This window comes from Cryptomeria japonica, chromosome 8 (genome assembly GCF_030272615.1).
Source record: "Cryptomeria japonica chromosome 8, Sugi_1.0, whole genome shotgun sequence".
Taxonomy (NCBI): Eukaryota; Viridiplantae; Streptophyta; class Pinopsida; order Cupressales; family Cupressaceae; genus Cryptomeria; species Cryptomeria japonica.
In genome coordinates, this window is record NC_081412.1 from 169,618,252 (window position 1) to 169,690,340 (window position 72,089).

Consider the following 72,089-nt stretch of genomic DNA (forward strand, 5'->3'; position numbering starts at 1 on the left):
GAGCACGTACAAGGATCAGATTTCTTGGGAAACATCAAAGTGCTTAGTAGAATGTAACAAGGGTTTGCTTGCTTATCAAATCGATGTACGGTGATCATTCAATGACAGAAATCATCTAGAAAATTGTTGTAATGATCTGTAATGTATTTTGGCAGAGTGTTGTGTCACACAAAATATAAATTTATTGTATCTTGTTGATGTAATTAGGGTTTGTATCTGCCCTAACTGAAAAGTGTATTTAGGGCTAGTTGGAGAAGATATTTTATGTTGGTAGTTTGAAAAGAAGGTATTGTCGAACCAGTTTGAAGTGTCTGCATGTATGTAGCAGAGTTGTGCTAAAAAGGATATGTACTAGCAAGCAAGGAAGTGTTGTAATCAGATCATTTGACATGTTGTTCCCTAATAGTTACAACAGTTTGAAATCCCTTAACTGGGTAGATCCTAACTATAGTGTCATAAATTGTACACCCTTGCTAGGGTGGTACAATTCTACACTTAGTTTAGTACCCGCCTTAGTGTGTTTGCATCTAGCATTGTAATTTCCCTTTAAGCATTTAATTAATTAATTTAATTAAATCTAAAGTCATATTTCATCACTTCATACATCATAAAATTGGGCCCTTTACCCTAAGTGTGCCTCTTTTTATTTTATTCCTCCAATAAATCATTAAATCATAAACACTAATTATGTCTTATTTTGAACTTCAAGGCCCAATTTTGCATATCAAAACATATCTCAGTTGTAACTTTGGGATTCACTCTAATATCATCATATCTAACGGTCCCAAAATTTTGGTGAAAAGTTGGTCAGACCATGTGCAAGTGCAAAACGATCCCTGAAATTTTTCCTGAAATTTTGAGAACATAATCCTATGATATTATAATGCTTAACCCCAAGAAGTTGGCGGGAAATTCAAATCCTAGGTTGGTCTAAAGATGAAATTAAGATCTAGGGTTTCATACATAAGAGCTCTCTTTCTTCATTTGAAGGCATCTATCTATCTAAGAGAAAAAGAGATAGCGATCACAAGGAGCCTTCTATGTAGTGAAAGAGAAGCTTATGTGGAGTCTTCAACAACATTCATCAAGCATTCATCAAGTATTCATCAAACATTCATCATCAATTAGGAGCCTTGAAGACATTGAAGAATAATAGGAGATCAAGTGGCTTATATCTCTCCCTTGGGGATTGGTACGGTTTCATGTTGTTTTCATGTCTTTGTATGAGATTCTTTACAATCATTTTCACATTTACATTCATGCTTTAGATCATTCAACACATTTGATTTAGAGAATTCTCATTTACATTTACATATATTTCGGGTTTAATCTCCAAAGCATAGGGTAGCTCTAGTTTCTTATCTTTCTCATTTTAGGGTTTTGCACACACACACAATAGTCTTACAAACACTATTTTACTATACAAATTGGCTATTTGTTAAGGTAGAAATAACCAAAACAAGGGTTTGACTAAGGCAAAACCCTATATAGCCACCCCAAAACCCTATTTTTAGTTACAGGTGTAGGTACAGGATCCAATTGTTGCTCCAAATTTCAAGTCTGACAGAGCACACATACACAGTCTCGGAGATCAAATTTGAGCAAAAATCAGTGGGATAGGGGCATGGTGCCCTGGTCTCACACCTTGGTCCTCCTTGGGTGCCCTAGTCCTCCCTAAGCGCCCCAGTCCTCCTAGTTTCAGGTGAAATTTGATTTCCAAAGTTGAACCTAAAGATGTTGTTGAAGCTTGTAAAAATGAAAGTTGGATGAGAGCTATGGAAGAAGAACTAGATCAGATTAAAAATAATAACACTTGGGAACTTGTGCCTAGACCTAAGGATAAAAATGTTAATGGTACTAAATAGGTATTCAAAAATAAATTGAATGAAGCTGGTGAAGTTGTCAGAAATAAAGCTAGACTAGTTTGTAAAGGATATTCACAGCAAGAAGGGATTTGATTATGAGGAGACTTTTTCTTTGGTTTCCATACTTGAAGTTGTTAAGTTGTTGCTTGCTTATGTTGCTTATAAAGATTTCAAGGTATATCAGATGGATGTCAAATCTGCCCTTTTGAACGGTGATCTGAATGAAAAAGTTTACATTGAACAACCTGATGGATTTTCATTGTCAAATGATGGAGACATGGTATGTAAGTTGAAGAAATCTCTTTATGGACTAAAACAAGCTCCTAGAGCCCGGTATGCTAGACTAGATAAATACTTGTTGAAATTGGGATTTAGTTAAGGTGTTGTTGATAGCAATATGTACTTTAAGATAGAAAATGATAACATCTTGATTGATGAAGTCTTTGTTGATGATATAATCTTTGGTTGTGATGATAACTTGAGCATGAATTTTGCTGGTGATATGCAGAAAGAATTTGAGATGTCTATGATTGGTGAAATGAAATTTTTCTTAGGTTTGTAGATTGCACAAACTGGAAAAGGTATATTCATATCTCAAACTAAGTATGTGAAGGAATTGTTGAAGAAGTTTGGATTAGATGACTCCAAACTGGTTGGAAATCCTATGGTGTCTGGTTGCAAATTTTCCAAGAATGATGAATCTCCTAAAGCTAATCAGAGTTTGTATAGGTCTATAGTCAGTGGACTGTTGTGTCTTACTCAGACTAGGCCAAAAATTATGCATGTTGTGTGCATGGCTGCTAGATATCAAGTTGATCCAAAAGAGATTCATGTCACTGCTATGAAGAGGATATTTAGATACCTGAAGGGAAATGTGGACTATAGATTATGGTATCCTAGGAATGATGATTTCATGCTTTGTGCCTATACTAATGTTGATTGGGCTGGTGATGTTGATGACTAAAAGAGCACTACTGATGGAGCATTCCTTTTGGGTAAGAAGTTGGTTTCATGGGCTAGAAAGAAACAAGATTCAGTGTCCTTATCTACTGCTACTAGTAATTGCACTCAGGTAGTTTGGATGAAGCAAATGTTAAAGGATATCAGAGTCATTTATGATGAGCCTATTGTTATATACTGTGATAATTCCAATGCTATCAACATGTCAAATAATATGGTGCAACATTCAAAGACAAAACATGTGTCAATCAAATATCATTACTTAAGAGAGCAAGTTAGTGAAGAGAAGGTGAAGTTGGAGTATGTATCTACAAAGGAATAAATAGCTGATATTTTCACTAAATCTTTGTCTATAGATACATTTGACTACTTAAGAGACAAGTTAGGGGTATCCACCCCTCCTGATAAGAACTAGATGCATTAAGTTGCATCAATCTGGTGGATTTCAAAGTTTTATCTTTTTATCCGGATTGGTGAGTTGGTGTTGCTTCTCTGTTGGAGTAGTTTGTGTTTTGGGGAGGAAGATTCATGTTTCTATTTTGGAGAGTTTGTTTTTCTATTTTGTTAACTTTGGCATTGATCTTAAAGGGGGAGTGAGATCATGTGAAATTTTTTTTTCTAAGTCTTGATCTTAGGGGGAGTTTGCTAGAGGTATCTTCTTTTCTTTGCATTGATTGTTTTTCACATTCATATGTTGCCATCAATGCCAAAGGGGGAGATTGTTGGATATTGTTGGTCATTGCTACTTCTAGGATATTCTTTTGTCATTGATGTCAACATATTCCAGTGATTTTCTCAGGTGATTATAGATTGGGAAGATTTTCTAATCCGATTTGTAGTGGTTTGTTGATCACTATTTTGTTGAGTTCGGTATATCCTTTGGTATATTTCGGTGTGATCAAATCTGATGCTAAGATTTTGGGATATTGCTTTGGATGGTCTTGCATATCTTAATTTCATTTGAATTGTGATTTTGTGCTCTACAAGTTATCTTTCTTTGTGATAGTTGCTAATTGGTTGTGTTCTTGAGCTTTCAGACGCTGATCGATGAAGATTTGAAAAGTGGTGTTGGTGCAGTTGTTATGGATAATTCTAACATGCTTGCTGGTGTTTCTTAGTCATTTCCTATTTATCTTGGTGATCCATATTTATCATTGCACAATTTTTTGGTGGTTTCTATCAATCGGTGTTGATTTGTGTGTTATGCAATATTTTTAGTGGTGTAGCGTGTTGCAGTTGATCTTGGCATGATTTCTGGTGGAGTTGTACATTTGGGAATTTGATTTAGGACCATGTTATGTCATGTAAATAATTATATTGGTCTGGTGGTCGATCTTTGTATCATGTGATGTAATTTTGTAATTGAGGGTTGAGGGTTTAGCCGACCTTATTGTCAAGGTTGATGAATTGTATATATAGCTGATATAGTCATGTAGTTTGGGTGTCGATGTTGTGTCTACATTATCAGAGAGAGGTTTGTGTGTGAGAAGTTGATTTATCCTTTGGTGTTGAGTTTGTGGTGAGATTGGTGTTGCAGGGTAGACATTTGTGCTTAACCAAAACTGTAATCAGGCATTTGGAGATGATATTCTTTCAGTTCATTTCTTCTGGATTGTAGTCTAAATCTTATTGTAAGTCAATGAGACTTCCCTAAGGGTTGTAGCCTTCCAGACAAATATTATTTGAGTAGTGAGCTCTAGGAAGTGTTCTTGAATGCATGTGTATTCGCCATTGTAATATTTTCACATACTACTGCAGAGTATCATCTTACTGTGGGTAGGTTCCCACCATGGTTTTTCCCTTAACCGGGTTTTCCATGTCAAAATCTTGGTGTTGTGTGTTGTGTTGTTAAATTGCTTATCTATCTTATTGCTATAGTTTATTAGATCTTTGTTTTGTGGTTAAGTTTTTTATTCCAGTGAAGATTGATTCCCCCATCTCAGTCTTCCCTTATCTACTGCTAATAGGATGCTGATCATAACCTAGTTTGCACTCATTCTAAGGATGGTCATTACTCTATGAAAACTAGTCTCAAGATCATTTTTTCTTCTCTACAACCCTTTACAAATTGGTAGTTGGTTTAAAGTTCTAAAACTACCCCCAAGATCTATTTTTTCTATTGGATGGTCTATCATAGGAAGATTCTAACCATAGACAATCTTCAAAAGAGGGAATTCCATATGGTGAATAGATGTGTTCTTTTTGAAGAACCAAGGGAATCTTTGACCATCTTTTCTTCCATTGTATTTATTCTTACTAGGTTAGGTAGAAGATCACTAGAACCTTTTTGTCTCTCTGGATGTGGCACCAATGTCATAAGATGACCTCTATTGGTTGGAATCTGCATACTAAACATCCTCTCATCTGGGAGCTCTAGTTGCAAGCCTTTCTCCATATAGGATGACACTTATGAAAAGAACCAAATAATAGGATTTTCAAGGATCGCAAGTCTCATTGGATGGTCCTAACCAATGTGATCATTAATAAGGTTAAGGAGAACATGAAAGACCTTAGTCAGAATAGGCATTCAATGCCCCCCCCCCCCCCCCCCCCCCCCCGACATCTAGACTGGTGTTTGGCCAAAAACTAGGAGTTAGTGGTTGTCATGTCTAACTTTAATTACCCTACTATTGGGTTTAGAAATAGAATTAAATGTTTCCCCCCAATTCTAGTTGGTTGAAGTTAAATTTCGATGGGTCCTGTAAAGGGAACTTGGGTAAGGTGGGAGGGGGAGTCATTATCAGAAACTTGGAAGGCAAAGTGGTGGTGGCCTACTTGGCCAATCTAGGTATTCAAACCTTCAGCATGGCTAACATGATGGTGATATTTCATGGAATTTCTATTACAAAAAATAAAGCACAAAAATTAATCATCGAAGGTGATTCCAAGAATGTTATTATGATGTTATAAGGTACAATAAAACTAGGTTGGTAGGTGGCAGACATTGTTTCTAGGTGCCAAGGTGTCACTACTATATTAGACTATGTGATAGATCAACCTATCCTCAGAGAAGACATCAAGATTGCGAACATGTTAGCCAATCTAAGTCCTTTCTCCAAATGGATTAAAATTTGGATGGATCAACATGAATTGCTTGTAGACATGTGTGCATCATTAATGAGGATATTAAAATCGATGCATCCTAAAGATTTGAAAATTACCATTTTTATTTGTATCTTGTCCATGGTATAGATCAATTATTTCATAAAGTGGACTTGCCTTTTTAAAGAAAGAGAAAGTGACATTTTTAACAGTACCCTTAAATTATGTTTTTCCTAATCCTATTTTATTTAATTTAGGCTCTACCCTTGGCTTTGGTTTTGTTGTGGTTACTAATGGAGGTGATTTCATTCAAAGAGATCCTAGTAGTTGAGATAAGTTCAAAGAAAATGAGGCTCTTTGGGAGAAAGTGGTTGGGAAATGTAGCAAACTATGTGGAAGGCATGAAGGGCTTTGAACCCTCATTATCAAAACAATTTTCCTAGTCTTAGGAGGATGGAGAAATCCATGTGGGGAAGCTGAATTTCATAATTTCAATGGAGACTATTGTGGCCACCACTGGGTTGGTTGTGGAAGGCTTGTCCTTCCCAAAAAATCCCAAGGGTAACTATAATGAGGAATTAAAAATATTTCTATTAGAAACACTTTAAAAAATTAAAAGTACTTGTAATGGGGAAATAAAATCCCTATTACAATTTTAAAACACAAAGTAGGAACTTTTATGAGTAGTTACAAATTCTCATTAAACTTGTAATTTTAAATTGACTTGCAATTTGTCCAAAAAGTTCCTACAACTTAAAAGACATAAAAAGCAAGGGGGAAATAAAAAGTAAGCTACAAGTTACAAGTTTTAAATAAAGTGCACTTGTAATTGTTTTAAAATTTCTTTACAACACAAAACAAGAGAAAATTAAAACTTGCAATCAAATTAAGGAAAATTTCCCACCTACAATCAAGAAGAAAAAACCCAAAATTGAAGGAAAGACATACCAAACGAACTCAAAACATGATGAAATTTGAAACATGAATCGAGGATGGACCGAAGATCATTCTTGTTCATCAAAATGCAAAAAATTTGTGTTAGGAAGTGTTCCTTAAGAGTAAAACCTTCAACCTATAGTGACTACTTTGAAACCCGAATTTGCACAAAAATCTAGGAAAAAGAATTCCAAAACTCACCCAAATTTGGACAATGATGGAAAAGACACCTCCCAATGATTTTAAACTAACAAATGTGATTTTTGCACCTCGTAAAACATGCCTTAAGACAAAAATGACACCTTTAAACCAAAATTTTTAATGGTTGTCACATTTTTGAAAATTCAAAAATGAGGACAACAACTGGCTCTGACTGGGGAACTTCCTTTGATTGTTGGAACAATTGAAGGGAGTGTAATCCATAAGGATAAGTTCCTTAGTATCCATTGGGTTACATAGTTAATAAATAAAGACACAAATGACAAGAAGGATGATATGACTGACGCAAAGCAACTAACTAAAAACAAGACACAGACTTGTGCAACTACACTTATTGAAAATGAAAACCTACATATCCTAAACTAGCCACAATGAAAACCTTTCAAATGAAACCATTCACTAGATCAACAAAATAGTTGCCTTTCTTCAATGACTTATGGTGCCTTTCTTCAACGAATTATATGTTACCTTGCATGATCATTATTAGCCACAACCAATTGAAGTACAAACAATTGTACCATAGCTTGATGCAATGCTCCTTGAAAAAGATGAACAAATTTAGCTTCCTCTTGAAATGAATCATATGTGATACTACTCCAAAGTAGATTTTTGAAACCAGACTGCTCTTTCTTAGCTGAGAATGCACGTTTGGCCTCTTATTCAAGTGTATCTTCAAGCTCATGTATAGGAAACCTCTATCCTTCCATTGGCTTTCAACCAAGCTAGATGTCTTATAGGACATCCTATTGATGGTAAAAAGATTGAATCCTTCTTATTAGCTACAACTTGAACAACTAGATTTTCAACCATGACAATCTCATGTTGAATGGAAAGATCTTCATTTGATTCAAATGAAAAAATGACTGCATTGCATTCCTCAGTATGTTGTTCACAAAATTCTAATTGGAGAGAATTGTCAACAAGATTTGAATAAAACTCTTCTATAGTACTCATGAATGATCCTCATCAAGTTCTAGGGTAGTTCTCTTATGCATGATATGTCCAAGTTCATAACTTTGGAACATGAATGCATTCATTTCAACTTGATTGGGACCTTCATGTATGTCCATATTTTCACACCTCATGATGCGATGATTCTCCTCTACCAACACCTTAGCAAAGTGGCCTTCAACCTCTTGATCTGTATTCCTCATGGTATCTGGCATGGCATTTTCTTTTTGTTCTTCAGGTTTCTAGAACTACATAAACTAGATTTGAGAGTCACCAACTATGTTTGCTTTCTCCTCTTGGAAGAGACCAACAAGATCGCTTTATTAAAATTCATAATCCTCCACTGCTGCATTTGTTGGTGGTGCCTCAAGAGAAATCCCTTCTGGTATTGGAGGAAGCTTGTCTTGATTTTCAGCTACATAATAAGGAGCAACATTTGGAAATGGCCTCATTGGAATGTCTTCATCATAAGGGGAAGAGAATAGTACACCTTGAGCTATTTTCCTTTGTAGGACAACCAGCTCATGCCAACAATTGCACCATGGGATATGTTCTTTTGGTAGCCCATGATACCAATGAAGAGATTTCTTTGGATCCATTTGGCTCTATCTTTATCTTACGAGGAAGGATAAGATCATCTTCAATATCAATTTCTAAGGCTTGCGCTACTACAAGGTCTCTCAGGATAGCCCTTCTCAACAAGAAACTCACCTTGGGCACTTGAGAATTGATGAAGAAGCACTTCAAATTTGCATTAGTAGGCTAAGCTATAGTTGAAATTCTATTTGACAACTTATTGAATTTAGCCACAAACTCCTGCATGGGTTCATGTGTCTCCTTTTTCATTTGAATCAGCTGAGCTAACAATGCATGCATGTCCTCTACAAGCTTGAACCTCTCTTCAAACTTTTTTTTAACTGTATCCCAATTTGTGATGGTCCGTGGTGCGAGGTGGTAGAACCAATCTACGACAACACCTTGGAGTGTCTCAATGAAAAGTCACACTGAAACATCTTCATTTTCCACACCAAGCACACCACATGCAATATAGAAGGTAGCAATGTGCCCATCTAGATGTTGTCTTCCATCTCCAAATAACTTGGGCAAATTCTTCCTCAAACCATCAAGAAGAGCATGTAATGGCGGAGTCAGATTCAACGGACCAAAAGCATTCCCCCAAGGACCTTGAGCAGCCATCTTACATGTCCCTAGTGGAATCTTGAAAAGCTACAATTACAATGAATAGGATAACTATATACTTCGAACAAAAATGTGAGGATTTTATATGCGTATCGTATCTCAGCAGAGTCACTAATGGTGACTCAGATGGGTTAATCAACTATGTAATGATTCAACAAATTTCTAGTAGAGATTCTAAGATAAAATTAACAAAATATTTCAAATCTCTTGTTCAGCAGAAACCCAAGAGAAGTTATTTTGAAAAACACCAAGACACTAGACTTCAAAAGAAAGCCTAAGGCTTTTGAAGGCATTCGTATCCCCAACAAAGTTGCTAAAAAATGTTGGGTGGAAATTTTCTACACCTGGGGGATGCGAAAATTGTGGTTTCAGCCACAATGTGTGAGTATGATACTCTCCTAATTTAGGGAAGGCTCGCCCTATCTACAAACTAAACTAATCTAATATGGGTGGGACAATAGTCTTTCTTCTTCTTTCAAGAAAAACTATACTCTTTTCTCTTCACAAAAAAGTAATAGTGATTGGAAATAAATAACAACAGATATAGAAATGAGACTTTTTTGTAGGATTTTTGGAACATAAAGGGAAGCAAAGTTTCCATGAAAGCACAAAGACCTTCATCACTTCCCCAGGATGGGAAAGCAGAAATGAAAGCACAAAGTCTTCAGCACTTCTACTATCCTATCAACCTTCTTAGATGATTTTTTGGTAACCAAGCATAACATGTAGCAACTCAAAGTCTAACTACATGATGCACTTCACCTTATATGCACAAGTCTTAAAAATAGAAGCAACACAAATTCTAAAAGTTATTTTCCCACTTGAGATTTCCACACCAGCTTCAAATATGATAAGCAGCTCAAAGCTTGCAAAATTGAATTTAAATCCCTCTTGAACAATAGAACAAAAATCACAATCAACTCCATAAAATTTTATCACATAACTTTTATTAGCACAAAGTCTCAACACAACTTGTCTCTTTTATTGAAAGCAATCTAATTTACATCTAAGCTCAAAGTCTTAGAGTGCACATACAAACTGGCAAAAATTTGTTGCATTGCCAAAAGATAAAAATTATAATAGATCCCCTCAAGTATTAATAGGAGAGGATCCTTGAAAAAAATGTAGGAGGATCCTAACTAACTTGAAAAATTCTGTCAACCATAATGACTTATTCCAACTATAGTCCTAATCTAACTGAACTTGTAGTTGCCTTACATGTAATTACATTTTTACAAAAGTGCAAGTGAAAGTGACACTTGCAATTACAAAACTTGTTTTACATGTAACTTGTCAAAACAATATTACAAATACACAATTGAAAGTATCCTATGTGTCCTAAGACATGACTAGATAACTATATCATCTTTTGTCTGTGATGATCTTCATGTTGCTACAAGATGTTAGAACTTGAAGTATTATGGATTGGTGAAGACATCTTGAATAAGAAAAAGAAATTGCACCCTTGATAGTCTTTATGTCTTTCACCAACGAACTTCAATCTTGTCTTCTTGCTTGGGGTAATACTAGCTTTTCAGTAGGGAAGTTCTTTGCAAGGCTAAAGTAAGAAGCCTATCTCTATCTTGAAAGCATTCTATCCTCTCAACCATGAATTGTTGTTGTATCTCTTCTTTGTATCATCCTCCAATCTTGGAATCTACTTGCAAAATAAGGCCCATGCCTTAATTTATTGATTTGGTAGGTCGTGTGTGCAAACATGACTAACAAGGGAAGGGATAAATTGATGCAAAAATGGGCTCACAAGTGAATTTCGAGTTCTGGAAACTGCATTACATGTGTGGAAAAACAATACCATTAACTTGCAGTTGTTGAGAACAAACATGCAACTTCATGTGTAATGGGTAACTACAAGTTTGCGCTTGTATTTGGACCTTTAAAACTCATTTTCAAGTGTTTTTTTAGTGCATTTTGGACCAATTTCAGGTTCTGAAATGTTGACTGCAAGTGAAGACACTACTGCAATCGGGTTTTAAAATATCGACTGCAAGTAGACTTTAAATGGGAAAAATGAATGAAGGTTTGAAATGAATGGATGAAATGGGGAATTTGGATGACCATGTACATGTATGCGAAGGAATATTTTTAGCTTGACAACTTGGAAAAAGAGAAACACTTCAACATGTAATCAGATTTGTAAAACCCAAAATCAAATGAATAAGTCTCATGGCAATTCTTCAACATTTGTCAATTTTGTAAAAAGAATATTAACTCTTTTTACCAAAGGGGGAAGGTCAACATTACCACAGTTACTTATAATCAAGTTTTGAAAACTTGAATACAAGTAAAGTAATCAGGTTTTGAAAACTCGAATACAAGTAAATAGGAAAAATGAAAGGGGGGAAAATATTGCACATTTACAACTTGCATTCAATGAACCAATTAATTGGGAAGATCATTTTGAAAACCTTGGGAACAACCAAAATGCTTTATAAATAGGTAAAGAAGCCACCACATTGGGATTACAAACAACAAACAAATCAGTTTTACATTCAATCCTCTCCACAAAAAATAGCTTGGAAAGAGAGATATATTTGACGTCAAACCTTCACCAATGATTGAAGAATGCAAGACGTGTTTGAAATGTGGCAACAAGGGTGGACTTCATGCTCCAAAACATGGCAAGAACCAACAAAAACAGATTCAAAAATGTCTCCAATAAATGCAAGACACGTTTCTTAAAACCGTTCAATCTGAAAAACGTAGCAAGAACCAACAATTTTCAACACCATAGCAAAAATGTGGGACGGATTCAAAGGAGGAATGCCACAAAAATCAGTTTTGTGGGAGCAAGAGTACAGATCGAATTCTTCCTCTTCAACTTCAAACAAAACATGCCCTCCAAAGATGCAATCGGATTTTTAAAACCCCTTTACAAGTTTTAAATTGCATTGCTTTTCCTTCGCTTGAGCAATTTCGGGCTTGAAAGGAAGAGGAGCAAGAAGAAATAACCAAACAACTTGTAATAGGGAAATAAAATACCCATTACAAGTTTTAAAAACAAAAAAGGAACATAAAGACTTGTAATAGGGAAATAAAATCCCTATTACAACTAAAAGCAACACATAAAAACTTGTAATAGGGAAATAAAATCCCTATTACAAATAAAAAGAATAAAAACATAAAAACTTGTAATAGGGAAATAAAATTCCCATTACAAATAAACATAAGACATAAAAAAACACTTTAATAACTTAAAAAGACTTGTAATAGGGAAATACAATCTCTATTACAACTTAAAAGCACAAAGTAGGAAATTTTATGAGAAGTTACAAGTTCTTATTAAACTTGTAATTTTAAATTCACTTGCAATTTGTCCAAAAAGTTCCTACAACAACTTAAAAGACATATAAAGCAAGGGGGAAATAAAAAGTAAGTTACAAGTTACAAGTTTTAAATAAAGTGCACTTGTAATTGTTTTAATATTTCCCTACAACACAAAAACAAGAGAAAATTAAAACTTGCAATCAGACGAAAATTTTCCACCAAAGAAAAACCCCAAAATTGAAGGAAATACATAGCAAACAAACTTGAAATGCAATGAAATTTGAAATGTGAATCAAGGATGGACCGAAGATCAATCCAGTTCAACAAAAAACAAATATTTTGCCTTGAGAAGCATGCCTTAAAAGTAAAATCTTCAACCTGCAGCGATTGCTTTGAAACTCGAATTTGCTCAAAAAACTAAGAAAAAGAAGACCAAAACTCACCAAAATTTGGACAATGATGGCAAAGACACCTCCCAATGATTTGACACTAACAAATGTGAGTTCTGTACCTTGTAAAACGTGCCTTGGAGACAAAAATGACATTTACACCAAATTTTTTTAAAGGTTGTCACATTTTGAAAATTAAAAAATGAAGACAACACACCTATAGCATAATACCAACTTGTACAAACTTTTAAAATAATCAAAATCAAAATTAATATTTTAAAAAAATTATAATAAAAATGAACAATAAAATTAATGTTAAAATTTTACAATAAAAAATGGATTACTAAATTTATAATATAAAATTGGACCATAAAATTAATATTTAAAAATGTATAATATAAAATGAAATGTAAAATATGCAATAAATATTTACATATTAAAAAAATGAACTGTAAAATTTAACATGATAACAGTTTTTGTCCAAACTTTAATTATAATGAAAATTAAAGAATAATCCTATAAAATTAAATTAATTAAAAATGTAACATTTTTTTTTTTGATCGGTTAGATGCCGTAGCCAAGAAAAATTTATTAATCAAAATTAATTTTTTACATCACTCCACTCGTGCGGACGCCTGTAGGAAAGAGTGGAGGCGAGAAAACCTCCGGCCTTGCCCGGGACCGTAGTCTAGATAGTTTCTACATCTAATTACAATAAGCATAGATTCAGAATAATACAATAACAACCCGGGCTAGGGTGAGCAAGTGGGAAGATATTTTCTTTCCCTTACGGGCCCATATTACTATTTTTCAATTGTCATGAGTTTGAGCCTGATTGCATGTAGTCTTTTGTCATTTTAGCAGCTTTCATCTTGTCATTTGTTCAAGATGGCTCTGCACCTCCTACATGGTTAGTTTTCAAAACACTTGCCCAGATTGTTAGTCACATGTAGTATTCCAACATGATTTGACATCCTTCTTTGATGTTTCTAAATTCTTAACCTCATATATCTGAAATTATAAAGTCATCAATATGACATATTCATAAATAGAGTTTCTAGATGATTTCCATTTTGAGAAGTGATCATCCATAGTTATGAATCACCTGTTTACTACCTTTTACCTATATACCCGGATGCTATCCCTGAAAATGGATGATATCCAGGATACAATAAAAAAAGGGGGTAAATGGGACTTCTATCTTGCCTGAGTCCAACTGAGGGTAATAGAGGTAGATGAGTTTAATGACAGAATTTAACCTACATTCTTTACTCAAAATATTTTGCATGCAAGCCACATATTACCCACAGTCTGTGGAGTGTTAGATAACCTTTCATTTATAGAAAGCTCAGTAGCAAGTATCAAATGAGTATATGGAAGGGCACTTGGGGGTTACAAATGATTATCTCAGTTCCTATAGGCCAACACATGCAAAAAATGAGGGCTTTTATTTTACCGAAATGGTACACCTATTGAATCGAAGAAACCTATCGATGTTTCATCAATAAGATGCTTTATCGGATAGACTTGGGCGTCGATGAACTTCAAAAGGGACTTATCGCAAGCATTATTTTTCATTGATAGAAGGTATATCGAAGAAAGCAAAGGCAGTTCCATCAATGAAGCAAGGCTACCAAAGAAACTACAGTATCGGTAGGACATGTAATGAATTCACCGAAGAAGATAGATCTTCCGAAAAGATGAGGTCAAAGAAACTGGGGAAGGTTTCATCGATAGGACTATTCGAGAAAAGAAGGGTGTCGAAGAGATACTAAAGTCATTGGCCGATAGAGATAGTTTCATCGAAAGATAAAAGGTCGATAAAACATAAGAGAGTTTCATCGATATAAAAAGGGTATCAAAGGAAAGGGAACACCGATGAACCTAAGAGGGGCTCATCGAAAGCATTGATTCCACCGAAGAGGATATCGAAGAAAGAAGAGACGGTTTTCATTGATGGGATCAGGCTTCCGAGGAAATAATGCCATCGACACAACATAAAGGAAACTTACCAAAAGAAGCGTTCTTATCGAAAGAATGATCACGATCAAATAGAAGGAAGCTACATCGATAAAGATATCGATAAGAATATGAGTTTCGAGGAGGCTAAAAGGTACGTTACCGATGAGTGTGTTTTTACCGATGCAACTTTATTGAGGAAGATTACTAATGAGCTCATCGATGAAAGATGATAGTGGAAGCAAATCATCAAAAGACAGATGGTCTCGATGAAACAATAGACCCATTCATCGAAGGAGTGTAGTGATGTCGATAGAAAAAGTGTTTCGATGGAAGGATAAAGGAAGTTACCAAAGCCCAAGGTTTCTTCAACATGAGACCCAACGATGTCTCATCGATATAAAAAGGGTATCGAAGAAACCTATCAACGTTTCATCGATAAGATGATTTATCGAATAGACTTGGGCCTCGATGAACTTCAAAAGGGACTTATCGAAAGCATTATTTTCATCGATAGAAGGTATATTGATGAAGCAAGGCTACCGAAGAAACTATGGTATCGGTAGGACATGTAATAAATACAATGAAGAAGATAGTTATACCAAAATGATGAAATTGAAGAAATTGGGGATGGTTTCATCGATAGGACTGTTCAAGAAAAGAAGGGTGTCGAAGAGATACTAAAGTTATTGGCTGACATCGACAGTTTCATTGAAAGATAAAAGGTCGATGAAACATGAGAGAGTTTCATCGATATAAAGAGGGTAACGAAGGAAAGGGAACACCTGTGAACCTAAGAGGGACTCATCAAAAGTATTGATTCCACCGAAAGAGGCTATCGAAGAAAGCAAAGACAGTTTTCATTGATGGGAAAAGGCTTCCGAGGAAATAATACCATCGGCGCAACATGAAGGAAACTTACCGAAAGAAGCGTTCTTATCGAAAGAATGATCACGATCAAATAGAAGGAGGCTACATCGATAAAAGATATCGATAAGAATATGAGTTTCGAGGAAGCTAAAAAGGCATGTTACCGATGTGTGTGGTTTTACCGATGCAACTTTATCGAGGAAGATTACTAATGAGCTCATCGATGAAAGATGATAGTGAAGCAAATCATCAAAAGAAAGATGGCCTTGATGAAACAATAGACCCATTCATCGAAGGAGTGTAGTGATGTCGATAGAAAAAGTGTTTCGATGGAAGGATAAAGGAAATACCAAAGCCCAAGGTTTCTTCGACATGAGACCCAACGATGTCTCATCGATATAAAAAGGGTATCAAAAGAAAGGAAACACTGATGAACTTCAGAAAGGACTCATCGGAGAATTAATTCCATCGATAAAAGATATCAAGGAAAGTGGAGATGGTTTCATCGACGAGAAAAGGTATTCGAGGAGATAATACCGTCGGGGCAAAGGGACTCACTGAAAGAAACGTTCACATCAAAAGAATAAGGTCTATCAAACAAAAGGCAGTTTCATCGATAAAAGATATCGATGAGGAAATAGTTTCGAGGAGGCTAAAAGGCATGTCTCCGATATGCGTTGATACAAATTTATTGGTGGAAGACGACAAGAGAGGATAAAGAAAGGCTTCGGTGAGACCATAGATCCATTCATCGACTATGCATAGAGATATCGATGGAAGAAGTATTTCGGTGGAAAAATAAAGGAGGTCACCAATGCCTAAGGTTTCATCGACATAAAAACCCAATGGATATCAGATAGGAAGTGGTGAGGAGACAACCCTAGCGACCAAAAATAGTATATTGATGAATGAAGGAAAAACGTGATCGAAGCAAAATTCGAAACAAAAGTGTTAGTTAATGGTTATATGTTGAGAAGCCAATATTTAAACTGAATGTTTGTCTGAGTATCTATACGAAAATACAAGGGGCAGGATGAGGAATAAATAAGGGGGTTAAAACAGAGTCTGGGCAAGAGAAACATAAGGGGACGAAAGGTGGAACATGCTAACGACCACTTAGGACACGAAAACAAAAGAGGGGTTTGCCTTAAGGTGGCACAGACAGGAGATTGATGCCATCAGCTCCCAAGTTGGCCAACTCATCTGCTCTTTTATTGCCCTCCCTATAAATATGATTGACTGTCAACCTATCAAAAACTCTGCATAGGTCAAGAGCTTTTGACAACAAAGTATTTAGTCTCCAATTAGGCATACTACCTTTCCTCATAGCATTGACAATTTGTTTGTCCCATTTGTGAAATAGTGAAAGTTCAAACTTTGGGCAACAAAAATTAAAATATTGTTAACCATTGAAAATTTTCACAAGTTGATGGAAGATACTCGCATGCATTTTATGTGGTTTCATTGTCTTCATGCATCTTCAAATGGTCATGGTTGTTTCAATTTATTTTGGAGGGTACAATGGTTGAAAGAGGGATATCTTCCATTTTAGTCGAAGTCCTCAGAGTGATCCAAATTTAGGTTTGTAGAGGAAATGTTGGCGAACAAAAGTAATAAATGATATTCATTTTTCGTATAAGAGACGACTAATGTTTTGAAAGTATTGACAAAGAGGACTTATGGCATTCTCATGTTGTCACAAACATTGATATTCATTACTATCAATATCAAAACTTACTCTGATCACTCGTATTAAACAAACCCAAAGCCATATCATTCACATGAGAGTTCGGCCTATAGCAGCCAAGTGTACAAGTGTAATAGATAATTTGTAGATGTGTGTGCAGAATGGAATAAAATGATTGCAGGCTTCTCACAAAATGTATGGATTGAAATTTCAAATCTCTTAAACAATTCCAAATACAGATGTATTAGTCTCACATGAACTGTGTGACAGAAATGTTGGAGTTCAGAGACTTTCAAGCGAATACAATCTACAAGTATAAAGCCAAATCCACCTGCCTCTCTCATGACATGCAAACATCCATGAAGCAGGGATGAGTTGAGAGCTCAAGTCATTTAGTTGATGCAAATCGACGACCACGTGTATTGTACTAAAATGACAAAAGGGAAATCTTGTTAGATGTCATGTGCACAATAAGGAAGCGTAGACAAGGCATATGACTCGATGTTATTCGAAGCCTTGAAATAGAACATGCACTAAACAAACTTGGTGAAAAGACTTTGAAAACTTTGAATCAGATGCAAATACAAAGTCAAAGGCGTAAAACCATAATGCAGCAACCTTCGCCAACATTCTATCTGCCAGCTTTCTGCTATAGAACAAATATTTGTAAGGTCGGTAATGAAGTGTTAAGCACTCAAAATGGCATTATGATGTTAAAATCGGCAAGTTGGAACAAATTATTAAGTGGCCGATCACATACTCTCGCTCATCAAAGAGTTCATTATTTTAACTTATTTTTAGACATTTGGTAAAATTGCAAGTGAGCCGCGATACATTCTTTCATCGGTCATTTGGAAGAAAGACACAAGTTGCCGATAATGCCCAAGCATCCACAAATTGTTTAAGTTGAAGTAGCCGATAGCTCTTTTATCACTTTATGTCTTATCAAATTCACAAAGTGTTGAACATTGGCCGATACGTATGCTGAGTATTCAATTCGCATTCAAACTCGAAGTTCTCTCTCCACTCAAATCAGTAACTGCATCAAACTTACTAATGCATGAGATGATATTGGTAACTTGACCAAAAGGATAAATAAGCCGAATACAAATATCAGCAACCAACTTTCAGATTTAAGTCATGTTTAAAGCAAAGTATGAATTGGTTGTTATCGGTAACTTGGCAAAGATGATCAACATGTCAATACCTTTGAAAAGTGGCACCTCCATAAAGCTTGCCTGAAACCCCAGTTGGCGGAAGGAACTTACCACGTGGCCATGAAGGAAGGCGGAGTTCGGTTTGTAACTACCTTCACCATTTGCTTTGCATGCCGATAAAGATGCATATCGTGCTACCCAACTCCACTTGCAAATATCAAAGATGAAGTATTGTGTTTAGATGTGTATTCTGCAGATTATCGATAACAATAATAAAAAAATAGTCAGTGAATGATATGCAAGAAAGGAGAATATATGCTTTGCATGTCTATTTACATATTATTTGCAACTGAAATAACTTCGTGAGCATTACATGAATCCTCTGACTCGGTGGAAGACGTAAAATCTAGAGTTAAAGCCTGCTATTCCTCCTCGTGGATATGGAGAAATGAAAGTCTTGTAGAATGTATCGATGATGCACAAGAAGTACGCAACAATGTATGGAGTCATCAGATGTTCCAGAGTTTCTCAGAAAGGATACTATCTCATGGACAACTGTGAATAGCAATACGCCACCTTCCTTAGCGTCCTCACTCCTACATGTAGATATGAAGGCTTTATAATAGTGCATTGAGGGATTTGTTCAAATATTTCAAAGAAATACGACCATTATTGAGCTAGGTTCTGAGCATGAAAGGCCAATATTCTCTCCACCGGTGCAAAATTCAAGTCTTGGAAGTGGCTATAGACATTTATGAAAGCATAAAGATTAGAGTTTTGATTATAGTCTTGTCAGCCTGCCTGTATACAAACCAGACAATATATGGGGTTGGGATAATTTATTGAACACATCACCGAAGCCTTCAAGTTGCAATATGTGTAGCATATTTATTTAGTTGGTTTCAAAATCAAGGAAATACAAGTATGGCAGTATAGAGACAAGGTACAGACTGTGTATAGAATGCCATGATTGTGGAAAGTAGGCAAGCGGTTTAGTAGAAGTTTGCAATCAAAATGAAAATGATGTAGAATATTCTACATACATGAGATTTTCCTTTTGACAGAAAGACTCCAAGAAATGAACATATGAAGGCATAAAACCCTTTTGTACGAAGCATTGTAGTTTGAATTTTGTAGTGTTGTATGCCGAATATAGAAGCATAAAGGTATTCTGCCCTGAGAAACCAATTCTCACCTCAAATATTTTTATTTTCTCGTGAACATGCTGATACACTGAAGTATAAAAGCTAAAGGTTGTAAACTTCTTCATATGCACATTCTGCGGGCGTAAAGGAGGTCACTAAAGATGTTTTCTAAAGTTTTAAATCCCTGCAATAAGTTGATGTAAACACAGAATGCATAGCACCAATTTTTAAAAAAAACTTCTTTCAAAAGAAAACGTTCCAAAGACAAAGTTTCAGTAACATTGACATAGAGGAATTCAATATAAAGAATCTACAAAAATACCATCATGAAGTACAAGGCTCAGGAGTATGAGTATGCCCCGATGATCAACACCATGTTTCCGGAGGTTCATGATACCAAGATTGGGCATATTAATTTGCAGGAAATCAAAAAGTTCTTCATGGAAGGTGACAGATCAAAGTTGTCCTGTAGAGTGGCAGGAAGCGGCTTGATTGAAGCAGCATGTTTTCCCATAGCAGTTCAATGTACAGATTTCATGATAGAATGCTCAAAAAGATATAATCTAGATGCAAGAGAGATAAGAGCTGCAGATGGATCCTTAATGGCCAAACTTGATGGAATTTCAATAGCTATTATTCTTTGTTTGCCATATAAGGAAAAGTTCACTCACATCGATAAGCAAAAAGCTTACAAATACTTCAGCGATAATAGAAGCAAATGTCTCAACAATCTGGCTAAAGAATGGATGGTTGCACCACGAGGAGGACAGTCTCAACTTCCAAAAACACTCCATCATTCTCTTTTCATCAAAGAGATTTATTACTTGATTATCTTACTCCATAGAGTGACAGGAAGTCCTGATTCCACTGAGTTTGAAATGTGGATGTACCTCTTCATAACAGTCATCTCTGTCAGTAAGCAATTCATTGACTGGGGCCATCTCATCAGCAACTGCATACATGACCAGTTAGTGCACTTCAAAACAAGTCAACACTTCCATATGACCTCTTACTTGATATATGCTATTGCTAATTTGAGGTCATGGCTAGGGTTAAGTACTAATGGTGTCCTGAATCAAGAAACTCAAGTTTACCATTATTACAAGCAATTGCAACTTGAGGAAAGCTTTGTGTATTTCAGGTGGGTGAATGATGCTTTCACAATGTGGGCAGTAAGGTTATTACAAGGAGACATTGCCACCAAAATATCAAAGGAAGCCGCTAAATTGATAAAGAAATATGGAAGTTTCTTCATCTAGTTTCCGAGATTTACCTATCTTCGAGTAGGAGGATTTGAAGGTTATCCACACAAGTTACCCAGATATGTTGATGATAAGCTCATTTTAGTGGAGCTTTGTCGGCAATTGGTTTTAGTTCAAAAGAAATGTAGAGATAGAAAGAATAAAGGGGTAGCCTTTCCTATTTGTCTCGGGCACTATAGATGTGAGTCAAGTTCAAGAGTAGATGAGGCAGAAAAAGCTTTATCTAAGATCAACTTGTATCCATACCAGATGAGGTTCCCTTTTGATAGCAAGGATTACGTCAAGAACAGCTTAAAGTTAGGTCCTGGCTATTTTCATTTTCCTAATCTCAAAGACTTTTGGGAGGATTGCGAAGATGAGTTCGAGGTTAGAAAAAGAGATTGGATAAGGTTAACTTTGAAGAAAATGAAAGATTTCAAGATGGATTGGACCATAGAAGGCATTGAAGATGATGGATCTGATTTGATTGATCCTATCTATTTTGAGCAAGTCCAGTCCCAGCCACTTCCTAGTTTGAATTGGGCAGATCCAGAAATGAGAGATGTTAGAGAAATAACAAGTTTTGTAATCAAGAATTTTGAAGCCTGGATTAAGAAGAAGATTACTCAAATGACTGCTACCAGACCAACAAAGGAAACTCCAAGAAGAAAAGGAAATCAGCTTGAGAGCTCTACGTCACTGCATTCTTCCCATACTCCAGCTAGGGATACTCCTTCTTACCAGAATACTCAAGGAAGTGATGGAGATGAAGACCCTCCAAGGAGGAACAATCTTTAGAACACATGTGGTGATGAACCTTGACAAAAGAGAAAGAAATCTAGAGCAAAAGGCATAGAAGAAGATTCTATTGCAAATCAAGAAAAGGATCAAGCCCCAGTGGAATTCTTGGATGACACGAGATTTGATGATGGAATGTATTCCATATCTCCCTCAGTTCCTATTGAATCCCCACGACAAGAAGTACAACAAAATACTTTAGTCATGGATTCATTATTTCCAAGCAATCCAAGTGATCAATTTGAAGAAATCAGAGAGGTGACAACAACACTAGTAGCAAGACAAGAAATCATCCAAGAGTCTACAGAAAATTCTTATTTCCCATGGTTAGAACAAAGTCTATTGAAGAAGAGGAAGGTAGAAAAGCTGGTGGTACCTAAATTTAGTAGCATATCTGATCTCTTTGGAAGAGTTGAAAAACTGAAGTAACTCAAAGTATCCTCAAGAATAAAGACTGATCCAAATTCAAGGAATATGTGCTTAGAGATTGCTCAACCCATATCTGAGAAAGATACAAATGAGGCCACCTCTGCGGAATTTGTTGTGACAAAGATTGATATGGGACCTTCTTCTCATGAGTCTGATATTCAGAACTTTAATGTGATGCCAGCCAGAATGGTGGAGAGAAGTGAAAAGGATAAGCAATCCAAGGATCAATTGAAACAACAAGTGCACACTTTGTCTTCTTACTTGAGATCCGTAGTTGATACCTCCACTATGCAACTAAGTGTAGATCGCCAGCCAATTATATTGACACTAGAAGGAGCAATTGAAAGGAATGTTATGGATAATCTTCAAAAATACCAAGCCTATGGAAAGGTAATTGAAGGTTGGGTAGAAAAGGTCAAAACTCTTGCATGTGATTTCCTAGTCCAAGCAAAATCTATCCATGATGAGGCCTTAATAAAGAAAAATACTATTGAGAAAGACTTGAAGAATGTCAAGAAAGAGGAAGTAGCTTGGAAGGAAATTGTGAATGATTTCAAACAAATGATAGAAATTGGAATGGGCACCCTTGCAACTGAGAAAATCCTGCCTAGTAATGAAAAAGATTATCTAGAAATATGGATAGAAAGCATTAACTGGAAACTAGTGATCATAGATCAAGTTTCATCAGAGTTAGAAAAGCTCATGCTTTCATGTGATCAAGTGTGTACCAAACTCCAAGGACAACTCACTGCTCTTCTCCCAAATGTGACATTGATGGAAGATTTGCAGGTGTTACAGAATAGCTTCCAGAACATGGTAGATCAGTAGTTTTTTAATAGAACAAACTTCAATGAAAATACCATGGAAAAATTGATTGATATTTACTCTTCCTTGAGAATCTCTATGTCTCAGATACTCAGCATGGTGATAGAACTAAGTGGCATTCATAGAAACTTGAAGACATGGAAAATAAGGATAGCCAACATCCTAATTCCCAAAGGAAAATCTGTCACTTCAGCCATCCAAATTTTAAGAATCTTCAGAGACAAAGGACCTGGACAACATAATGTGCCTACAGAAGCAATAGCCTCATCGACAGCACAAGGAGTTAGCTTAGAATAAGTGCAGGGATGCATTTTGTATAGTCTTCATTTTTGTTGTGTTACTCGCATCATGTTTTTGTCTTTCTTTGTAAATAACTCTCATGATCGAGTTTCCTTTCTCTCATCTCTATTTCTTTATTGTAATAAAGGATAATCTTGGCTCTTTTCATATGAGGTAGTTATCCTAAGTTCTCATTTTGGGTAGTTATTCTAAATAGTTATTTTTCCCCAAGTTGAGGAAGTTATTTCAAGTAGTTGAGGAAGTTATATAGTAGTTATAAAGGTGGTTAGGGTAGGTACCTCAGGTGGTTATCACTTCACCTATATATACCTCATTATTATTCAATGGGAGGGGGATTCCACTTTTTCACAAGCTTTGTATGAGAGACTTGGATAGTATTATTCAAGCAATTAAGCAATAGAGATCAATTTGGATGTGTGTTCAACTTATTCTCATGGGTTATTATCAATGTTCTTATGTTTAATTGATGATTACCTAATGCTTTCCCTTTAACATTGAATGTGAAGAAGATTATTTCAAGTTGTGGTATCTCAAACTTGATTATATGGAATTTATTTTAATCTAGATTCATACCTTGTATGGCGTTCAAACTTTCTTTATTGTTCGTTTTTTAAATTTTTTTTGAAAAATCCAAATACCCCCATTATACGAGGGAGCTGCCCCTCTCAAACGCAGAGAAGAATTACCATTCTTTTTTTTTGTGATTCTTCAATTGTTGTGAACGCTTTGTTGCTAATTACAAGGCAAAACAGAGTTTTTCAAGAAAGTTTCTTAAAGCAACAAATCTGTTTACCAACATAATTATAGCCGAATCTCCTTCAATTTCCAAGTTCTTAACTCCTAGTTTCTTGCATAAATGCAGACCCTCCACCAGGGCCATAAGTTCCACCCAATTGTTGGTGTTGATGCCAACCAAAGAGGAAAGGGTTGCTAGTTCCTTGCCTTCCCAATTATGAACAACACATCCTATCCCTGCTTGCCCTAGGTTGCCACGGGATGCCCCATCAAAGTTTAGCTTCATCCAACCTTCGCCTGGGGGCTGCCATCTGCATGCATCCCTTGATCGAAGATTTTCAACAGGACCATCTCCTACAAAGGGAGGAAAGGATAAGCCATCCCAACATTTTATCATCTTTTCATCCCAATAAGTGATAGAGGCATTCTTCAATGTGCCTGATGACAATTGATTATTCATGAGCTCAATGATAGCTAACTCTATCCTGTTAATGATTTTGGGAACCTCTAGTTTTTCATTCTTAAAGAGACGTCTATTTCTCTCCTTCCATAGTTCCCACATAATGGAAGAAGGAAGAGTTGTCCATAAACCTTCAAAGAGAAAACCACGCCTTAGGAAAGGCCATGCCTTGAGCATTCCAAAGATGGTGTGGGGGAAGGCCGCAGACCATTCAAGTTTGTTGGTGAACTAGATCCAACATTTGTGAGCAAAGGGACAGTTAAGGAGGATATGATTGGTGTCTTCCTTGTCTACCTCACAAAGAGGACATCTACTAGGGCCCTCATACCCCATTCTTCTAAATTTGTTCACAGTTAGGAGCTTGTTTTGAACCGCAAGCCAGGAGAAGATACCTACCTTAGGCAGATAGTATTTATCCTAGCAAAGTTTCAAGGGAAGCTCAGTCATAGGTCTTATAAATGATTTGGAGATGAGAGAGTACCCATCCTTGGAGTTGTATTCTCCTCTTAGGGATCCATCCCAGACGAGCTTGTCCTCATCCTGACCTAAGGCAATGTTCCTTGATTTAAGAATTGCCATAAGTTTTTGTTTATCCCTTACCGGGATATCCTCATCTTCCTTCTTGATCCACTGCCAACCAGCCCCATCCTCTGAAGGGGAGATATAGTTGTTTGACAGGGGTCCTCTATGAGATTCAAGAAGGATACAAGTAGCACAAAAGTCATGGATATTATCAATAGCCTTATATCCACCCCATGAATCCGACCAGAAAAGAGCTTTATCCCCGGACCCTAGGTTCCAAGTAAGTCTGTCAGAGATAATCCTCCTATAGTCTAACATAAAATTCCATAGGCAGGATCCTCTAGGAGGGTTGGTTTCTCTGAAGATTTGGATAGGATTCCCTCCATTAAGGTATTTGTGGTGCAGCAAGTGAGCCCATTTGAGGTGGGGGGTTCTGAACATCCTCCAGACCAACTTGGCACCCAAGGCTTTGCCCTGATCATGAAGGTTTTTAATGCCAACTCCTCCTTCTTCTTTAGGTTTGCATATCTTATCCCAGGATATGAGTGATATTTTACGATTATCATTAGCACCTTGCCAAAAGAAAGTCTTGAGATGCTTATTGAGCTCTTCAAGTTTAGAAGAAGATAAATGTTGACAGGAGAGCTGGTAAATGGGCATAGCTTACAAGACCGATCTAACCAAGGTTGCTCTACCTGCAGATGAGAGCCATTTTCCTTTCCAAGTGTTAATCCTGGACTTGATTTTATCCACCAAATTGTCCCATAATTTTGAGGGTTTTCTACCCCTGTCAAGGGGAATGCCTAGGTATTTGCAAGGAAGAGTTCCTTCACTAATCTCCAGGACATTGCTGATCACTTTTCCTAAGGAGGGGTTTATGTTGAACATAAAAACTGCAGACTTGGGCCAAATTCACCTCTTGACCCGAGGCTAGCATATAGAAATTAAGGATGCCTTTGAAGGCACTCGCTTCCCTTACACTTCCCTGCCCAAAAAGCATCGTGTCGTCGACAAATTGCTGGTGCGTAAAGGGAGAGAGGCCGCTGGTAATGGGGATTCCTTGGATCCCACCTTCTTCTTTGGCCTTGGAGATGGATCTACCTAGGGCTTCAGCCATGATGATGAAGAGGAAGGGGGACATAGGATTTCCTTGCCTGAGCCCTCTTGAGCTGGTAAAGAAACCTTCCGGGGAACCATTAACCAAGACTGAGAATTTGGGGGTGGATATACATTCAAAGATTAGGTTGATCCATGATTTGGAAAATCCAAAGGCCTCCAAGCATTTGCATAGGAAGCGCCAATCAACTTTGTCGTAAGCTTTGCTTATGTCTAATTTGAGTAGCATACTTGGGGCCCTATTGAGCTGGACCAAATGAATGGCCTCTTGGGCTATAATAACCCCATCATAGATTGATCTATCTGCTATGAAGTCGGTTTGTTCTTCACTAATGATAATGTGGAGAAGATTCTGGAGTCTGGCTGCTAGGGTTTTGGTTAAGATTTTGTACAGAGTGTTGCAGAGGGCTATTGGTTTGAAGTCATTAAAGCTTTCAGGATTCTCTTTTTTGGGGATGAGAGCTAAGAAGGTATTGTTGATTTCTTTAAGAATTTTACCAGAGTTCCTAATACCTTATAAGGCATCTATGATCTCTATCCCCATAAAACCCCAACATTTTTGGAAAAATCTAGAGGGGAAGCCATCCAGGCCCAGGGCCTTGTCGAGATTCATCTTCATAAGGACAGATTTAACCTCCTCCTCAGAGAATTTCTTTGACAGTATTTTATTTTGGTCATCGTTAATGAGTTTTGGAAGATTCTTGATAATATTGAGTTGGCCTCTGAGGTTGGAGCCTTCAATATTGTTTAAGATTTTATCAAAAAACCTAGCTGCCTCAGAGGCAACATCATCCAGTTCAGACAGGATGGAACTCTGGCAGTTCTTAATTTTAGAAATTCAATTAGCCCATCTCCTTTGCTTAGTGCTATTGTGGAAAAACTTAGTATTTTGGTCCCCATCACTCAACCAAGTCTCCCTCGATTTTTGTTAACAAAAGATCTCTTCATTTGAGAGTATCTTTTCATATTCAGAGAGTAGAGCCTTTTCTTTGAGGAAGAGATGCTCATCCATCCCCTTCTCAAGAACCTCAATGTTAACATTCTTAAGATCATTTTCTATTAGGAGTTTTTTATCAAAAATATTTCCAAAATTAGTTCTGTTCCATTCTAAGAGCTTTCTTTTGATAAGCTTTAACTTGCTTGTGATAATAAACATCTTCGAACTAGAGAAAACAGAGCTTCTCCACCAGTTCTTAATTAAGTTTAACAAGTTATCATCTCTGAACCACATGCTCTCAAATTTGAAGGGACATTTTTTAGGGGAGTGGTCAGATAATAAGGTTAGTTGGAGTGGGAAATGGTCAGATCCTGCTAAAGGGAGGGGTTCTGCATTCAGGGTAAAGTTAAGCTCCGAGAGCCCTCCATGGATAAAGAACCTATCTAATTTCTCAACAATGTTACAGAAACCAAGCTTTCTGTTGTTCCAGGTGAAGGCATTATCTGTAGTCTAGATTTCCAACAGGGAGTTCCTATTGATCCAATGATTGAAATCTACAGCCGCTGGAGGAAGTTTGTTGCTACCTCCTCTTTTGTTTGCTACCTTAGTGATAGCATTGAAATCTCCCCCAATGATGCATACATCATTTGGGAAACTTCTGAGGAAAGACTCCAATTCCACCCACACCCTAGCCTTATCCCTATTTTGGATAGGACCGTAAATGTTAATCAATTTGAATCTTAGGTTATTTTTATAACTTACTACTTCTCCTCCCATACAATTTTGCTTAATCTCTATAGGTGTAAATGAGATGAATCTAGAGTCCCAAATGATGGCTAAGCCCCCAGAGGCCCCTGTAGCAGGGGAGTGCTTTAGTTGTCTAACACCTAGTTTTTTCTCGAAAAGGGCTATCTCAGAGGAGTTCATTTTGGTTTCTTGGATTAACATTATATCTGGTTTAGAATCAAAGATGCAACACTTTAAGATGCGTTGTTTGTTAGGGGCATTCAGACCCCTAACATTCCATGTTATGATTTTCATGGCTCTGTGGGGAGGAACTTCCCCTCCCTTGTATTAAAAAGAGTAGATATTTTAGATTGACCCTTGGCATCTCCATCCTTTGATCTTAGTTCAGCAAGGGATCTCCTACCTCTTCTCTTACTATGTTTAGCATAGTCAGGAGAGTCCTTACTTCTATAAGAGCTGAGAATGCCTAGAGTATTTGAGTTATCATTTTCTAAGTTATCTAATGCTATAAATAATTCATCTGTTTCTAGGTCGGTTCTGGTAACATCCACTAGATTTTTGATTAAGAGATCCCTTTGTCTTTCCAACTCCTCATCATCACAAATTTCAGCAAACAATTGATCCATGAGGCCGTTTACTACTTATTCCCCTACAAAATTGGCAATGATGTTAACTTCCCTAGCCACTCGATCACTCTCAGATTCTACAATTGAATCAGAAATAGCCTCCTCAAAGCCCTCCAATCTTGAGGCTAGAGAGATTAGATGATCCTGCAAGGATATCATTCCTGGATCCAGGGAAAGCCTATCCATAACTGTTGATTGCTCAGGGGAAATTAGTTTCATTAAAGGGGGAGACCCCAAGGGACTCAACTTCGTTGGAGGGATGAGAGAGATAGATGATGACATATTTGTTAGACTGAGCTGCTCTATCTGAGGGATAACCTCATTGATTTCACCTTCTTCTAGATCTCAATCCTTGAGAAGAAAGTCAGCTATAGGTGAATTTATAGTATGAAGTGGAGGAAGAGGGGAACAAGGGGGCTTAATAAGGGAGTTGTGAGCATATGTCATGCCCAACATTTGGGCACAAAAACGGAACAACAAAATTTTTTTTGACAACATGAACTCGCAATATATCCTACATAATAATAACTTTATTAGAGTTTTGTCTCCACTAGGATGTAAATAAATTTGTTTACTAAGGTTGGGTTAATTAACCAACTCGAATGAGTGACTTTATTTGGTGGGGATTAATCAGTGTCACGGATTAGTTAGCTAGCTCAATTACCTTAACAAGTTGTCGTAAATTGAAAATGAGGGTTAAATGGGTTATCTCAATGTATTAAATCATTTCCGACCATAAAATGATAATGTTATAAAATAATTGATGCACGCGTGAATTCATTATTTAAATCCAACCGATAGGGGTTCAAATTCCTAATTAATGCCATTTGCCCACTAAAACTGACAATAAGCTAAAGCCAATTCTAATTTTCCCTAAACCCTTAATTTTGATGATTTAATTTCGATCCGGCCAAAATCGGTCTCAAGGGCTTAAGGTTCATGAAATTAATTTTACAATTTCTCCTTTTTTAAATTTTTCCCCATTTACAATATAACCTACTGTCCACAATTAAATTGAGGATAATCTATTGACTAATTAAATAAATTAATTTGGTTTAGGGTATAGTTTGCCAAATATATTAACTTTTCGTTTTTAAACCCCTTTAAATTAACTATATTAAAATTTAAATTCTCTAAAGAATAAAAACATATAATAATTCAATTATAAAAATAACCCTATTTATTAATTAAAACTAAACTCTAAAACTTCCAATTTAAATTTCCCAACTCTAATTTAAAATTCTTTTAAATAAAGAATTCCCTTATTCGTAAAATGCTAACCCTAACCCGAGATTGGGTTAGGGTTGCATTTCTATATATTCCCACTTTGTTTTATTTTCTTATTATTTTATACCCTAACCCGAAATGGGTTAGGGTTTATTATACTACTATTTTTTTTTGTGTTTAGAGTGAGTGTGTGTGTGTGATTGCAGGTACGGAGGCGGATTAGGGCACGGCGGCCATGGGCATGGCGGAGGGTTTCGTAGAGGGGGGAAGAGTGGAGGAGGTGGCACGGGGCTCTCCCAGATGCCACTGTGTTTTTACATAGTGACGACGGTGCCATCCACTGTGTATACGCACAGTGGCGGCCGCGGACCGTCCACTGTGCTTACGCACAGTGGCGGCACCTCCCGTGCCGTCCATTGTGGGTAAGCACAGTGGTGCGGCCTGAGAGCCGTCCACTGTGTTTACACACAGTGGCTCGGCATTTCCCATGCCATCCACTGTGGGTAAACACATTGGTGCGGCCCGAGAGCCGTCCACCGTGTCTACACACCGTGGCTCGGCCGGTGCTATGATTTCCCCCATTTTTGTGTGATATTTTTTTTTAAATTTATAAGTATGTAAATATATATATATATATATACATATACATATATATATATATTTATATTTACATATACATATACATATTTATATATATATATATATATATGGTTTAGGATTAGGAAGTTTATTTTGAATTCTTTTTTAACACATCAACATGCAATCCTTTATATATTTTTTTGTAATAGGGATACACAAGCTCAAAATATGTCTCTTTTTTTTTGTTGCAGGGATAAACACATATAGAAATTTATAAATATATTTATATATATATAAGTATATATTTTTCAATATATATATATATACTTATATATTTACAGATATATTTAAATAAATGTTAAGTCAATAGGGCTGGAAACCCTTATTTTGTTTTGAGATTCTAACATCTAAACATTCTGATCTTAGTCTTTTAACAACATTATGAATAAATTTTATTTTCTTTTTTTTTTTACAGTCATACATCATGCTTTCTACAGCAATGTAAAAATACTAGTTCTTTTTTTTTCTATGTCTAAACAGAGTTCACAGCAATAAAATAGCAGTAATTAAACTATGCAAGTAAATAATGAAACCTAATGCATTCCTTTCTTTTTCTTTAAATTGCAGAAAATAAACAAGATAACAGACTAGATTTAGATGTAGTCTACAACAGCATAATAGGCATCAAAATTTAAGTAAAAATTACATTGCTTACAGAATAATAAGTTACAATAGCCCATGTATAAAATGGGTGAATAATCTAACCAGTCTTCTCATTCTTAATCTTTATACAGAGAATAAAAGAAAACAACCTAAAACTCCTTATTTACATATATTTATTTTGCTACAATTCATAAAATTACATTTTCTTTTTGCTTTTCTGCATTTAAATAGGAAATCTGTATCTGAATAAAAATCTGCAACTCCTAGATCTTTTCCCAGCAACTTGCATATAAATTTTTAGGACTGTGACCATGGGATGCTCACCTCCCAGCCTAGGCTTACCAGAAGCCACCCCCGAGCTTGGAGAATCAAGACCTAGATGGGGTTACAACCAAGCAATACAACAAGCAAAGGGGAAGAAAATAACACAACAGAGACACCCCTTCCCAAGCTGAAAACTCCATCACAAAATGTGATGCCTTATTAAGGTGGAAGTGGACCAAGTACCCTAGGGGAGAAATCTGCTAAATCCAACTTACAGCCAACTCATGGCACCCATGAATGCATAACCAGAATTCATCCTTAATCCCTACACCCTTATGACCCCCAAAAAGGCAAACATGCCATATTTGCTCCCCCTTATGACCCCCAAGAGTAATAACACAAAAGGAAGCAGCAAGGGTCTCATGGACAGACCCTTGAGATCACTCTCAAAATGAGAGCCTCTCACCCTAAGGGCTGTCAAGCTTCTTCCACCCCCAAGACCAATCTTTCCTCCCAAGGAAAGAATGGTCTTGAACACTTCCCAACACAACAATGCATAAAACAGAAATAAACAAGAAAACACATTGAATTTTACAAATACAACACAAATAAAGAGTTACAACAATTTCCATTCAAACATTCTATAACATTTTTACATTTACATAAGAGGGGAAAAATAACACCAACCTTGACCTGCCAAGGGAAATCTAAGGGAAAGCTTGATAAAGAGCTGCCCAATCCTCTAATCTTTTTCTGCAAATTCCTTAGCCCCCAAATCTGCTATCCTAAAACTGGTTTTTCCTCCAAAATTTCTCCAAAAAATCTCCAAGGATGGAGAGTGGGTGATTAGCTCACTAAGCTTCCATTCTTAGCCTAAGAAGGCCTCTCTCACTCCTTCCAACCTCTTGGATAGAGTGAGGGATCCCCCATTGGGTTGGTCTTCCCTAGGTCTTACACACTCCCTAACCTAGGTGTCTAGAGAAGGGAAAATGGAATGGGGAAGAGGGATTACTCCCTTCAAGAAAGTTATCCTACCAAGGAGTGCACTCCTATAGATGGAATTCGTCCATCTTGGGAAAACCACTTTTTTGGGTGGTTAAACAAGTCCTAAGGGAAAGACACATGGCCAATTTTGGCCTTCACCCATAGGTACCCCATGAGGCCTAATAGAAATGCTCTAAAATTGACTTTAGGAGTTGATTTGACCCTCATAAAGTCCACCTGAAGTTAACCTACGGGTCAACTCTGAGTTGACCCTCCTTGTGGCTCACTAACCTAGATTTCTTGGTTCCTTCAAGGATAAATAGGAGATATAACAATTAACAAAAAATAAGATTCTCCAAAAAAAGTGACATGACAAATTGCCAACACAACATACCACATAGGTGTCAAGTGACACTACAAAATAATTCCACATCACAATTACATACGTGGCAATTGTCCCTTAAACAATTTAAACAATTCAATAAATACAATTTACACTCATGCAACATTTTACATTTACGAATAAAATACAATACATACGGGGTGTTGTCTCTCCAAATAGACAACCCCTGGTTTTACTAACGCACATAGGCCTAGACTCGATTCTCCATAATATTTCCATGGTCACATGGATAATCTCCTGCACATCTCAATTTAAACATTAGTACTTCCAATAGCCTCATATAATATAAAACACAAAATCAGAATACAATACATCCATTCTGCAAAGACTTGTCATTATAAACTACGATTTGTCACAAATCAAAGCAATTCATCATAATCCTCAAAATTTGATCCATCTACAAGATATGCAAACATATTTCTAAGATTATAACAAATCCTGAAATTCAGATAATAACATACATCATCACAATATTACCCTAATCTAGAATCATATAATATTCTATAATCCACAAGGCATAGAAATGGAGCATCAAATATATATCAATATTACCAAAAATCGTGGGATCATAAAAAGTTCTATATCCATAGTGTGTCAAAACTAGCATCCATAATAGTTCCAATATGAAAATAACTGAAGAGATAGGATGTGTCGGGGTAGGGCCTCACAGGATATAGGTCCGTAGTGAGATGATTAGGGTTAATATCAATCTTATAGCCCTCTAGGGTAAAACCCCCTCCTTCCACGAATCTGAATGGTGCGCCATTAGACTTAAGCAACGATTCAGGGAAGGGTTTCTCGAAGGGAATCTTCCTTGGCTTAGAATCTTCAAAGGGACCATTATAAAAGGGTAATTCTAGGGTTAAACAAAATTTATCGCATTTCAAAGCTATAGGCTCTAAATATTTAATATTAATGTTCATATTAACGACTAAGAGTTGGTTAAAGAAGTTTAGAGCTAATTTTTTGGCTTCTACAAATTTACCTATTTTGTGGCCTATTGTTCTTAAAAAGTCATTATTTCGCAATTCTACAGGAAATTTTTCAAGTGAAATTGCTCTGTTAACCATGCAGGAATTGAATTGAGATGGGAGAAAGAGAGGTTGCCAATCCCAGCAATCAAACCCTAGACCGTTAAATGATAATATATCTCCATTTAGCAATGAATCTCTCAGACTCTTATTACCACATTCAATAGCTAAGAAATTATCAGGAAGGATGTCAATTTTTACGTAGTTATTGAAGGAGGACGTCACCCAGTTGGCAATTTGTTCAGACGGGATCCCCCATCCTTTCCACTGAGCAAAGATCATTCTGTCGCTGCAATGCATTTGATACCTGACCTGGGTATGATTATCAATTTCAATGACCAACCCATTAGGGGTAGCTGGGGAATTTGAAGGTAGATCCGACATTGGGTGCTCAACTTCCTTAGAATTGTGACAGCCAGGGGATTCCATATCCTCTGATAATTTACCCAGAGATTTTTGAGGAGGGATCTAGTATGGAAAGCAGAGGATCTCTTTGACTAGTTAGGTAATCTCACTGGTATGGGATTACTTGGCCCCATCTCTCCCTTTCTCGGAAATCTTTCCTTCCATAGACTACTTGATCTCCTAAACAATAGCTTCCCGGGACATATTCCATATCAGCTAGGAAAGCTATTTCGCTTGAGAAGGCTTCAGTTGTCTGCTAACTATTTAAGTGGAAGCATTCCACCTGAATTTAGTCTCCTTTCAAATTTAGAAGCCATGGGATTAGGAGGAAACGAATTGACGGGTATTACCCACCTTTCTTAGGAAACATGTCCTTTCTAAATGTGCTTGAATTGTCCGAAAATGCACTCCAAGGTGGTATTCCTGCCGAGTTGGGTATGCTTAGTCAGCTAAAATTGCTTGATCTTGGCTTCAACAACTTAATGGGGCCGATCCCCCCTGCCCTTTCCAATTGCACCCGTCTCCAAACTTTGGTGACCTATTATAACCACTTGAACGACCCAATTCCATGGGAGTTTGGAAGGCTGTCAGAGTTGCAACAAGTGCTTTTGTGGCAAAATCAACTCAGTGGAGAAATACCCCGCTCAGTGGGGAATTGGAGTCAGCTGGAAGTGCTGCATTTGCGGACCAACCAACTGAGCGGCACAGTGCCCCTGGAATTTGGTAAAATTCAGCAGCTGAGACGGTTCAATTTGTGGGGAAATAATTTTGTAAGTGGAAGCAGCGGTCTGCCTATTCTAACAGTGCTAACTAATTGCTCCATCTTGGAACTACTTGATTTGTCAGTAAATTATCTCATTGGCATCTTGCCCACTTCAGTTGGTCGCCTTTCAAATTCACTCTCTTCTTTAGCTCTGAACTCAAATGAAATTGGGGGAAGCATACCAAATGAGATTGGTAACCTGACAAACCTGAGAGAATTAGCTCTAAGTGTAAACCGATTCAATGGGACCATTCCATCTGCACTCGGCAAACTTCCAAATCTGGAAAGATTATATCTGAAGTCAAACAATTTGCAGGGAAGAATTCCAAAAAGTTTTGGCCAATCAAAAAGGCTCGGATTGTTGTCACTGAGTAAGAATATGCTTTCAGGACAAATTCCAGATAGTCTAGGCGAGCTTCCACAATTAAGAGACCTTTTTCTTTATCGCAATCAACTATCAAGCAAAATACCTGCCAGTTTAGGGAAATGTAAGACATTGGAGAGGGTGGACTTTTCCCACAACAAACTAACGGGAAATATACCTCCTGAAGTTGCAGGTCTTCAAAATCTCCAGTTTTTTTCAATGTTTCCAACAATTTCTTGCAAGGTTCTATTTTGGAAATGAGTAAAATGGTTATGGTTTTAGCTATAGATCTTTCTCAAAACAATTTCTCACGTGTCATTCCTATTGCACTAGCAAGCTGCAAGGGTTTGGAATATCTAAATATTTCTTGGAATGCATTTGAGGGGCCAATCCCTGCATCACTAGCAGATCTGCAAAATCTGCAGTATATGGATCTTTCTCGCAATAATTTGTCAGGTATGATACCGGTGACTTTCAAAAAGATGAAAATGCTCCGACATCTCAATCTCTCTTCAAACAAGTTGACTGGAGAGGTCCCAAAGGGAGGAGCTTTCGCAACACTCGACGGCTCAGAAGTTATGGGAAATCTTGGCCTGTGTGGTGGATGGATAGATAAACTTGCCACCATGCTCTCATTCCAGTAACAAACAGCCATCAGTCTCCAAAAAGGTGATTATTCCTGTCATAGTAGGCATTGCAATTTTGATCATGTCTCTTCTATTGGTAGCATTTTCTTATAGATTATGTAGACAATCTAGTACCCCTGCTCTCAATGTATGGCCTCTAAAAATTTCATATGAAGAACTTGTAGATGCAACTGGTGGGTTTAGTGATGAAAATCTTTTGGGAATTGGTAGCTTTGGGTCAGTTTATAAAGGAATTCTAAAGAATGGTACAAATATTGCTGTTAAAGTTCTCAAGTTGCAAGATGAACATGCTCACCAAAGTTTTAGCAGAGAATGCAATGCATTAAAGAGAGTTCGGCATCGTAATGTAATAAAAATAATTTCAGCATGCTCCAACCTTGATTTCAAAGCCTTAATTTGAGTGATCGAATAAGGATAGCAATGGAGATAGCAGAAAGAATGGCATATCTTCACCATTATTTCTTTGTTCAAGTGATTCACTGTGACCTTAAGCCCAACAATGTCCTATTAGGAGATGACATGACTTCATACATAGCAGATTTTGGCCATTCCAATATTATTTTTGGCAATTCTGTGGATTCTTTGACTTCTACAGATGCACTTAAAGGATCTGTTGGCTACATTGCACCAGGTATATATTTCTCATTATTTCATTATGCATTTTGCTGGTTTTCTTTAGTTTATAAATCATCAAATGCTTCAAATGACTTAAGAGTCTTTGATCCTTGTTTATTTGTTATTATAGAATATGGTATAGGTGGAAAGCTTACTACAAAAGGAGATGTATGTCGTTATGGAATTTTAATTCTAGAGTTGTTAACAAGGAGGAGACCAATAGATGATATGTTCACTGAAGGAATCAATCTACAAAAATGGACAGAAACTCATTTTCCAAATAGAATCTCAGATGTGGTGGATAATTGTTTGCTTATAGATGCTCATGAATCAGAGACATCAATGGTAATAGAATGCCTTACTCAATTTATACAAATTGGGCTCTTTTGCACAAGGGAGTCACCTCAAGAGCGACCTGATATGACTGAGATAGTTGATAGATTAAATACAATCAGAGGTGCATTTCTTGGTACACCTAAAACTCCTCAATTACCAATAGATATCTCACCTTTTCTTGACAATACAAGAGGTATAAATATGGCTGGTTCAGGGAACAATGAAGGTTCATCTACATCTACTTCCTAGGTCTACATAGCCAACTAGATAATAATAATGTCCATGTATTATATTTTGTAGTTGATTATGTATTGTGAGGAGATGAAATAATGTTTAGATTGTGATATTTATAATGTATAGAATATTGTGACATTATTTATGAAACATTTGAAATTGTGAGCAAAAAGGAGATGTGCATGTTGTTTATTTTTGGTTATATCAATCATACAAATTTAAAAGTTTATAATATTAGATATTTTATTTTTTAATTGAGATGATATTGTAATGCTAAAGTTTGTATATTTATGTTATTTTTTATATGTCTATTTTTAGAGAATGCCTTAATACATGTATATATTGTAAAATGACACAATCCCATGTAAAATTGGGCTTGATCATTTAGCTCTTACCTAATTCTTACACATGTACTTTGATAAAATCATTCAAGACTTGTATTTATTAAATTTCCTTGTACATCAACCTTAGCATAAATGGTATCCATCTAGATTTAATATTTTGCATATCCACAATCATTTCCATCAAGTTGTGGAATTAATCATTGACTATTTAAAAGCTAAATTCAATTGTTGGTCAATTTTTGCACATTATATTTTGATCTTGGGTTGACCAAGTATTAATTTGCATGGTTTAGTTGCATGTACGCATATTTAAAGGCATTCAATTATATTCATGACATGACTCCTTAACTTTGAAGCATCATTCACATATTATTTGCATTAAGGGATGATAACTCTTCAATTACCATAGTAAAAAGAATCTAGATCTTCATGGTTATCCTAGAAGCATATGTATGCTTGAAGAGTATCACAACTGATTACGTATTTTTAAACAAGTTAAACTAATAGAATGTGTCCCCTTCTAATATTGATGATATTTTTCTTAAGTTTTTTCTAAATATCACTAATCTTAGAAATCTAAAATGAGTAGAAAAAATGAATAAACTAATAATGTGAGAAATGGAGTATAGAATCACACAAAGGATGGTTGAATTTATACATAGAAGATAAATCCACAACTATAAATGAGACCTATACCTATAGATTCAATCCCCCAAAAAGAACCAAGTTAAGATAAAATTCAAGAATTTATAAAGATGTAGAGATGTCATTCCTAGAATAGGTGATTGCCAAATAAAACAATCTTTATAAATGAAATCATTCTTCAATTGCAAAACTAAGTAACCATTGTCAAGGCTAAGAAAGATAAAAAAAAATTAGGGACTTGGAGCTCAAAGATAAATTTATGAAAAAAATTTAAATACTATAGTGGTTTTGCTACACCATTATATTATCTCAAAAATTCTCATAAAGTTTAAGCTCCAAAGTTTGTAATAATTTTTCTTTTTCAACCTTCTCAACCAATGCATTATGATACTAAATAGATTAGTGCAACCCTACAACAACAATAATAATATATTCATGCATCTTGCATATTGTGTGCATTCACAATATTCTCGTACAAATTGTTACGAACAAGAAAAAGGGGCTTGATTTAACTTCAAAGAAGTCTAATAGATCAATTGTAGTAAAGAACTCACCAAAAGATGTTGTTTAATACCATCTTTGCCATAATAAAACTATCCAATTAGAAGTAAAAGTTTCGATATTAAGCATTTGAAAAAGACATTGCCACAAGAAGAGACATAATTGTGAGAGCGTAGGATATAAACATTTGTGTGATTGTATTCACTTGTAGTGTAGGAATGGAAACTTATCTACCTCAAAAGTAGTTCTTAAAGTCTATGTTTAATGGTAATGGAGTATTATGGGAGCACATATATAATCAAATTCCATCACATCTACCACTCTAACCATTAAAATTCTAATAAATTTTCAAGTTATCATCTAATTTTATCTTTAATTATGTTTTTCGTGACTAAATTATTATTTTTTGGATCCATATTAGAGTATTGAATTGATCTTGTATAGCTTAGACTATTATCTTTTTGAAAGAAATGTGCTTCTTATTTCTCTTTTCAGAGGTGAAATTCGCATGTACCCATGCTAATATTCATTTAGTTTCATGTCTATTTCAATAAAATGAATATATAATCATGGATTGACTAGTGATGCGCTATTGTCACAAGTTAGCTCATTCCCCAATCTTTTATATTTCACATTTGCACCTTTTTATACATTTGAGGGTGAATCACAATAGTTTATCTAACTTGTAGAATGAGGCACATAAATGAGAATTGGGATGAAAACATTATTGAACAAATTTAATTTAAGGCCCTACATTTGAAAATAAAATTCTTGCCACATGTAGAGGTTTCGAATGAAGGTATTGTGGGGGCGAGAAAAGCGAGATTGGGTGACTAGGACCTAATCCTACTTTTGCTAACACGTTGGGAATATGAAAGAGCCTAGGGAGATAGATCACTTTGGCTACTTCTTGTGAGAAAGAGAGAGCCAAGGATTACCTCTTAGGGTTTCTATTACTCTTGTTGCAAATGATGAGAAAAACTAGGGTTTGAATGATCAACTAGACTAGGAGATAAAGAATGAAGCATAAATGAACTTGAAATTGAACAAACGTGCAGATCTAAAACTAAGATACTGAAAGCATGAAAGGGGGAGGATTCTAGATGTGTACCTGAAGTTGTAAATTGAGGCAAATTGACTAGGACCAGGGTGCCATGCCACTGTCCCTGATGGACTAACAGAGAGTTGTAACTGATAAACTACAAATCTGAGATCCTGAAGTTGCAACTTGTCAAACTTCATTGCAAAGTGGAGGGACCAGGGCACCTAGAGAGGACTAGGGTTCCCAAAAAGGACAACGACGCCCAGAGAGGACCAGGGCACCTAGAAAGGACTAAGGCGCCCAGAGAGGATTGGGGCGCTCAGGGAGGACTAGGTCATAGGACCAGGGTGCCTAGAGAGGACTAGGGCGTTCAAGGAGGACCAAGTCGCAGGACCTAGGTGCCACACCCCTATCTCGGTGATTTCTACTCAAATTTGATCTTCAGGACTATGTTTGTGTGCTCTACTAGACCTGAAATTTACAGTGACATCAGATCTTGTACCTGCACCTATAACTGAAAAGGGAAGGTTTTGGTGGATATATAGGGTTTTGCCTCAATCAAACCCCTGTGTTGGTGATTGCGACCTCCACAAATAACCAATAATGTATTGAAAATGTTGAAAATATGTGTTCTATAACCTTGTGTGTATGCAAGATCCTAAAATGAAAGAAACTAGAGCTACCCTACGCATCAGAATAAACCCTAAATGTAAATGTGAATGTATATGACAATGACAATGCTTCAAACCAAATATACTAAATGATCTAAAGCATGAATGTAGATTTACAAATTGATGTAAAGAATCTCATACAAAGACATGAAAATAATATGAAATCATACCAATCCCCAAGGGAGAGATATTGTCACTAGATCTCCTATTACTCTTCAATATCTTCAAGGCTCCTAATTGATGATGAATGCTTGACAAATGCTTGATGAATATTGTTTAATTTTGTTGAATGTTGTTGAAGTTTGTTGAAGACTCCACATAGGTTTCTCTTTCACTACATAGAAGACTCCTTATGCTTGCTTTGCTAAAAACTCCCTTAGATTAGATAGATCTTAGTTGCCTTCAAATGAAGAAAGAGATCTCTTATGTATGAAACCCTAGATCTTAATTTCAACTTAATTCTGCCTTTAGACTGACCTAGGAATTTAATTTCCCGCTAATCTTTTGGGGTTAAGCATTATAATATCATAGAATTGTGCTCCTAAAATTTCGGGAAAAAAGCCAAGGACCATGTGCACTCCTACCATGATTCGACCATCTTTTCACCAAATTTTTCAAGGCTGTTAGATGTGATGATATTAGAGTGAATCCCAAAGTTACAGCTGATTTCGAGGTGTTTTGATATGTGAAATCGAGCCTTAAAGGTTGAAATAGGACATAATTAGGGTTTATGATTAAATGATTTATTGGAAGAATAAAATAAAAAGGGGCACACTTCAGGTAAAGGGCCCAATTTTATGATGTATGAAGTGATGAAATATGACTTTACATTTAATTAAATTAATTAATTAAATGCTTAACGGGAAATAATAATGCAAGATGCAAACACACTAAGGAGGGTGCTAAGCTAAGTGTGATATTGTACCACCCTAGCAAGGGTGTACAGTTTACGATCCACTACAGGTATAATTTTTCATTTTTAAATGTTGCATGTTCAAACTCTCTTAAGGATTAAAGATCCCACACTCTAATCCCTTTATGTTTCCCTCTTTTTGATCAAATTTAGATTTAAACAACTTTTATTTTTGAAACAATGGCTAGACCATCAATTGGAGTCACCATGATAGGATATTTTGTAGGATCATAGCCCTTGGAGTAAGATTTTTGAAATATATATATATATATATATATAGGGTATGTGCACAAAGATGGTGGTCAGAAAAGTGGACACAACCCCAAAAAAATATGGAAAAAAAAGCAGTGCGTACGTAGTTTTAAAATTTGAAATTCTCGTGTACGCGCTTAGGTTTGTTCTTCCCGAGCCTAGAGAAGATAGCGCATGTGTGCTGCTTTTAGGAAAATGAGTGCGTACGCACTACGCCTAGGAAAATGAGCAGGTACGTGCTGCTCATAGGAAAATGAGCACGTACGTGCTAATAATCCAAATATAACCGCGTACGCAGTGCCTGGTAAAAAACGTTTTGAAAAAAAAAACTGGGTCTCATTTACCCGTGAATAGTGTGTTTTTTACTTCATTTTTTTTCCATTTCCTCTCCTAAACCGTGAACGGGGTGCTAGATTTGGCCTCCAAGCTATGGATCAAGGTTAGTTTTTGTTTATTTTTGTCTTTCTTTCTCATTTTTTCAATTTGTTTTACATTTTGAATTTAATTTCATTAATTTTGATTAGGTTTTTTCATTTTTTGTTTTAAAAACCAGATTCTTCTAATCCAGGACAAGAACAACCAAATGCACCTCCTAAAAACCCACAAGAACAATCAAATGCACTTCCTAAAAACACACAAGAACAACCCCCAATTCCTCCTTTTGACCGCACACCCGAAACATAGGAGTAATTAATTAATCACTTAGGACAAAATACGTCTAAAATAAATAGACTGATTGTTAAATTGAAAACTTATGAACTTGAGCATCATCAATCCCTCGCCACTAGCCTAGAAACATTAGCTAGTGGTGCCATAGCTATTTCCACACAAATTACCAAATGGGAAAGCTTTAGGGATAGGTGTCGTCAATTCTATGTTGATGGGCTATCATACGATGGAGTAACAAACAAAAATATTACTAAACAACAAATATGTGCCCTTTTTGTTGATCCCAAAACTGGTTAGTCATTACCTCTTAATGCAAAGAGGTTTCCCATACATTGGTGTACCAATGTGCAAATGAAGAATCTTTTTTGGCAAAGGTGGTGGATGGTCTTTGATGATCCACCTTGTAATAATTATGAGGTGCCGTTATATTTTTTGAGAAAAATATATTGTGATTTTATGCTCAATGTGCGGCCAAACTATTTTGACATGTGAGAGTTTCATGGTAGAGGTGGTGGCTCTGCCCAAGATAGACCTGGAGCTCGTAGACAATTACTTGAGGAGAGTCGCCACCCCCTAGAACCCAAACCCAAGGTGCATCAGGTTGTCCCAGTAGAGATGAAAGAGTCAATGGAGCTACAAACTCTTCAGGCTACCACAACATTGACTGGTGCCATCATCCAGCATGGGATGTCATTAGCACACCCTATTGTATTGGATGATGAGCCATTAGGTGGTGATAGAGAGCCCATCCAGCATATGTGTGTTAGTTGCTTGGGGATAGATGATGCAATCAGTGCAAATGGATCCTCATCTCATCTATGCATGATTTGTGGGAGTAGATGTTAGGCCCACACGGTTGAGTATTTCATGCTGACAAATGAGTTGATGGACATGGTGTTTGCCCATGAGCTACAAACACAAGTATGTTGATTTGAATTCATAGAATTTTATTTATCAGTCACTTTAAATTTGTAATTACATAAAAGAATTTTCATTTATACATCGATTTAAATTGAGACAAATAATATGCATTTCAGGATGTAGCAGCGGTATCCCATACTCCTCCCCTAGTTACTATAGTTGCAACTTCGATGCCTGAGGTATAAATTTTGTAACATGTTAAAATAGAATAGTACACTTTGAATTAAAAAAAATACAAGATATACTAACTATCTTTAATTCTTGGTCCAATTTCTGGTTTGTAGGTGTTGATAGGGGACGAAATATCCCAGATTGATGACATCACGCTCTCATCGATCGATTTTGGCCTACAAGGTTATATGGTATTATATTTTGTACAACCCTTTTTATGTATTGTTTTGATGGAATATGCAAGTCATTTCATTTTAGATTTTTCAAATTATGTTTAATTTATTATATGTATTAATATCTCATGTTAATTTTTTTTTTTCAGGGTACCCCCTCCGTGTCTAGGGCTCATCCTAAGAAAAAGAATTCCTTGAAGACGCCAAAGAATAGGAAGAAGGTAATTGAACACATTTTTACTTGTACAGTTGTTTTAAAATGTTGAAATCAAGTATTAGTTGGGGTTTGTAGATTGATTAGTGTTTTTTGGTCTATTTTACATGTACAGTGGCCATTGAGCTATGTGGGTTTGTTGAATGCACCTGATTCACCTGTGGATCAAGAGAGGGCAGAGGTATGTATCTCTACTTTATTTTCTTGATTTCATGATTATATGCACACGTACATGTGAACTTGTGATATATTATAATCTTATATTTTTTTCATACAAGAAATATCCATACCTATTTCATCAATGGCGAACCCTGCTCCTTGCACTGGAGAAGCATCTCAAGATCCAATACACTTTTGTTTGATATGCAAAATTAATTGTTTTTAACCTTCAATACTTATCATTATATTAATTGTATTTAATCTTTGAATATTTTTTGTATAGGTAAGAGTGATAGTTTCTACATCGGTGGTGAGCCATCCTCAGTCCATTGGAGAAGCATCTCAGGCACAGGTATGTCATTGTTCTCTATATTATAGATTTTGTGTTTTTGATGTATTTATGTTAGTACATTGTATTAATTGTACATTTAATCTACAAAAGACCCCTTTCGCGGTACGACCATAATGTGGACCCATTTAAGTATGTCTTCAAGAAAACTCCTAAGAGTAACAAGGAGAGGAGAGTGAAGACATTAGCTTCTAGATCAGCCAATGAGGTAATCTACATTTCAATTGCAAAGGAATTAAAGTTAAATGCATAGTTATGTTGTTAATTGTGAACTATTTTCTACAAAGGATTCTAACTTGGCTTTTGAATTGTGGTTTTGTAGCCATCTACAGAGCCACATACTTCATCGAAGAGGCTTTATTTTGATGATCCACCACAAGTTTAGGATCATATAGTGTTAGTTTTGGTCATAGAATGACCAATACATGTAGATATATTCTACATTTTTATTGTATATCGATTTGGACATGGCATATGCCACATTTTTGTAATACTTGTATTGACTTGGCAAACATGCCTTTTATATATATATAAATATCAATATTCGATCCAATAAATGTGTACTGAGTTTATTATTTTCTATTCGTTGTATTTTGTGGTTGTCCATTTATAAATTTTAATGAATATTTGCATATGTAATAAACAATATGAATATAAACAACAAAAATATATGATATAAAACATTACAATCGTGGAATATGATTTGATAAAAAATTTAAAATGTTGAATTAACCCTACCAAACTCCTTGTATTCAGTTCATTATTGTGTATTCGATGTATTTGGTGGCTGCCCTTTTATAAATTTAAATGAATATTTGCATATATAATCAACAATATGAATATAAACAACAAAAATCGACAATATGAATATAAACAACAATATGTGATTGGTGCGAGAGCACCCTCACACTCGCAATGGTCAAATTTTGTTCATCATGTGCACAAACTGACGTCACGAGCACGTATGAGTGGGTAGTTTTATGCTAGGCATGCCCCTGTCATGCTTCCCAAAGCACCAGAATGTCGAGAGTCATACCGTATCGGTGCGATCTCTCAAGTGCCCTGAGTCCAAAAAATTATCAAAATTTAACGGTCTATTTCTTCAAATCCAGGACACATATAGTTGATCTATTTGAGTCTGTGGGGTTGCATGAGGCTCCTCTACAATGGCCTATCTTGGTTTTTGACGAGTCAGAGCAATTTTCAATTGGTAGCATTTTTTCGCCTGTTGCAAAAACCGTCAGTTGCATGCAATGTAAAGTTGCCAGATTGGCTAGAATTGATTTGGTTCGTCATGTGCATAAACCAACATCGTGAGCTTGTCTGGGTGGGAAGGTTTATGCTAGGCATGCCCCTATCATGCATCCCAAAGTGTCGGAACATCGAGAGTCATACCGTACCGGTGTGATCTCTCAAGTGCCCTGAGTCCAAAAAAATGTCAAAATTTGACAAACTTTTTCTTCAAATCCAGGACACATATGGTCGATCCGTTTGAACCCGTGGGATTGCATGAGGCTCCTCTACAATGGCCTATCTTATTTTTTGACAAGTTGGATCCATTTTCAATTGGTAGCATTTTTTTGCGTGCTACAAAAATCATCAATTGCATGCAATGCAAAGTTGCCAGATTGGCTAGAATTGATTTGGTTAGTCATGTGCACAAACCGATGTCGCGAGCGCATCCAGGTGGGAAGGTTTACACTAGGCATCCCCCTATTGTGCATCCCAAAGCATCCGAACATCGAGAGTCATACCGTACTAGTGCAATCTCTCAAGTGCCCTGAGTCCAAAAAATTATCAAAATTTGATGAAATTTTTCTTCAAATCCAAGACACATGGTCGATCTGTTTGAACCCGTGGGGTCATGTGAGGCTCCTTTATAATGCCCTGTCTCAGTTTTTGACGAGTCAAAGCCATTTTCAATTGGTAGCATTTTTTTGCCTGCTACAAAAACCATCATTTGCATGCAATGCAAAGTTGCCAGATTGGCTAGAATTGATTCGGTTCATTGTGTACACAAACTAACATTGCGAGTGCATCTAGGTGGGCAGGCTTATGCTAGGCATCCCCCTGTTGTGCATACCAAAGTGTTGAAATGTCAAGAGTCATACCGTACCGGTGCGATCTCTCAAGTGCCTTGAGTCCAAAAAATTGTCAAAATTTGATGGACTTTTCGTTCAAATCCAGGACACATATGGTCGATCCATTTGAACCCATGGGATCATGTGGGGCTCCTCTAAAATGGCATATCTTGGTTTTTAACGAGTCAGAGCCATTTTCAATTGGTGGCATTTTTTTGCCTACTGCAAAAACTGTCAGTTGCATGCAATGCAAAGTTGCCAGATTGACTATAATTGATTCGGTTCGTCGTGTGCACAAACCAACATCATGAGTGCATCTAGGTGGGAAGTTTTATACTAGGCATGCCCCTGTCATGCATCCTAAAGTGCCAGAATGTCAAGAGTCATACCGTACTGGTGTGATCTCTCAAGTGCCCTGAGTCCAAAAAATTGTCAAAATTTGATGGACTTTTTCTTCAAATCCAAGACACATATGGTTGATCCGTTTGAACTCATGGGGTCGCATGAGGCTCCTCTACAATGGACTGTCTCACTTTTTGACGAGTCAAAGCCATTTTCAATTGGTAGCATTTTTTTGCCTGTTGCAAAAACTGTCAGATGCATGCAATGCAAAGTTGCCAAATTGGCTAGAATTGATTCAGTTTGTTGTGTGACAAATCGACATCACAAGCATGTCTGGATGGGCAGGTCTATGCTATGCATGCCCTTGTTGTGCACCCCAAAGCGTTGAAACGTTGAAAGTCATACCGTACCGGTGCGATCTCTCAAGTGCCTTGAGTCCAAAAAATTGTCAAAATTTGACGGACTTTTTCTTCAAATCTAGGACACATATGGTTGATCCATTTGAACCAATGGGGTTGTGTGAGGCTCCTTTACAATGGCCTATCTTAGTTTTTTACGAGTCAGAACTATTTTCAATTGGTAGCATTTTTTCGCCTGCTGCAAAAACCGTTAGTTGCATGCAATGCAAAGTTGCCAGATTGGCTAGAATTGATTCGGTTCATCGTGTGCACAAACCGACGTCGCGAGCGCATCTGGGTGGGCAGTTTTATGCTAGGCATGCCCTTGTCATACATCCCAAAGCACCAGAACATCGAGAGTCATACCTTACCGACGCAATGTAGAAGTTGCTTGACAACTTTTTTGACAATTTTTTTGACAACAATGACAATTTTTGCTCAAATTGTATCTAGTCTCAATCTATGACCCCTATGACCTGATAATAACTCAAATAATTCTCCATGATTATACAAGAATCAAGAATGTTCATGATTGACCAGGGACACATCACATCTACTCAAACCATAGTCACAAAACATTGACACACAAAATAGTCACAAAACATTGTCTTCTCCCATTGTTCTTATGTCACGCAATTTCTTCATACATTGCCTTTGTCTTTCCTTTTGAGCCTCTCGTTGTTTCATCGTTCCTCACTTGTTCTTTCCCATGGTTGATATCAGTTGTCCTAAATAGAATCATATTACATATATATGTAGACAAAAGTTCATAAACAAACAAATAACCATAAATATGCATCTTATCACTATTTTTTAGAATCAAACTATTAAACAATCACAATACTATTAGCAAAAACTAATAAGAACAACAATTCAATCATTTGAAATCATACAAAAACAAAAAAATCACTTACTTCTATGTATAAAACAGTGATAGAACTGCAGACACAGTTCTAGTGGGGCCTTCAACAACCTCAAAAATTTCTTTTGAGGTCGTTGAGGCTCTTGGGCAACTAAAACTATGTCTATAAACTGCATATGTGCTACATTAATAACTACGTATGTGTTGTTAGTCCATAAAAGGTTGAAAAGCCCAACAATATTCTTTTTTCCCATTGTGGACTAATAAGTAGCTCGCACGCTCTCCTAAGCCTAAAAAATGTTATCGCAGGCTAATGAATAATGGGATCAGTACCCTATACACGCTTAGAGAGAGAGAGAGAGGAGGAGGAGGGGGGAGAGTAGGGGGGAGGTAGAGAGGAGGGGAGGTGGAAGGGAAGGAGGGAGGATGAGAGGGAGAGAAGAGGGGGGGGTGGGAGAGAAGAAGGGGTATGGAGGAAGGGAGAGAGAGAGAGGGAGTAGGGAGGGGAGGGAGAGGAGAGGGGAAAGGGAGAGAGAGGGGGGAAGGAGAGAGAGAGAGGGAGAGAGAGAGGGAAGGAGGGAGAGGGAGAGAGAGGAGGAGAGAGAAAGGGGGAGGGAAGGGAGAGAGAGGGAGAGAGGTAGAGGGAGGGAGAGAGGGAGAGAAGAGGGGGAGGGAAGGAGGGAGAGGAAGAGAGAGGGAGAGGGAGAGAGAGAGGGAAGGAGGGAGAGGGAGAGAGAGGGAGAGAGAGAGAGAGGGGGAGGGAAGGGAGAGAGAGGGAGAGAGAGGTAGAGGGAGGGAGAGAGGGAGAGAGGGAGAGAAGAGGGCGGAGGGTGGGAGAGAAGAAGGGGTATGGAGGAAGGGAGAGGGAGAGTAGGGGGAGGGAGGGAGAGGAGAGGGTCAAGGGAGTGAGAGGGGGGAGGGAGAGGGGGAGAGGAGGAGAGGGAGAGAGAGAGAGAGAGAGGGAAGGAGGGAGAGGGAGAGAGAGGGAGAGAGTGAGAGAGGGGGGAGGGAAGGTAGAGAGAGGGAGAGAGGTAGAGGGAGGGAGAGAGGGAGAGAAGAGGGGGGAGGGAAGGAGGGAGAGGGAGAGAGAGGGAGAGGGAGAGAGAGGGAAGGAGGGAGAGGGAGAGAGAGGGAGAGAGAGAGAGAGAGGGGGGAGGGAAGGTAGAGAGAGGGAGAGAGGGAGAGGGAGGGAGAGAGGGAGAGAAGAGGGGGGAGGGAAGGAGGGAGAGGGAGAGAGAGGGAGAGGGAGAGAGAGAGGGAAGGAGGGAGAGGGAGAGAGAGGGAGAGAGTGAGAGAGGGGGGAGGGAAGGTAGAGAGAGGGAGAGAGGTAGAGGGAGGGAGAGAGGGAGAGAAGAGGGGGGAGGGAACGAGGGAGAGGGAGAGAGAGGGAGAGGGAGAGAGAGAGAGGGAACGAGGGAGAGGGAGAGAGAGGGAGAGAGAAAGGACAAGCGATACCATATGACTGATCTCGATTGTAACTATAGGAATTATAGAAGAAGAGAAAGAGGGATGGAGTATGGATGAAGGGAGAAGGGGAGAAAGCGAGAGAGAGAGGGATGGGGTATGGAGGAAGGGAGAAGGAGAGAGAGAGAGGGAGAGGGAGATAGGGAGAGAAGAAGGGGGGATGGAGGGAGAGGAAGAGATATCAAATCCAGGACACAAAATGACCCTTAAACACAATATGACCCCTAACAACATCTAAGGGGTCAGAGGGTGTCCTAAGGGGTCATATGACACTATATTATCCCTTAGCACACCACAAGACCTATAACGATAGAAAATGGTGTCCTAAGGGGTCATAGAACACCATAGGACCCTTTAGAACACCATATGGTGTTGTTATGGGTCATTAGTGTTCTGAGGGGTCTTAAGGGGTCACGGGACACCATATGACCTCTTAGGAAACAATATGACCTCTAATGACACCTAAGGGGTCATATGGTGGGCTAATAAAATGACATATTAAATTTAAAGTTATAAATAGAACATCATACAATGAGACTCCAAGCGAACAAACAATGAGGCTTCGCTAAAAAGCAAGTGTAAGAGCTTGACCTAACCCTAAGAGTACTTCCTAAGTTCTAAAACATATGATTCTATTAAATTTGCAAGGTTATAAGACTGATTTTGATTGTGACTATAGGAATTACACACTTGATTTTTTTCATGGGTATGTACCGTTCCAAGTTGTTTGACAAGTGATGATCATCATATACTACCACTGCCATGCGTACAACAAAATTTATTTTCTTTATGTGGCAAGCGTTGTGTAACAACATGAAACTCTCGCATACCCACCACTATCATTCTACAGGACATCATCTGTGTTACTCTCCCTCTTTCTCTTCCTACCTATTGTTTCATTCTGAAAAACATATTGCAGGTACTCTGACTCATCATGTTGCTTTGTTGACACTATTTTCCACATCTTCTCTGCTCATTAAAAACCCATTCGAGAAGAATATTGCTATAGGTTTCCTTGTTTGTCATGGTAATACACCCATGGTTCAATTTCAAACCATATTCCTCCTATTCAATATACACACACAAATCCATCAGTCATAAAGACTCCAAGCGAACAAACAATGAGGCTTTGCTAAAAAGAAAGTGTAAGAGCTTGACCTAACCCTAAGGGTACTGCCTAAGTTCTAAAACATATGATGCTATTAAATTTGCAAGGTTATAAGACTGATCTCGATTGTGACTATAAGAATTACACACTTGATTTCTTTCATGGGTATGTACTGTTCCAATTTGTTTGACAAGTGATGATCATCATATACTACCATTGCCATGCATACAACACACTTTAATTTCTTTAGGTGACAAGCATTGTGTAACAACATGGGAACTCTCGCATACCCACCACTATCATTCTATAGGACATCATCTATGTTACTCTCCCTCTTTCTCTTCCTACCTGTTGTTTCCTTCTGAAAAACATATTGTAGGTACTCTGACTCATCATGTTGCTTTGTTGACACTATTTTCCACATCTACTAGACTCATTAAAAACACATTCAAGAAGAATATTGCTGCAGGTTTCCTTGTTTGTCACAGTAATACACCCATGGTTCAATTTCAAACCCTATTCCTCCTATTCAATATACACACACAAATCCATCAGTCATCAAGACTCCAATTGAACAAACAATGAGGCTTCACTAAAAAGCCAGTGTAAGAGCTTGACCTAACCCTAAGAGTACTACCTAAGTTCTAAAACATATGATGCTATTAAATTTTCAAGGTTATAAGACTGATCTCGATTGTGACTATAAGAATTACACACTTGATTTCTTTCATGGGTATGTATCATTCCAAGTTGTTTGACAAGTGATGATCATCATATAATACCACTGCCATGCATACAACAAACTTTAATTTCTTTAGGTGGCAGGTGTTGCATAACAACATGGGAACTCTCGCATACCCACAACTATCATTCTACAAGACATCATCTATGTTATTCTCCCTCTTTCTCTTCCTACCTACTGTTTCCTTCTGAAAAACATATTGCAGGTACTCTAACTCATCATGTTGCTTTGTTGACACTATTTCCATATGTGCTCTGCTCATTAAAAACATATTCAAGAAGAATATTGCTCCAGGTTTCCTTGTTTGTCATGGTAATACACCCATGATTCAATTTCAAACTCTATTCCTCCTATTCAATATACACACACAAATCCATCAGTCAAATTTCTTAGGAGAGCATACATGATAAAAATCAAAGAGGAAGTTGCAAACAAGAAATAAATTCACTTACTTCTATAGAAGTGCAGACATAGTTGCAGTGGGGTATGGAGGGAGGGAGGGAGAGAAGAAGAGAAAGAGGGATGGGGTATGGAGGAAGGGAGAAGGGGAGAGAGCGAGAGAGAGAGGGATGGGGTATGGAGGAAGGGATAAGGGGAGAGAGGGAGGGATGGGGTATGGAGGAAGGGAGAAGGGGAGAGAGAGAGGGAGAGAGAGAGGGATGGGGTATGGAGGAAGGGAGAAGGGAGAGAGAGAGAGAGAGAGAGAGAGAGGAACCTTGTATGCATTTGAGAAGGGGAGACAATACACTTACATGTGTATATATATGTTTAATATATTATATATATACATATATAATTATATATTATATGTATATAAACATATTATATATATAATATCATAGTATACACATATTATATATAGAATATCATATTATACAATAGCGCGTACATGCTGTTTACAGTAAAAATAGCGCTTACGCGCTCTTTATAGTAAAAATAGCGTGTATGCACTGTTTATAGGAAAACAAGCGCGTACGCGCTGCTTACACCATATGTACCTCGTACGCGCTTCTGACTGTTTAGGCTTGGAAATAGGCCTGGATGACAAAGGTATGGTTTGGAAGTTTGATTTCCCTCCATTTCTCTCATTTTTGACATGTTTTATTTTATCAACTTGGTTTATCGACTTTTTCATCATCAGGTTTACACTTCATCAAGTGGGTATTTCTAAAATTGCCACCATATTTTCACCCATCTTTTGAGCTTTGTAACCATATAATGTTTTTTCAATTTGAACAACAATAACATATTATTATTGAATTTATTTTACTAGTGTCTCCATAGTTCTCACAGACATAGGTGCACCATTTTTTGAATAAATTTTGATATGAGGGTGGGAGAGAAGAGGGTGGGAGAGAAGAAGGGGTATGGAGGAAGGGAGAGGGAGAGGAGGGTGGAGGGAGAGAGGAGGGAAGGAGGGAGAGGGAGAGAGGGAGAGAGAGAGTGGGGAGGGAGAGAGAGAGAGAGAGAGAGAGAGAGAGAGAGAGAGAGAGAGAGAGAGAGAGGAGGGGGGAGGGAGAGGAAGAGGTATCAAATCTAGGACACAATATGACCCTTAGAACACAATATGACCCCTAACAATATCTAAGGGATCATATGGTGTCCTATGGGGTCATATGACACTATATTATCCCTAAGCACACCATAGGACCTATAACAACATACTATATTAAATTTGCAAGGTTATAAGACTGATCTCAATTGTGACTATAAGAATTACACACTTGATTTCTTTCATGGGTATGTACCATTCCAAGTTGATTACTTTAGGTGATAGGCATTGTGTAACAACATGGGAACTCTGGCTTACCCACCACTATCATTCTTCAGGACATCATATGTGTTACTCTCCCTCTTTCTCTTCCTACTTGTTGTTTCCATCTGAAAAACATATTATAGGTACTCTGACTCATCATCCTGCTTTGTTGACAATATTTTCTACATCTTCTCTACTCATTAAAAACACATTCAAGAAGAATATTGCTATAGGTTTCCTTGTTTGTCATGGTAATGCACTCGTGGTTCAATTTCAAACCCTATTCTTCTGATTCAATATAAATACACAAATCCATCAGTCAATGAGACTCCAAGCGAACAAACAACGAGGCTTCGCTAAAAAGAAAGTGTAAGAGCTTGAGCTAACCCTAAGAGTACTACCTAAGTTCTAAAATATATGATGCTATTAAATTTGCAAGGTTATAAGACTGATCTCGATTGTGACTATAGGAATTACACACTTGATTTCTTTCATGGGTATGTACCATTCCAAGTTGTTTGACAAGCGATGATCATCATATACTACCACTGCCATGCATACAACAAACATTAATTTCTTTAGGTGACAGGCGTTGTGTAACAACATGGGAATTCTTGAATACCCACCACTATCATTCTCCATGAAATCATATGTGTTACTCTCCCTCTTTCTCTTCCTACCTATTGTATCCTTCTGAAAAACATATTGCAGGTACTCAGACTCATCATGTTGCTTTGTTGACACTATTTTCCACATCTGCTCTGCTCATTAAAAACACATTCGAGAAGAATATTGCTGCAGGTTTCCTTGTTCGTCACGATAATACACCCGTGGTTCAATTTCAAACCCTATTCCACCTATTCAATATACACACATGAATCCATCACTCAATGAGACTCCAAGAGAACAAACAACGAGGCTTCGCTAAAAAGCAAGTGTAAGAGCTTGACCTAACCCTAAGAGTACTGCCTAAGTTCTAAAACATATGATGTTATTAAATTTGTAAGGTTATAAGACTGATCTCGATTGTGACTATAGGAATTACACACTTGATTTCTTTCATGGGTATGTATCATTCCAAGTTGTTTGACAAGTGATGATCATCATATACTACCACTGCCATGCATACAACAAAATTTAATTTATTTAGGTGACAGGCGTTGTGTAACAACATGGGAACTCTCGCATACCCACCACTATCATTGTCCATGATATCATCTATTTTACTCTCCCTCTTTCTCTTCCTACCTGTTGTTTCCTTCTGAAAAACATATTGTAGGTACTCTGACTCATCATGTTGCTTTGTTGACACTATTTTCCACATCTTCTCTACTCATTAAAAACACATTTGAGAAGAATATTGCTGTAGGTTTCCTTGTTTGTCAGGGTAATACACCTATGGTTCAATTTCAAACCCTATTCCTCCTATTCAATATACACACACAAATCCATCAGTCAATGAGACTCCAAGTGAATAAACAATGAGGCTTCGCTAAAAATAAAGTGTAAGAGCTTGACCTAATCCGAAGAGTACTGCCTAAGTTCTAAAACATATGATGCTATTAAATTTGCAAGGCTATAAGACTAATCTCAATTGTGACTATAGGAATTACACACTTGATTTCTTTCATGGGTATGTACCATTCCAAGTTGTTTGACAAGTGATGATTATCATATACTTCCATTACCATGCATACAACAAACTTTAATTTCTTTAGGTGACATGTATTGTGTAACAACATGGGAACTCTCGTATACCCACCACTATCATTCTATAGGACATCATCTGTGTTACTCTCCCTCTTTCTCTTCCTACATGTTGTTTCCTTTTGAAAAACATATTGCAGGTACTCTAACTCATCATGTTGCTTTTTTGACACTATTTTCCACATCTGCTCTTATCATTCAAGAAGAATATTGCTGCAGGTTTCCTTGTTTATCATGGTTATACACCCGTGGTTCAATTTCAAACCCTATTCCTCCTATTCAATATACACACACGAATCCATCAATCAATTTTCTTAGGAGAGCATACATGATAAAAAATCAAAGAGGAAGTTGCAGACAAGAAATAAATTCACTTACTTCTATAGAATTGCAGACACAGTTGCAGTGGGGAATGGAGGGAGGGAGGGAGAGAATAAGAGAAAGAGGGATGGGGTATGGAAGAAGGGAGAAGGGGAGAGAGCAAAAGAGAGAGAGATGGGCTATCGAGGAAGGGATAAGGGGATAGAGGTAGGGATGGGGTATGGAGGAAGGGGGGGGGAGAGAGAGAGAGAGAGAGAGAGAGAGAGAGAGAGAGAGAGAGAGAGAGAGGCACCTTGTATGCATTTGAGAGGGGGAGACAATACACTTACATGTGTATATATATACTTAATATATATATATATATATAATATAATATTATACACATATTATACACATATTTTATATTAAGTATATTATATGTATATACACATATTATATATAGAATATCATATTATACAATAGCGTGTATGTGTTGTTTATAGTAAAAAGAGCACTTACGCGCTGCTTACACCATAAGTACAACGTACGCGCTTTTGACTATTTAGGCTTGGAAATAGGCCTGGATGACAAAGCTATGGTTTGTAAGTTTGATTTCCCTCCATTTCTCTCATTTTTGATGTGTTTTATTTTATCAACTTGGTTTATCAACTTTGTCATCATTAGGTTTACACTTCACCAAGTGGGTATTTCTAAAATTGCCACCATATTTTCACCCATCATCTGAGCTTTCTAACCATTATTTTTTTTTTCAATTTGAACAACAATAACATATTATTATTGAATTTCTTTTACTAGTGTCTCCATATTTCTCACAGATAGGTGCACCATTTTTTGAATAACTTTTGATATACTTGTCCAAATTTAAAAAACTTTATATATTATTGTAGTGCACTTTATTGTTTACAATTTTAAAAAACAATTGTATTTTCAATTTGTTTAGTGCAACTTATGCTTCGTGCACAAATAGGTACCTAATTTTCAGGATGTGCTTGATTGGAAAAATCATAAAAAAAAATACATGTCTTCTAGTGCTCACTCTTAACTATCTTTCTGCCAAAGGATTTGTCAAAATACTAAATCTAACTATGACTTTTTTGATGCACACGTCAGACACTATGTTATGTTTTTCTAGAAAAAATCACAGTCAGTTTTTCATGCACGAAGGATTTGACCCCCTTAATTTTATCCAATTTTGAAAAAGTTTAGTAGTTTGGCAACTAGATTTAGAGTACTACAATATTTGTTGTTTGATTATCTTCATATCTTGAGTGGATGACTTTCAAATTTTGCCTCCAAGTTCAGGTTCACCTGATTTCAGAAAAAAAGTGTCCACTTATGCCCCCCCTTTTTGACCACCATCTTTGTGCACTTACCCATGAACACCATTGAGAGTCATAGACCCAAGTTAGTCTAAAAGTAAAGTAACTATCCACTCACATGCTCATGCATACTTACATAACTAATATTTGCCTTGTGCATCTTAAACATTGGAGAGACCTTATTTGACTTGCCTAATCAATGTGGTTGTTGTCCTAATATGAAATACTGAGTTCTACCCTTTTCTCTACATCAAACTTCTCACATCATGTTTCTTCAAAAAAAAACACTATTCCAAATCTTCCTAAATACCCTCAATGGAGGAGCATGTATAATGGTTTCAACATACAGAGTCAATGATCATACACTCCATTCTTCTAGACACCCTTGGATACATTACTTAGCTTCTAGGCTTGGGAAAAGTAATATGAATTGAGCCAACACCATGAGGATGGAGTCAATTATCATGGAAACTAATCATAATACATCAAGATAGGGTTCACACCTAAGTGTTGGCTCTCAACAATGCCACACTTCCAAAATTGTCAGTCTCAAGACTTCTCCTATTGGATCAACACTCATTGATGGCCACACAACCAAATCAATGTATCTAGGCTTAAAACTCCTTACTCTAGGCTTGGAGGACCCTACACAAGGTCTATGAACACTCACTTGGTATTACAATAGAAAGAGCCTTCCTCTAGAATTTTGTTTGCAACACACACATCATTGGTAATCATTGTTATGATGGATGGTCTATTAGGATAGTAAATAAAATGCTTATTCTTTTCCACCCTTTGAAACTACAACAAGGTATTTGACTTAGCAGGGTCCCCACACATCACTTCAACACCAAATATTAGGCAGTTCAACCTTTTTCCTTCTCAATGCATTTTTTTTGTCTTTCACTAGTTTTTTCAATCTAATACATAGGGATATCAGACCTTTCATGGCATCATCACACGCACAAACTTCCCCATATGTCCCTGTAAGTCTAAGATATTAAATACATTTCATCTAACACTATCTGGTATAGATTCTTGTTTCCTATCCATATAGGATGTTTGCACACTACACTATCATATTTGACTCATATGTATGATGTAGAGGTAGGGGCATGTATAATGGTTTCAACATACAAAGTCAATGATCATACACTCCATTCTTCTAGACACCCTTGTATACATTACTTGGCTTCTAGGCTTGAGAAAACTAATATTAATTGAGCCAACACCATGAGGATAGGGTCAAGTATCATGGCAACTGATGATAATTTGTGAAGATAGGGTTCACACCTAAGTGTTGGCCCTTCATAATGCCACACTTCCAAAATCGTCAGTCTCAATGTTGAAATGTGATAGCTAGATTGGATTATGTTGATTAAATTTTAATATTGCCTAAGTGGAAATTAAAATTTAATATATATTATAATAACAACAATATCAACCAAGGCTTATTGCAGGAAGATAGAATATATTTTGAACTGGGACAAAAAAATCTAGCTAGAGTGGGGTTCTTTGATTCCTCCTAACATAAACATAGTGTCCAAATGTGTCAAACGTGCAAATTCCAGTTGGACACCCCCTATGACATGATGGATCAAACTCAATTTTGACAGGGAAGCTAAAGGAAACCTAGGGTCTACGGGATATGGTTGTATTGTTAGGAAATATACATGAGACATTATGGGCAGTGTATTGGGAAACATGGGCATTGCTTCCAATAATGAGGCGAAAGCAATGGCTTTGGCTAGAGGTCTCATATTTTGTGTTGATAATGGATTTACATCAGTGGAAATAGGAGGGGACTCACAAATTATAATCACCACCAAGAACAACTTGACACCCAATTGGAAGCTTCATCACTATTTGGTTGATATTGTAGTGCACCTTAATAATTTCAAAATTATAGAATTTCCCACACTTTCCACAAAGCAAACAAAGCAGTTGATTATCTAGATAATGTTGGTGTCTCACTAGAATCATATACTGAGAAAATCTTGACTTTTGAATGGCAGAATGAGCTGAAATAGATTGTAAAGGATGATTTGGCTGAATCGATTTGCAAAGTCAAGTCAGGGATTCGATAAGAAGTAGGAAGGTACCTAGGCCATCATGGAAACTTTCAATGGGTAATTCTATGGCCCAAGGTGTAGACATAACCAGCACAGATCTTGAGCTCTCTTATGATTGCACATCAGATGTCGGTGAATGTGGATCGAGCATGGGAGCTTCATTTTAGCTAGAGGTAGGCCATACCTTAGTGGAAGGACAAACTAGAAACCTCTATTTTTTCATATGCTTTGGGAGATTGGTATCAGACCAATTAGATAAAGGTATGACCAATGACCTGACAAGTTCTCAGAATAGTAAAGATATGTTGTGCGGATGAAGCTTGATTGGAAGTCAGACCTGTTCTAGTCTCTAGACTTCTCTAGAAAGTCCAAAACTTTATGTAAGGAATGGTTCAAATTGTAGTCTTAAGCTTGGAAGTATTGATCTCAACCTATGGTGCATCATTTTGGTATTAGTTTCCTATGTAGAGAGGAATCGATCTAGGCCCAATGCAGCCGACTATTTCAAGCAAACGATGTGGTCTAGAGTGTTGTATGGTGGTTGGCTAATGGTATATTGGGTGGTAATCGACAATGGTGTGATGAGTTTGTTTATGAGGCTTCCATTTGCCCTATGGTTGGCATATTTGATTCAAATAAAGTGAGCATACAGAGGATCGATGGCTTTGTCTACCTGTTTGATGGACAAGCCCTAGCAAATGTCATTCTAGAGTTGGATTTTGAATGTTGGGTAAGCACCCTCAGCATCTATTTTAACCACACCAACTACATCTCCTCTGAATCAGAGGAGTCAGACAGTGAAGATGAGGAAATTGCCCAAAAAAGGGAAGCATAGGAGAGGAGGAAGAACTTCATGCAGGAGGCATGGGAGGTGTTTAGGGTAGGGGCTAGGAATGGGAATTTGGATCCCTTCCGCAGAATACTCAACTCCACTGATAATTGGCTCTCAACATCAGCTGTTGTCAAACTAATGGAGATTGGAGAGAACATGGCTATCATACTCCAACACATTGGGAATTAGTTTTTCTCTTTATCAACAATTTCTTGTTTTGCATATGTCACTTGAAACTACACTTCTATGACCCTATTGCAAACAATAGGAATAATTTTGTAAAATTAGTAGTAGCACTATCTTTTCAACCAACTATAGTGAAAATCCCAAATCATCTTTGGTGGTTCCTTAGTGAGAATACAAATCTGTCTCATGTAGCATAGGAGCTCATTTTTTATGTGAAAATCAAGAACCTACCACCTAACTATAAATTTTTGGTATATGTCAAGGAATTCAAGATCTGTAATGTTAAGTTAAGGTCATTCTATTGTTTCATGCTTGCAAGAACCAAGTGTTGTTATCAAAGTTGCAGATGAAAGATAAGTCAAGCTGTCAACAACCTTATCAGTACTCTTGTTCTTGTGTCAAATGTTCATTTGAAAAAAAATGTTGCAGGTACGTGAAGCACCTTTGATGATGGTAATTTTAAAACTTGCCTCAAGTCTACATGAACTGAAGAGGCTTGTAATAAGTATGCATGACTATCTCCTTACCCAAAATGTAATCCTTCCATTGCATGCAAACCTAAATGATAGCATATATCTCTTTGTTATATTTTAGGTACTTACCCACTATGTTATAAAATATCTTGTTATGGCAAATAGACAAATTCTTAGGTGAAACTATGTTAGAAATAGCTCACCATTGTAGGTATATGGAGCACCTTTGATGGTCATTTTGCAACTCACCTTGAGTCTACATGAGCTACAGAAGCTTGTGATAAGTATGGATGATTGTCTCCTTCCAATATGTAGTCCTTTCATTGTATGCAGACCTAAACAATAGCATAAATCTTTATCATATTTTAGGGCCTTTCTTACCTTTGGGGTTGAGTTTATCTTCAACCAATATTTTGACGTTTAAAGATGTCATTTTCATCTAGATGTACTCATGATGGATGCTAGACATTATAATTTGTAAAGAACAAATGCTTCTTAGAGTTCTTGATGCCAATTTTTTAACATAATGTGTGTTAAGTATTGATGTAGTCAAATACAAATTTTCTCTCATGCTTGCCACAAAATTTACTTTTCATCATTTGTATCTTTTGGAAAAATCTTCCTTGATGACCTCCATGAAACCACCCAAACTGAAATTCACCTCCATCACTAAATCAAGTGGAGTTACTTCAACTCCTCCTTGGCTAGTAAGCTAGCAATCCAACATTGTTGAACTGGAATTCTAATTTAAGTAGGGTAGACATAATTCTCTCTAATCTAAGAAATTACAAATAAATACATCTCCAATTTAGAAATGTAATCACCAACAACATCTACATCAATTTTCCTGTCAAACTTAAGGATGCCACAACTTACCTAGGCTCTAAAGGGAGTGCAATTGCCAAATGAACTTTCCAATGGGGCCCACTAGTTATTTTGGTTACTTCGGAGCATCAACACAAATGGGTTCATCATCCTTGATCTTTGCTTTCCTCAAGCCACCTAGATCAACAACTTGAAGAAATTTGATGAGTTAGTAGCTAGTTCTTCAATATCATTGAAACTCGTCTTGAATTCAAATATCCAATATCTAACTACATTTGATGGTACATTAATATAACCCAGGTATTTTTTGAGGTTCTGGTTAAATATTTAAGTCCAAACTTTAAATAGCCAAAATATTTTCATGATTTTGTGGTTATGTTTTCTAGTTTATCAATCAAATATGCTTTGGTGGTTATGTTTTCTATTTGGGGGTTCAATTTACAGACTTCTGAACAAACCAATAAATACCAAAGGCTACTAGAGAGGGAGTAGATATTGTACAATTTACTTGGTCTTGCACAAAATTCAACACATGTGGGCTACCCCAAAAGATGTGTCTTATTTTGCATAGTTGGATCATACCTCTCTGATGAAGGATGCATTGTTCTTGTGATCAGACTCAAACCATTGTAGGAAAAATAAAAATAACATAAAAGATACTCTAGAGGTTTCAAATCGATTTCCATTACCTATAATGATGAGTGCTCACAAATAGAATAGAGAAAATTTGTCTTGTTGCACATTTTATTTTCCTTCTTTAGTCCAACTAATGTTAACAATGAAGGGAGTAGGAAGCTTCCCATCTAGAGTCATTTGGGTGATGAATGTAGTAGTCAAAAGACATCAAATGTGTTAAAAGGTTATTATAGTAGTAAAACATCATTTAACAAGTGGATGATCAAAATATTACAAATGCTCTTATTAGATATATATGTAAATTGTGGAAGCTTAGACATGGCATGAGATGGTAGTTGTTTTGGAAAATGTCTCAGCAAGTAGGAAATCTCTCTAAGCACAGAGAGAATACTATTATGAGATTTTGTAGTTTAAGTATATGAATTTCAATATCATCTATAGTCAAAGTTTTAATTTGAAATTAATGTATATGTTTATTGTATATCCATGTGGCTATTGTGGAGCTAAAGTGACGCATTTAAATTTGTAGTTTAGAAAAGAAAGAAGGATGAATGAGCCTAACAATAGTCGTGACTATGATTCTGTCCAATGAATAATGGTGAATAGAAGAACAAATTTTAGTGTCCATTGAATAATGGTGAATTGTGGAGCTACTCAAGGAAGGAATTAATCTCCAAAAATATTCATTGGCATCATAGTGATATTCCTATAATGACATGGTACAATTGGATTAATGAACTTGTCACATCTCTACTGCTAATCTAGTTTTGGCAATAGGAACATGCTAGTAAAATTTATAAGAAGTGGTACCATTTATTTTAAAGTTCATTTAAATATTTAAACTCATTAATAAGTTAAAAAAATTGTATTTGTTGGTGTTGGAAAAAAGCCACACCCGGACCAACAATGGATTGGTCCAAGAGGGGCTAGTAGCTCAGTGGTAGAGCACTCCAGTAGAGTATGGAAGGTCCTAGGTTTGAGTCCTAGCTGGTCCATGTATCAACATGGTATCAGAGCCAAGTCTAGGATAGGAGCCCCAAGCACATGAGAGGTGTGGCTTAAGGGGGGTGTTGGTGTTGGAAATAAGCCACACCCGAACCAACGATGGATTGGTCCAAGAGGGGCTAGTAGCTTAGTGGTAGAGCACTCCAGCAGTGTATGGAAGGTTCTAGATTCGAGTCCTGGCTGGTCCATGTCTCAACAATATTTACGGGAAGGTGGGGAGCTAAAAGATATAATTTTGTAATTAGTTTTCAAGAATTACTTACCAAAAGTTGAACTAGCTCATTGCTAATTTCTTAATAGGTAATAATATAACGGTTGAGGGGTCTATATTATAATCCTTCTTATGCTTTCACATATGAGTTATAACCGATTAGGAGGGCATTTTAATTCAGTTTTGGAGGGAGAGATAGAAGTATATTTTCTTTGCCTTTAAATTCTCTAATTTTGTCAAGGAAATGAAGGAGATTTTAGGAATCTTTGTGCTCATTTGTATTTACTTTTGATTGTCATTTTCCTTTCTGATTTGCAATCCTTTCTTGATGTTTTCATCTATTATTTCAGATTGTGTGTGTTCTTTAAATGATTTATGAGTCTTAAATTGTTCATATCATCTAAAAGGAATTGTTTCTTATGATCTTTGTGTCAGTTATCTCTATTTTCCTTTGATTCTAAATTCACGATTGCATCTATGTCATGGCTATGTATAGGTGTTAGTTTTCCTTTTCTACTTTCTAGTTAAAAGCATACCCCTAAAAAAAGTTCAATTACATCAAACAAGGGAATTGTACCTCTAAAATTTAGAGGAAAATCACTTATTTAATAGTGATTTCTCCAACTATTGGTGATATTTGTCTTTATTGGTTGGGTAATTCAAGTCATTTGAATTATTATTTTAAAAAGATAAATTTGTTTACTAATAATAGGGAATGATTTAATGAATGTAAATAATGCAATAATACTCAATCTTTCAATAGTTACTATTATACATGCAACAAGTTTGGTCATAAGGCAACTAACTGCATATCCAATACAAGAAGTGGAAATGATCCACAAGACATTACATGTTATAACTATAACAAATAGAAAAATATTAATAAGTTTTGTAGAGGAAATAATACCAAGTCTTTTCTTTTACAGAAGAAGGTTGATCTAACTCAAATAAAGAAGATGCAGAAGATTTAGGTTCAAAAATTAGAAGAAAAGAAATATGATGAAGTGAAGGATGGATCTGCACCTCAAGATGGTACATATGGCTCTTCTAGAAACTACATTAAAAGGGGTATCAATTTAGGGGAAGTTATGTTTGTAGATTTTTCGAACCCTTGAGAAGCAAAGATATTGAAATCTTCAACATATTGGTATAACATAGTGTGGACATGATGAATTGATAGTACTAAGTCAATTGGATTAATTTCCAAAGAAAATGATCTTCTTGTAGAGGATTGCATTTAACATGATTCATTGATTGAGCCCATGTAACAACTTTGTGAAGTCATATGTGCCTTCAAAATTCAAAACCATGGTGGCTATGGTCTACAAATGATAACTATTTATTTCTTGTAAGAGCATAAAATCATAATGATGAACGCTACAAAATGCTTACATAGGAACTCAAATAATCACCATTTATCAAAACACACTAAACTCCTATGAAAGTTGCCTTTGACACTTTGGAGAAAAAAAAGTCGACCTACCTCAGTCACCAAATGATCCAACTCAATGCAAGATTATATTGTCATTGCTACCTAATTTGTATCTAGAAAAGACCTTCTGGGAATCCTCGATCTCATTTTCTTTCAAAAGTGGATCCACCAATCAATAGCACACACTACTGTTGACAATTTTAGTGATAACTCAAAAGGAGTGCAAGAACTATTAGAAATTTGGGTTTAATAGATTTGGGAAAAATATATATTTTTCAATCTTTAATCTATTTGTGAACACTATTGATGAAGCCAAATCAGATGCCCTTGATTGCAAATAAAACCTTACCTGAGGAGCCCGCAGTTGTGGAGAGATCACTCCGTGGGGGGAGGGAGGCAAAAAAAGCTTCAACTTTAGTAGATGATGCTCCCAAAAAATGCTTGATTTTTAAAAAAATGATCCCGCATTATGTTTTTTTCCTTTAAAGTTCCTGAGTTCGTCGGAATTTTGACGGAAAGCATCCGTCAGAATTTCGACAGAAAGCATCCATCAGAATTTTGACGGAAAGCATCCGTTGGAATTCCGACGGAAAGAATCCATCAGAATTTCGATGAACACGGGCACTTTAAAGAAAAAAAATCAAATTTGATCATAGTATGCCTTGTCCATCGGAAACCTTCATCGTAATTTGAGGCCAAATGTATTAGTGTCTTATCCTGCATGACCACATGACTTCTTCCAATGTATTGTGGGATAAGGGAAAAGACCACCCGTTTGGTTAATTTGTTATCCTATGGCAGTCTTATCCCACATACCTCTTTTTGAACCTGCCAGACATTGGTTCCCTATGCACCTTTGATTTCCTTATTCTATGACCCTCTGTTGAGGACTTTATAACTCCACGGGATACGTAAAAAGATTATCGTTATTTCCTATCCCACAAGACATTTATTGCATTTGTATCACCTCATGGGATAAGAGAAAAGCCCATTCTTTGACTTCCCTATCTCGTGAGACCTTATCCCACATGGTCAAAACCTCCCAAGTTTGGCACAAAAATTTCCAACATTTCTGGCGACTCGAAGGGAGTGAAAGCTTGCTTGGCTCCTTGATCAGTAGCCTTATGAATTCCATTGGGCACAGATTCAATACCTGAAACAAAAAATAAATCTTTGCCCCTACAAAATTCAAAACCTCTCCATTCTAGAGAATAGCCTATGTGTGCACACTTGTTGGAAAGAAGAAGAACATAAATTATAATATTTACAAAGGGGCTGCAAAAACAATCCTTAAGCGCATTCTTTAAGGTGAATCCCATTCACCACAATAGGAAGATCTTCCCCATTCAACCTAGCTAACTTGAAATCATTAGCCTCCTTGTAGCCTGTAACCACATAGGGGCCACTCCATATTGCATCGAATTTTGAGTGCCTCCCAAATTTGGCTCTATCATCATCCCACTTTAGGACAAAATATCCAACCTCAAAGGTCCTCAACTTGGCCCTCTTATCAAAATACCTCTTCACCTGTCCCTAATGGGTATTTAAATCCTTCTTGGCTTTCTCCCTAATCTCTTCAAGCTCTATAAGTTCTGCATATCTTACCAATAAGGCATCATTCTCTAGGAGCTCCAACTGGTGTGTCAGGTCCAAGGATGGAAACTCAAGGGATAGGAGAAGCCTAGCTTCCCTCCCATATACTAGAATGAAAGTTGAGTTTCCCAAAGCTCTCTTAGGAGTAATTCTATCAGGCAATAGGCTATTCCCAACTTGAGGTGCCATGACCTCTAATTATCCTCAAGATTCCTCTTGATAATTCTAATGATATTTTTATTAGAGGACTTAGCTAAGCCATTGTCCCGGGGGTAATAATTTGATGATGTTTTTAGAAACACATCATGTTGGACTACCCATAGACTAATCTAAGATCCTATAAAGGCCTTAGCATCATCTGATATGATGGTGGAAGATGATCCAAATCTAGTTACAATCCCCTCAAGGAATTGAACCACAAAATTCTTAGTTGCATCCTTCAAAGCAACAACCTCTGTCCACCTTGTGAAATAGTCTATGGCTACCAAAATCCACTTGTGGCCTACACTGGATATTGGATTGATAGGGCCAATGAATACAAGCCCACATTGTGCAAAAGGTTGATCAACAGAAATGGGATGAAGAGGAAGGGTAGCTAACCCTTTCTTGCTTGTAAAGAGTGCACATTCTTTTCATTGTCTAACCCATTTGTGCGCATCATTGAATAGAGAAGGCCAATAATATCCTTCTCTCATGATCTTCATAGTTGTGGTCCTTGTTGAGAAAGGGCCACCTAAGGGCCCATTATGACGATTTGATCTCCATGGATACACCTCAGTAAGACACCATCTAGGCTTCTTTTGAATAATATACCATCCACTAAGGCATAGGGGATGGACTGCCATTTGAGATTCCTTCTCTTGGCTCTATCAAAGTGAGAAGGATAGCTACCATCCCTTAAGAAGGCAAACATAATTTCTAACCAATTGGTTTGTGCATCTCCCTGGTTATCAACCTATTCTTCTTCTTGCAGCAAGAGGGAGGTCTCTAACTCTTTCCCAAAAGATGAATTGAACTACTCACATATTCCTCTTCCCCTCACTAACTTGGCAATTTTGATGTCAAGGTCATACTCCATGACCTTATTGATCCATCCAGCTCTCTTCTCACCTATTTCCTTGTTGAGAAGGAAATCCTTAATGCTGGCATGTGGGAATAGGAGCTTAATCATGTTGTTTGAGAGCATGTGTCTGAACTTTTTTAGTGCTCTCACAACTACGATGACTTGTTTTTTCACATAGTTGTACCTAAGTTCATAGTCCTTGAGGCCTTCACTTAAAAAAGCTATGGGTTTCTCTAATCATTACTGATTTAACTATGTTAGGATAGTATATATACTTGCATCTCCTCCCAACATATAAAGGATAAAATTCTTCTCATAGATTGGATTTACTAGGGTGGGAGCCTAAGCAATGGCCTTCTTAATTTGATCAAAGCCCTCCTTCCCCTCACTGGTCTATTTCAAGGGAAAATCCTTCTTCAACATGGTTGTGAGAGGCTTGACCAAGGCTACAAGGTTTGGGATAAACCTTCTAACAAAGTTGATTCTACCCATAAATCTCTGAAGTCCTTTCTTGTGATGTGGAAGTGGAAGAGACACAATGGCTTCCACTCTCTCTAGGTCTATGGCCCGACCATATTTGGATACAATGTGTCCAAGTATTTTTTCCTCATCAATGGTAAATTCACACTTGTTGGGGTTCAAAGACACACCATACTCCCTACATTTTTTGAAAACTTTCTCAAGATGAAAAAAATGGTCTGCCATATGTTTGGAGTATACAGTAATATCATCAAGATATAATAGTACAAATTATCCTAATAATCCCTTAAAAGCTATATCCATGGCTCTCTAAGAATTTACACCTACATTTGTTAGTCCAAAAGGCATTTTACAATAGAATAAGTGTCCCATTTAGTAGTGAATGCATTCTTGTATTGGTTAGATTCTTGGACTAAGATTTGGTTATACCCTAAGTATCCATCCAAGAATGAAAATCTTTCAGAGCCACTAATCTTGGCTACAATTTATTCCATGGAAGGAAGGGGATAATGGTATTTGAGGGAGGCTCTATTTAGGTCCCTAAAGTCCACTCATAGTCTGATTTCCCCATTCTTCTTCCTAAGTGGAACAAGATTGGCTACCCAAGAAGAATTCTTAATTGGAAAAATAATGCTAGATTCTATAAGTTTGGATAGTTCTCTCCTCATCAAAGGCTCATTTTTGGGATTTAAAGGCCTTTGCTTTTGTCTGATTGGTTTAGTATTAGGATCTAACTCTATGGTATGTTGAGCTAAGCTAGGGTCAAACCCTTTTAGATCCTTATATGAAAAAGAAAAAATATCATTATACTCTTCACAAAGATTGACAAAAGTATTTTTATCTAATTGGGAACATACCTTCCCCAAATTGAGAGATTTTCATTCCATCATGGCTATTGATTTGTAGTCTCCTTTCTTGGTGTCCAATTTCATTTCTCTCCCTTTCATTTGATCATCATGGTTGAACATCCCCTCCAAGGTGATTAGAGCCTTGGGTAGCTTGTTAGAACTGAGCTACATGATTTGATCTCCATACTAGTCTTGTAGCATGCTCTCCTTCTTATGTGAGAACTCTGCTTCTTCTTGTAGGAAGTTCACAATATGCTAATTAGAATCAAAGACCTACTAATTCACTTGGTTATCAGGCATTGTTGGTCTCACCACAAGTTTGATATGTTGTTCTTTCTCTATTGTAGCATGAGATTGAATTTCATGTTGAGCACCGATTCCTACTAATCAGTTAGCATGTATATTTTGATTTCTAGGGACATGAGAAATATTGAAGGCCTCAAATCTCTTTATTAGGTCCCATGCTCTATCCTTATAGGACTTGAGAAGGTTGTTCTTGGTGGTGCTCTGAGATCTAATCAGATATACAACCAACTCACTATCTCCATGCACCTTCAAAGATTTTATCCCTCTCCCATGTGTTGTTTATAGAACCAAAATCAGGGCTTCATACTCAGCTACATTGTTAGTGTAACTAAAATGAAGTCTAAAAGAAAAGAAATATTTCTCCCCTTTAGGAGAAATCAGTAGTATTCCAGCCCCTTCACCATTTTTGTTCCTTGAACCATAAAAGAACATGTCCCATATCCCATGCATATCATTATCTTCCTTTGAAATATTGGGAATGAGGGTGTCTTCTTCATGTATACAATATGTACCTAGGCCGGTATCATTGACCTCATCAATAGGGTCAAACTGAAATGCATTTTCCCACTCATCAAGAATGTAGTCAGGAACCTCATCCAATTGAGTTGCAGACTCTTACTAAAATTTCTTCTTTCTCCTCATGGAGAGTACAATTCATATTGATAGGACTTAGGATATAGGGCTCTATATGATTATTGGCAATAGGTTAAGCCCTAATGGTTACCTTGGTACCATATCTTATCCTAAATAACATGTCTAAATAACATGTGAGACCAATCAGAAGATAGGTAACCACCTATCTTCGTAGTGAATTCCCTAGATAAACTAATGGCAAAATAAGCAGGGAGGTCAATAACTGAGATGTCTTGCAACACACTACAACCCAGGTAGGCATGCAAGTTTAGATTTAAATCTTTAATGACTCCTACAGTTTGAATTGATCTTCCATCAAGCTGCACCACCCCTCTTGTTATAGGTTCATAGTTGATACCTAGGTGGTCGGCTATCTCTTTTAGCATAACTGAACTACTAGCCCCACTATCTATCATGCAATTATGAATGAGTTTATCTCCTATATTTAATGATAGATAAAAGTGGGAGGCTTACTGCTTTTCTTTGGATTCTCTACCTCCAAAGGTTGAACTAGGCTTGTAGAAATTGAAGAGCTACAAACTTGACTAGTATCCTCTACACCATCCATCCTCTTTAGGGATTCTTGAAGTAGGTCTCTTTGAGATCGGATAGGAAGAGCACCCCACATAGATACATTGAAGATGGCCCTCTTCATCTATTCAAAAATGTTAAAGGGGATGATGGCCTTAGCAGAGACCTTCGTAGCGACTAGGTCTGATTTAGATATTATAGGAACCTTAGGTGGCTCTCCCTCCTTGACAGTATCAAGTCTCACTCTTTGTTTGGAGCAACAACCTTATCAAGGGTATTTAACATTGTAGTCTGTAGGGCAGGTTGTGAAGCTTGAGATACAAATGGAGTCTGAGCTACTATTGCAGAATTAGCACTAGGATCTATGGCCCTCCTTTTTGATCTTGTGTTGTTGGCCACATTGTACCCACTTGTCTGATTCATTCCACAAAAATCAGCCTCCTAATAATTCATAAAAGTTGTATCTCCTTTTGTATGACTGGGATAGTTAGCAAATTATTGCTTCCCTGATTTTGTTGGTTCCTTTTGTGCTACTAGGGCCTAAGAAAACTCACCATTCTGACACAAGGTCTGATTGTGTGGATGATTGCATGGAACACACCAATCCTGCTCCTGAGAAAGATTATTCTGAACTGGTACTAGTTTCTTTGAAGTACTTGCAACTGTGGAATTCAAACTTTTCAAGGGCCTAGCATTGCTCCATTGGTTCCACCCTTGAAAATTAGGCCTCTAATGCTGATAATTCTAGTTTTGGGGCTGATAAGGCCTATTGTTAGACTATGGTAATTGTCTCTTAACTGATACCAATTCGGTTCCATATCCCTGAAGTTGCTGGCTCATTTTATGCATCGAAGCCTTCATAGTAGCTTTTAACTCTTGGATTTTAGAAACTAGAGGGGGTGCAAGCATAAGAAAATGGCTTGAAGATGCAATTTGTATTGGTGCCAAAATAGGTTGCTGGGTAGGAGCCTCTGGAAATAAGGGCATCAGAGGCCTACGAGATAACTTTTCTACCTATATTAAGCAATTTTCTGCCCTTATGGCGATATCATATGCCTCTAGGAGATTATCTCCTCCCATAGACTAAATCATAGTTGCAATATCACTATTTAAAGCCTTAAGAAAATATAGAAAAGCATGATTTGATGAAGGCTTTACCAATGATGAGATCCTATCCAATGTCTTTTGGAATCTATAATTAAAATCACCCATGAACTAATGGGGTGCTCTTTTGATTGTGGTTACCTACTCCATAAGTGACAAATGGTCACTTTTGTCCTCAAAATGCTTTCATAGCTTCTCTCCTAACTCATCCCAATTGTGAATGGAGTTAGGAGCTAGTCCTTTGTACCATTGAAGGGCCTTTCCTTTTAATGAGGAAGCAAGAAGCCTCACTGCAACATTGTATTGAGTGACATCAATCACAGTGCAGATGCTTGACACATCTTGTATATGTTCTTCAGGGGAGGTGGATGTTTCTTTCGTAAAAAATGGTATAGCCTTTTAAGGATTCCATTGGAATATCATTCATTTTGGTTAGGACTAAGGGGTTTCCATCATTTATGGTGACAAAGGTATGTACTCTTGGGATCTCCATAGAAAATAAGGGTTTGTTAATATGGATGGTAGGGCCCCTAGATTTGGAAATTCTAACAAAAGGAGGGGTAGACTGAGACCTTAGGGGTGTTAGATGCAATGACAGTCCGAAAGACACAGAGGAGGGGGGGGGGGGGTAAATTAGTGTCTAACCAGTCAGTGGAAAGTTTGAACTTATTTATAACTTTGTAACTTAAATCAATGTACCGGTAAACAAGAAATAGTGCAGTAAAGAGAAATAACTAAGACAACATAAATGCACACCATAACACAAGATGTTTTGGTGAGGAAACCTGGTGTGGGAAAAACCTTGGTGCGATTTGTGACCCATAATGTTTACTCATTGGCCAATATGAATAAATATTACTTACAACGTGGACCTGCACATGCAGGAAGGCCAACAGCCTAGAGCTCATTGCACAATAGAAGAGTCTCACTAACTAAAAAATGGATAATTAAATCCAATACAATGTACTACTCAAAATAGCATCTCTAATGCTTGATTCACTACCGGTTTAAGCTCAGTTAGATACCTTAACAAAAACCTTTCACCATCTTATATATGTCAATAATAATAATCACCTATCCTTATTCAAAATGATCTATCAGGTCTCATACATATATGAGTCTTTACAATACATCATTTCGGCTAACAAATAATTAATTACATTTTCAATATAAATCACATAAACAAAACATTGTCTCATGTCAGCCTAAGTGCTAGTATACTTCATTGCCGGTGTAATCTGGATACTGGTGAATGTGCCTTTGTTGTTCCTAACGGTGTTGGTAGATGATGTTTGTGTTTCCAGTGAACCTGTTCAACCTATTACCAGTTGGTTGCCATCAATGACAACATCAATCATTCTCATAGAGTGTAGAATGACAACAATCTCCCCCTTTGGCATTGATGGCAATACTCATGAGAAAAATAAAAAATTGTTATCCAAAATTTGATCCCAAAAAGAGTGTGCTCCCCCTGAGAAAGTGATCTCCTCTATGCATTTATTTTTCTCCATACTACTCCCCCTTTGACATCAATGGAAAAGGATGTCAAAAAGAATCAAAGAATACAAAAAAATGCTACCTCGTAGCCTGTAACCGGTTGCTTACAAGTTGAAAAATGTCCACCAGAATTAGATTCAAGCTTTGCATGAATTTGTTACTATCACAAAGAATGGGTTCTGTCTATTGGATCATGTCGGTCAGATAGTGCATCTATTGCTCTAGTGACTATCCAATCTTGGACCAAGTTTGATTTTCAGTTCCCGGGCCTTTAACCTTATCCTTCCTTTATATTTCTCAAGTTTCTCAATCTTTTCCTCAT

At 37.0% G+C, this 72,089-nt stretch overlaps 2 protein-coding genes across 2 annotated transcripts; both read left to right on the top strand.

The window, feature by feature from the left end:
* The first annotated feature begins 34,325 nt into the window (after nucleotides 1-34,325).
* LOC131053636 (putative leucine-rich repeat receptor-like serine/threonine-protein kinase At2g24130) lies at nucleotides 34,326-36,131 on the top strand. Its single transcript, XM_059210253.1, has 3 exons — nucleotides 34,326-35,208; nucleotides 35,328-35,551; nucleotides 35,697-36,131. Exons 1-3 carry the CDS (start codon nucleotides 34,326-34,328, stop codon nucleotides 36,129-36,131), a joined length of 1,542 nt encoding a protein of 513 aa, XP_059066236.1.
* Nucleotides 36,132-36,151: 20 nt separating this feature from the next.
* Nucleotides 36,152-36,931, top strand: LOC131857572 (putative leucine-rich repeat receptor-like serine/threonine-protein kinase At2g24130). Its single transcript, XM_059210254.1, has 2 exons — nucleotides 36,152-36,362; nucleotides 36,477-36,931. The coding sequence occupies exons 1-2, from the start codon at nucleotides 36,152-36,154 to the stop codon at nucleotides 36,929-36,931; spliced, it is 666 nt and encodes a 221-aa protein (XP_059066237.1).
* The last annotated feature ends 35,158 nt before the right edge of the window (nucleotides 36,932-72,089 follow it).

Bases quoted from the DNA above. Each gene is read 5' to 3' on its own strand.
- LOC131857572 (XM_059210254.1), top strand. From the start codon at position 36,152: ATGGAGATAGCAGAAAGAATGGCATATCTTCACCATTATTTCTTTGTT. The intron at 36,363-36,476 runs GTATATATTTCT...TTGTTATTATAG, and splicing joins TGTTGGCTACATTGCACCAG to AATATGGTATAGGTGGAAAG.
- LOC131053636 (XM_059210253.1), top strand. From the start codon at position 34,326: ATGTCCTTTCTAAATGTGCTTGAATTGTCCGAAAATGCACTCCAAGGT. The intron at 35,209-35,327 runs GTAAGACATTGG...ATTTCTTGCAAG, and splicing joins ACCTGCCAGTTTAGGGAAAT to GTTCTATTTTGGAAATGAGT. The intron at 35,552-35,696 runs GTGACTTTCAAA...GTGGATGGATAG, and splicing joins ATTTGTCAGGTATGATACCG to ATAAACTTGCCACCATGCTC.